Genomic DNA, 72,089 nt, shown 5'->3' on the forward strand with positions numbered 1-72,089 from the left:
TCCATCTCGCAAGGAGGCATACAAAATGGAGGGAGCGATATAGGAGCAGTCCCTGGCTTGAGGTCAATGCAGAAGTCTATCGCCCTTCTAGGGGGTAGCCCTGGTATTTCTTAAAATACTTCAGGGAAATCTCGGACTATTGAAATCTGTCTGATGGTGACTTCCATTGACTCGGCTTCCTCTAGAGCCTACAAGCTCTCGAACTCTTGGCATCTACCCTTCCCCTTCAAAGTGAAAGAGGCCTACCCTGGGATGGATATAGTCACTATTTTGTCGCGACAATCCACGACCACACGCACCAACTGAGCAAGGCCATCCCAAGGATGACATCAAACCACCTAACAGGCATGACAATTAGGTCCACAGAAACCTCACGATTTGCGAGCGTGATGGGACATGCCCTGCATACCTTATTGGTCTCCACAAACTTTCCCATAGGGGATGCTACAACTAAGGAAACATGCATCTTAATGGTGTTCAATTCTAGTCTAGATGCAATGGCAGAATCAATAAAGGATAAAGTTATGCCAAAATCGAAAAGAGTAAGTACAAGGGTACCAGTAATGTGGGCAGTACCATGGATGGTTTGCAACGGGTCTTGCTCAGCCTCTGCAGCGGCGACGACATATACTCTCGCCTGGGGAGCCCTCTGCTATGCCGGAGGTCCCTGCCTGGGCTACTATAGCTTAGGCATTGCTGGTATTGTTGCTCGATTTTACTGGGGGCGATTCGCTAGCGGTGCGTTGCCCTCCTCGGCTATTCTCTTGTAACAGAATCGAGCAGTATGGCCGTCTCGTCCACAGTACTTGCAACGTCTCTACAAAAGTGTGAGCGGGATGCTGGCAGGCTGAGCTCTAATCCTTTTTGCTGGAACAGGTGGGGCAGGAGGTGCCTGTCTTGACCATACCAGAGTGTCTCATGTTGGAGGCAGGAGCGGATGGTGCGCTCAAAATCTCACTCCACTCGCATTGCCTAATCCACCAGTTCTGAAAAATCTCCAAAGTCCCAAGTGCACAGAAGGGATTGTATTCCAGGTCTCAGTCCCTCCTTGAACTTCTCTAGTTTATATTCCTCATCCTCGAGGGCCTTGGGTACGTACCGAGATAGCTCATCAAACTTCACATCGTACTAGGAGACCGTCAGATTTCCTTGCTCTAACTTTAGGAACTGCGCGATCTTTTCACTTCGGCAAGACCGCAAAAAATATTTCTCCAGGAATTTCGTCCTGAAGCTAACACAGGTCTAGGCATACCTAGTCAGCACGCTTCTTTGTACGCCATTCCACCAATTTTTTGCCTCCCCCTCGAGCAGATATGTGGCCACGGTGACCATCTGGGGGTCTGTGCATTCTAGCGGCACCATCATTTTGGCGATCCTCGCCAACCAGTGCTCAGCCTGAACTGGGTCGGGCGCCCCTCCAAAGGTCGACAGTTGTAGTCTAAGGAATCAGTTAAAGATGTCTGCGCCCCTGGCATCCGTATCTCGAGATGCTATTCTATATCTCTATCTCGTAGGGTCTGCATCATCAAGGCGTGCATGTCCTGCTACTATCTAACAAACGTATCTTATTGTTGTTGCATGGTGGCAGCCATTTGCACAAAGGTCGTAAAGGCTGCTGCTCCCATGGGCATATCTGCATGTGCGTTGGCTGAGGGTTCAACCGAAGACGTCCACCACTCAAAGTATTGTGAGGGCAGTCCTGACAAGATGACTTGAGGGAAGGAGAATCCCCTACTGCTTCTAACCTTGTATCTCTGTGCACCACTCCAGGCAGGAGACCTGGTGTGTAGATAGGGTTGCACTCTCGTTAGCACTTTGTCGATGGGCTGGGGTGGATGTCGACCATATTGGTTTGCCGGATCGCATTATTGTTGGCATGACTTCATGCGAGATTAGATTTTCGTGGTTCAGGATTTAAAAGGGAGGAGAATGGTTCTAGTCAATATAAAGTATTACAAGGGTCAGAGATCTTGCCAATTGCATGACGAGAGAGTTCATCCTTCAATTTTGGGTTAAATTTTCCAAGGAGCTAAGGTTTTTGTTTTTGGTTTCTAAGTTCAAATGACCGACTTGCCGTCTTCCAAAGGATTCTAAGTTCTTTCCTTGACGATTCATACTCTCAGTTCTTCCTAGCTATTGGGGATCTCTTCACAAGCCCAAATATTCATTTTTGCTAACACCTAGGGGGCCTAAGTGTTCTTGTTTCTATGTTCATTCATCTTAGCTATATTTTCTTTTTCAAGGGGAAAGTTTCTGAGTCTTGCATAAGTTAACCTCTTAAGGTTCGTATGTCGGTCCCACCGCCAGGCTATCTAATACTCCGCTTTGATACCAACTTGTAACGCTGCAGTTTTCAGAACCCAAGTACACGGCTCGCATTCCAAAAACCCAAGAGTTAACTACTAATAGTGGTAATCAATAAATAGATCAAAGTGCATAGTGAGAATAAAACATAAAATAGATGTGATCCAAAAATGGGAACAATATTCTGGCCCACTCAGCTGGGGGCCAATTACATAACCTCAAGCTTCTAAAGTTTTCAAATGTGTTGAAATAAAGTAAAGGACTAATCTACTAGTTCAGCCCAAAATAGGCGGTCGCCTTCTGCTGCGGTTCCTCATCATAGAGCTCCTCTTCGACCGACACCACCTCCAAATCTGCTGCGTACTCATCGGCTCCTGTACCTACGTCCTCTATACGGTTGAACATTGATGAATGAGTGGCCAAATCAATGTGATTTCTCATCAAGATTACACACCGCCACCCTAGACAAGATATAGCATAAAACAATATAGCATACAAAATAACACATGATGCTGTCTTATTAAATGCATGGATGTATGAGTGCACATCAACTAGGGATGCTTATTCATCTGGCTTGTGGGTAAATCCCATGAAATATTGTCGGTCACTAGCAAAAGTACATAGTACATGCATAGTGCCAAACTCACCAAAGGTGGGTCGATAGTCGATGGTTTGGGAGCTAGCAAAATGATACCCCAACTAAATCCTATTAGGCACGAGCTACAACATCCAGAATTAGTCACCCGTCATCGCCTGAATGCGATGCATACATCATTAGTCCAATTACACTTAGCCAACTTAAATGAGCTCACAGTCACTACGAGGAGCACATTGCCCAGCGTAGGCCGATGGCTCGGGCATAGTGTCCCATGACCACCATCCCCAGCCCATGAGGCTACCGCCTTAGGGTGTGTGTAGTACTCACCAACATGGGGTCAATCAATTCAATGTAAAGGGGCCACCACCAATGCTGACCGGGAATGAAATGTTGAAATCACTAAATATGGCGATTAAAGAATGACGACATGAATGGTTCAAAGATGAGTAAACAGTGGTAATAGAAGGGTTGTGAAGTTCATCCTAAGTTAGTTAGGCAGAACCACACATGGATGGTAATCCCCATGGTCAAATGCCAACAACCCAAACGTCCATGTCAGGGGCCTACTCACATCATAATTAGTTCAATTACACCCTAAGCACGAACTCTCCTTTGCTAGAACTTCCATGGAGAGATTTCATCATTCATGTGTGTCATAACAGTATAACAATAACATGGATCTTGTCATAAATAAGGAACAATACATGTATTTCTACCAATGCGTACTAGCTGAGCTTAATATAAGATACATGAAATGAGCAGTTAGTTTAATTATCTAGGCAGTTTAAGATGTAAGTCCAAGGGTTTAAGCGATAAAAAGCATGGTAGTCATGATGCGAAATAGTTGGTCAAGAACATGGAGTCTACTTCCACACATGATTTACATTAGTCTAACAAAATATTAAATAGCTAAATCAACTATTTCTAGTCTAGTTTGGGATGGAAAGCTTAAGGGGAGGAAAATCATCACCTTCGGGGGTCAGTTTTCCTTACATGTTGACTCGTCTTCCAGCAATTCAATTCTTTTGTGATTGATTCACGGTCCAATACTACCCGATTGAACATCTATGAACATTCACATTAAGAACTTGAGGTTATTAATCGAATCTAACAAATGGTTTCAATGACTCCAACTTTCCTAGACCATTGCAAGTGGGTGGGGATATAGGGAACCATTCAAATGTAGACTGGGCCAACACCTATCTTGACCAGACCTAGTAGTTGTGGCCTAACACTAGGACCCAAAACTGGCTTGAACTTAACCTGGCTCGACCATTAGTTTTTGCCAAACTGTGGCCCAGAATTGGGTTGGGCTGGACCCTTTTTCAGCCCACGATTGTTCCCCAAAGGTGGCCCCAAGGACTGGGCTCAAACCCAACCTGGTCCGGCCCAAACTTGTGGCCCAACCAGAAGTTGTGGAAGGTGAGGCCCACAGCTTTGAATATGGTGCAGCCCACCAGATTTCCAAACGTGGTGCAGCTCACCCTGCTTAATGTGGTGTGGCCCCCAAGAGCTGTGGTTCAGCCCACCAGGACGGAAGGCCTGCAACAAGTGTGCATGGAGCAGCCCACTGAACTTTAAGTGAGGCCCAGTTGAATGCCAAAAAGAGGCCCATCTACTACCTAGAATTTGAGCAGGCCTCACCTCATTTTGGAGCTGGTCTCATCCAAAATTATGGGCCCGTCTAGAGGGCGTTTCCAGCTTGTTTTTAGAGACCATACAAGGGCTCGGTTACTACCCTATTCCCGGACTAATTTTTGGCCTGTTTACATGGCCAGATGGGACCATTTTCTGCCTCAACAGAGCTATCACTCAGGTTGCCTTTAACGTTAATCATGGCCTATTAATGGTCCTGACATCACTCAGTCTATGGTCCAGCTGCAAGGCTAGTGCATGGATTTGAACTAGGGCCTACTTGAGACCCAATTTTTTTGTCTAGATCATGGCCCACTTGCTGGCCACTCTCAGCCTAATATAGAGCTCGTTCAGGAGCCTGCTTCCTGCCACATTTTCGGTCTTGTTTTAGCTCAAAACAGAGCCTGATGAAGGCCTGTTTCTTAGCCCAGATCACAGCCATTCATAAGGCTGGTTTTGGGGCTGAAATGCAAGCATTGCTAAGCCTGGAATCAGCCTGAACTATGGCCATTGGTTGGCCTAGTTCCAACTCAAAGCAGGGCTCATGCATTGCCAGGTTTTAGCATGGAATACCGTCGCAGGCTTGCCCTGATTTGGGCCCGAAACAGGGTGCCTCTAACTCCCTGTTTTGGCCTAAAATGCCACCATAAAACAGCTTCATTCCAGCCCCTTTAACACTACTGTTTTAACTCTGTTTGGGGCTAAAATACAGCCATGTATTGGCTTGGTTTCAACTCGAGATACAGCCACTGTTTAGTTCTGTTGTCTACCTGAACCCGACCATTGTTTGGCCGGTTTCTAGCCTAATACAGCCATTGTTTTCGCTTGTTCCCTGAGTTTGTTTCAAAGCTTTATTGAGAGCTCAAAATAGGGCTCAACTGATGCCTAAATCCTGCCTATTTTTAGCCTGAGTTGCTTTAGTAATCTGCCTGACTCGTGGCCCGAAATAGTGTCGTGGGATAGTGTTACAGCCTAAAGTGGAGCCATTGTTTTACTCAACTACAGAAACCAAACACCATTGTTGCTTCATCCTAGCTGAAATGGAAAGAAGAAAATGATCACCTGATCTACTTCTATGGAAGAAGGCTCGACCCTCCCAGCTTTCACTCTCTTTCTCCGCCCTTCCTGGTCCGAATCCCGAGAGCTACAGGGCCCTTCATATAGAGGGAGAGAGAGAGGGAGCAGGAACGACTGAGAATGCTCCCACTGTGGGCAGCCGAGATTGCACCAGCAAGGGTTTTCTTGGAGAGGAAAGTCTCCTCTCTGCTTTTTCATATGCAGGCCGTTACTTGGCCGATTTTGGAAAGGATAGAGCATCACTTTCTCAGGCGATGGACGGATGAGATGGGTAGGCCGGAGGGATCACGGGTAGTTTGTGCGGTGCCACATGGGTCCCATCTTGTTGATATATGCCACGTGCAACGCATTGAATGGTCACCCATTATCTTTCATATCCGTTTACCAAGACCCAAGAGTCTATACAGTTTTGTTAAGTGGATCCACGTGAATAAAATGGATTACTTAGATCACTTGAAAAGTGGCCAGGGTGGGCCACTTTGGAGCTCAAAGGTATTCGGATTTGAACTCTGCTTTGCCAGGAGATCGTGTTTTCTCTTCTTTTTACAGAGAGCTTGGTCAAAGTTCATTTGACCGAGTTACTGATTCCAGTGCACATCATGCACCAGTGCATGGGATGCACATGCACTCTGTGTGAGGTTCATCGAGATGGTCACGATGAATCAGATCCGTTCAATCATTTTGTAAGTAGCCACAGGGGGTATTAGCCCATTTTTAGGGCGGACCCGAGGGTAGTTGGGCTGTTACACACTTCTTTGGGCTATTATCGGCCCATATGACGCGATCTGTCAATCGGGTGGGCTTGATACTTGTTTTCAATGGTTAATATAAGGTACTGGTTATGATGAAGGCTTGATTTGTCACTAACTAACTCTCAAGTGTTGGTGACAAGTGTGTTGTACCAGTAACCATCGACATAATGGTTTTAATTTAGAGTGTTCGGATAACCTCACCTTCTTGACTGCTGTAGGGTGTGTTCTGGTTCCTGGAGACCCTGATGGATGGCCTTAATGTCGACTAGAATCCCCATCCTGTATATGCAAGTTTAAAAGGTAACACCAGTGTACCAGAGGTACGGGGTGTTACACTATGGTTATGAGAGAGCTCATAGAATGCATCCCCTCCCTCATATCGAGTGAGGATAACGCGGCCCTCTTGAGTCCACCTTCCTTGGAGGAAGTGAGCAAAGCAGCTCTAGCTCTCCCAAAGGACAGGATGCCAGGCCTAGATGGGCCATCAAGTGCTTTTTATTCTGGGTGCTGGAGTATCATCAGGCATGACATTCACAGTGCGATGGTCGATTTTTTTCAAGGAGGGCTCCTTCCCAGGGCCTTCACATCCACTCTCATCATTCTTGTGCCCAAAAGAGTGGGTCTTAAATCCTTCGCTGATTTTCGCCTGATAAGTCTATGTAATTGCCTTTATAAAATCTTTGCTGAGGTCGTTGTCAACCGGATTGGCCCCTTACTCCCAAAGTTGATATCTCTTGAGCAAGGAGCTTTCGTTAGGGGCTGATCTATAGCTGAAAATATTGCCCTCACCAAGAGCTTTTCAAAGACATTGATAGGAAAGTTCATGGGGGGAACCTTGTCCTGAAGCTAGACATGGAAAAGGCTTATGATAGAGTAAATTGGTTTTTCTTAAGGCATGTTTTAATCAAGTTTGGTTTCTACTCCAAATGGGTGGAGATAATGGAGTCTTGTTGGAATAATAATTGGTTCTCCATCCTTGTTAATGGTGAGAGCTATGAATGCCTCAGATCCTTCAGGGGCTTGAAACAAGGCGACCCCTCTCCCCCAGCCTCTTCATTCTCGTGGCTGAAGCTTTCAGTAAGGGGATTTCCAACATGGTGTCTAGTGGTTTGTGTCGGCCTTTCAAGCCTAAGCGGGGATGCATTCAGATATCTCATCTTCTTTACGCTGATGACACGGTTTTATTTCTCAATGGCTCCCTTAAGTCCCTGGTTGAGATGCAACATTTCATTACAAATTTTCAAGTGGTTTCTGGCCAAAAAGTTAACTTTAGGAAGAGCTCTTTCCTTTGTCCTTCTACGATGCCAACTAGTAGGATCAAAGCTATTGAAAGAATTCTGGATGTCTCAAAAGCAAATGGTAATTTCACATATCTGGGGGTCCCGATTGTAAAAGGCAGAATCAAGTGTAGTGTCTTCAACCCATTATTCAATAAGTTGAAGGCCAAAATTCAAGGTTGGAATGCAAGAATCCTCTCTCCGGTAGGTAGGCTTACCCTGATATCTTCGGTTCTTGGTAACATCCCAATCCACACGATGTCGGCTACCGTCATTCCTAAGAAAGTGCTGAAAGATATGGAAGCTGCTTTTGCAAACTTCTTCTGGGGGTGGTATAATGGGAAGAAGAAGTTGCATTGGAAAAATTAGAGCTCCATATTCTTGCCAAAGGATGAGGGTGGGTTGGGAATCAGAAAATTGAAAGAAGTCATGCAAGCCCTGCAGTGCAAGATGGCCTAGGTAGCTAGATACGAGAAGAAGGACAGCTTGTGGGCGGCTTTTATGAGAGTTAAATACCACATAGCCAGTGACGATGCAGCCTACAACAGTCATAACTCATCTGGCTCTCCTTTTTTGGAAAATCATGGTGGGCCTGTTCCCTTTCCTGGATAGGAACATCCAATGGGAAGTGGGCCATGGCCCGTGCAATATGTGGTCCTGCAATTTGTTTGGGTTGGGCCCTCTGGAATCCATCCCTTCCTTCAACATCCCCTCCAATCTTCATAGTCTCATAGTTGTTGACTTCCTTGAGTAGGACGGGCTGAAAATTGCTGCCCCTATAGCCCTTCCGGAGTGGATTAAGGATCACATCCAGTAGGGGGGTTTCTGTATCTCTGAGGCTAAGGACCAACGCTTCTGGCCCCACTCCCCTTCAGGTATTTTCTTAGCAAAATTAGCATGGAGTGCCAACAGATCTAGAGGGATGAAGAAGGCTTGGGCCAAGTGGGTGTGGCACCCCAGAATCCCCCAAAGATCTCCATTTTCCTATAAAGGCTGATGCATGGAATTTTACAAGTGGATGAAAATATTTAGCACAGAGGCGTTGTTCTAGCGTCAAAGTGTAACTGCTGCGATGATATCCAAGGCCAGGAGTCGCATACAGAATCTTAAGCACACCTATTTCTAGAAGGAGACCTTGCTGGTAGTATTTGGGCTCCTATATCAGGTATGTTTGGTTGTCCCCTGTTCCACCAATCATCTGCCTAGGACAGGCTAGTTTGGTGGTGGCAAACGCCTTTTTCCTGCACCAAGTTCATAGCCCCCTCCTAGTTAGCCACTGTTTTCTTTCTTTGGGAGATTTGGAAGGTGAGAAATGATGCAAGATTTGATAGTCGTACTATATCATCTCTAGCTGTGATAAGAAAAGCCAAATGGTGGCTGATCACCTGTTCTCTAGTCCCTAAAATTGCTCAAATCTGCTATCGGCTGACCACTCTAACCTCACCAATATTCTTCAATCCAATACTTCGTGGGTTACCCCAAAAGTCATAATCGTCAGATGGATCAAACCCAAGTTAGGTTGGTACAAGCTAAACGTGGATGGGTCAGCCCTGTCCAACCTAAGGCCTGCAGGTGGGGGTGGTATATACAGAGATAACCAAGGTCTTTTGATTTTTATTTTTAGCAGCGGGTATGGGAATGCTTCTAACAACAAAGCTGAACTTAGGGTTGTTCACGATGGCATGGAGCACTGTATTAAGCTTGGTTTAAACAATGTTATCATAGAATCTGATTCTAAATGGGTGGTGGGCTGTATCATCGCTAATTTCTCTAGCTCATGGACATGGAAATACTGGCTATCCAGAATTCGGAGACTCAATCTTAGGGGCACTTTTCGAATCTCCCATATTGCTAGAGAAGCCAACGGCTCGGCTGACGGTTTGGCTAAGCAAGGAAGTTTGTCTCAAGCCAACTAGGTCTACAAGGAAGTTTTTGAACTCCCCAGGCTGGTTAAGGGTAGTTAACTTTTGGATAAATTAGGTTTAAACTCTCTTAGGAAAGTTTAAGAGTTTGTTTTTGAATAGATATGATAGGCGGGCCAGCTTTTGTAACTGGTTGCTGCCCAATTGAGGTTCATATTGTGGTGAGGCTCGATCATTTTGTGGTGCCCCCCATTTCTTTGTAAAGCTCTTTTTGATCAATGAATCCCAGGTGGTGTGCTCCCACCTTTCTTCAATATATATATATATATATATATATATATCTAAGCTCATGGGAGCCTCCCATGAAGTCAAGTTGTGTGGGCAGACATTTGTACCATCAATCAGATGCACCATTCCATGGTGGGCCGCGAGCCTAAAATCCAAGTCAATCAATAACATAAGTGGGCCACACCATAGACAACATTTGAGAGTAGTTACCACCCATTGAAACCTTGATTATCATTTATAGGGCTAGAGGCAACCCAGGTCTGTTAGGTGGGGGTGGGAGTGCAGGTTGGCTGATGGTAAAATGCTCTTTGCTTTCTCTAATGGCTATGGGATTAGCTCGAACAAGAATGCTGAGCTGAGAGCCGTATATGAGGGCCTGCTGTATTGCACCAGCCAGGGCCTCGAGAAGGTTGTGGTCGAATCGAATTCTAGTGTGGTTGTAAATGCGTTAAACCATAAGTCTAAAGCTGGGTGGAAATGGAGGCATTGGATAACTCGGATTTCTTCCCTTAATCGCCTTGGGCTTTGCCAGTTCATCCATATCAAGAGAGAAGCCAATGGGCCAGCAGATGGGCTGGCAACCATTGGTATAGTGAGGAGTGGCATCTCCCTCCGTTGATAAGAGGGCTAATCATTCTAGATAGGGTTGGGTTGGGTTCCATTAGAGAATTCGAAATTGAATACATTGTGTTCCTTATTTATTTTATTTTATTTTATTTTTAAATAGTGAGTTTGATAGGGGAAACGACAAAAAAACAAAAAACAAAATAAATGAAAAATAAAAAATAGGGGTTGGTTTTCCCGAAATACTGTAATTTTCCCTCAAATGAATACAATGAGTGTTCCTTATTTATTTTATTTTATTTTTAAATAGTGAGTTTGATAGGGGAAATGACAAAAAAACAAAAAACAAAATAAATGAAAAAATAAAAAATAAATTTAAAAAAACACCTTCATTATCATTTATAGGGCTGATTGAGATGTGATTGAGACATCCAACCCATCCATTTTGTGTCCCACTTTGATGGGGGCCACACCAAGATTCAGCCGTCTCAAAAACTCAGGTGGGTCCCACCAACAGCTTTTAGATGTTTTAGGTATATTTCACACCGTTTCAAAATGGTGTGACCGACATGAGTTTCGTATACGGCTGACTTTTGAGATATCCCAAAACCTACAGGGGAGCCACTAAATGTATGGTGTGAATGTCCTACACACGTCACAGTGGAGCCCACAGGCTCTCATGAGTTCGACCTTCCCAACCACCCAAACACACACACACATATATATATATATAGTGGCAAGAGCACTCTCGACCTAAAGTTTGGAAGGCACGTGGTGCAGATGCCTATATTTCAATAGCTGGGCTCCACCTTGAAAAAATATCCATTCCAATGGTAATATTGTTGACCGGATGCGACCTGATAAAAGTTAAACTTATTTACAATCACCAGGGAAGGCCATCAGATCGATAGACGGAGTGCATGTCACACAAACAGCGCAGCAGACTCTTCAGAGCTCAATTGTTGTACTGGTTGCCTAAAACAAGCGTTTTAGTGGATTCCGGTCCTTCCTTTTCTTTTCTTTTTAAGGCGTCTGTTAGATGTACTGGTAGATGGCTAATGATTGGTGTTAGCCAGGACCACAATATTGGTAACTCTCCAACGTGGATGGGGCCTCCAAAACAGTATCAGGCCTATATATATACGATTACCTTTTGATGACTGCAGGAAATTGTAACTCGTAAGAGGAGAGAGAGAGAGAGAGAGAGAGAGAGAGAGAGAGAGAGAGAGAGAGAGAGAGAGAGAGAGAGATGGGTCGTTTCTCCAGTGAGAAGTATGGTGTTAGGAAAGGTGCATGGACTGCAGAAGAAGATAATCTTTTGAGGAAATGCATTGAAATGTATGGAGAAGGGAAGTGGCGTCAAGTACCACTTAGGGCAGGTATATGTTTTATTCAATGCAAATTACGTCTTGGGTTTTTTACATTCTTTGATTAATTAGGTCTTTGGAGAAAAAGAAAATATAATAGATGATTAACTAGATTGATTTCTATATGAACTTTTTTTTTACCAGGCCTTACTCGCTGTCGAAGAAGCTGTAGGCTGAGATGGTTGAACTATCTCCATCCAAACATCAAGCGAGGAGTCTTTGACCAGGACGAAGTGGACCTCATCGTCAGGCTTCACAAGCTCTTAGGCAATAGGCAAGTGAAAGTATACTCATATAATTTTTGTTTAAGACATCAGCATGGATGCTACTATGGTTTGAAACTTGAGAAGTACGACTGGACTGCAACTCAGACCAGTCTCTTCCGACTCTTTTCCAAGTTGTTTGGCAATATTTAAAATTTTAAATATAAATAACACAAAAATACGATTGAGTCTTCGTGAATCAAGATGAGTTAATCAAGTTTTCTATGGATTTTGCCAAGTTGAGTAGAGTACTGTTGGGGGAATGCAGATGCAAACCCCAAATTTAGATCACATAGTATAAAAATAAAAAATAAAAAATAAAAAATAATAATAATAATAATAATAATAATAATAATAATAAAACACACAAAACAAAGTATACGCAAGTACACATGATTTTTATGTGGAAAAATCCTCGTGGGGAAAACGATAACACAAAGAAACAACTATTACTATGAAAATGAAAAATACAAGAGATGGATGCACTTATAATCAGAAAATCATTGTTTTCTCCTCTCCAAACCTTAGAAACATTTAAGCCCCACTTAGATTACCCTAATACTACAATTACACCCATATGTGTAGCATAATACCAGGAATATAAAACTAATCATGCAATTTTACTAATTTGCGCGCGCCGTCGATCTAACCATGATAGATCAATATTAATCGAGCACCACATGTTTGCTCGCTCGAACATGCTTAAAAGTGTCAAGAGAGTTTACGAGATTTTTCAAATTCTATTGATCAATCAACCTGAAAATTCGATCGATCGAAATTCTCCAAAGACCAATCTATATAATTTGGGGCTCACTTAATCAATCAACCATGTTGTTCGCTCGATCGAGACACTGTTATATGTACATATTGATGACATTTGATAACAATTTTAATAATGGCTTCAATCATTATGAACCATTGTTGCAAGTTACATCTCTAATCCCCTTCATCATACCTTCACCATCGCCGCCCCTTTTCATGCACACTCTATCTTCATCAAACATTTAACAGACTCACATAAGTCAAACAAAATTGAAACTTCTCTACGGGAACCACCCTAGTAAGCATATTCATCGGATTAACGGTCGTGCGGATCTTCTTAAGAGTAACAACACATTCCTCAACCACCTGTTGGATAAAATGATGATGAACATTAATATGTTTAGTTTTAGAATGGTAAATAGAATTCTTCATCAAATTGTTCACACTTTCGCTGTCAAAATTAACCAGCACAACCTCCTATCGAAGTTTGAGTTTGTTCATTCCACACAACCAAACACCTTTTTTAAATGCCTTTGTCATTGCTATATACTTAGCTCTAGTTTGCGGTTTCTCTCAACACAACCGAAAGTCGACCTTCTGTTATTCACATTCCCTGTGCAATTTGAATCCACATAACATATAAGCTTTCCCTATCAAATTTCAAGACATAGTCCGTTGTACCTTGTAGGTAATGAAGTAGTCATTTCACCGCCTCCCAATGTTGCTTGTCGGGGTTTGACATGTATCTACTAACAACACCAACTATATGTGAAATATGTACTCTCATAGAGACCATAGGATACATTAAATTTTCAACTGCTCCTAAATAGGGCACACAATACATATCCCACTTTTCTTCATTTGTAATGGAACATTGCTCTGAAGAAATCTTGAGTTGAGCAACCTAGGGTGTACTAATTAGCTTAGCCTTATCCATCCCAAACTTCATCAATACATTCTCAAAGTATTCTGCCTGAGACAACTGTAACTTACTCCTCTCCCTATCTCAGTGTATGTCAACACCAAAATCTTATTTACAACCCGCAAATATTTCATTTCGAATGTCCATGTTAGTTAAGTCTTCAATAGGTTGGTTTCAAATATACCATGGTTGGCGATAAGCATGTCATCAACAAATAATACTAGTAAGATAAATTTTCTATCGCTTAGAGTCTTAAAGTAAACATTGTCATACCCCATACTTTGGATACAGAGTGTGCACCCTCAGACTCGAGTTACGGTCCATGACTTATACACTAAAGGTACATGAATCCACCCATCATACAATTATTAAGAGGCATAGTTTATATATATTGTAGATCATCACCACTTTAACATTCATTCATCCAACTGTTACCACTTCATTTATTAATACTTCAATCATACCATTCACATTCATAAACTAAATTATCAAAACTGGTCTAATCCACTCATTTGAGACTTTATTCAACTAAAAGTAGTCAATCTTCGGTTCATAAGGTTATGGGTATAAACATTTTTCAAATTTAATCAAAACAATATTAACATAAAATGAATGGAAACTAAAATTTCCAGAATTAATCACATAATCAATTCAACCATCTAATGCAAAGAGTTCGTGTTCCACCAAATACAACAATTGATCTAGAGTTTCATCCACCGACCCATCTTCATTTTTCGATACCAAATTATATCATCCTACATCATCCATCTTTATATGGTTGTTAATCCACTACGTTGTCGAGTCAGGCTAGTGAGTGAACTCAGAATGGTTCATATGTAGTGCAATATAAGATAGCACAATACAACATAAATAGTATGCATGCAATATGAGTATGGATGTAGAGATGTCAAGAGGTACATGTCAAGTGTAACGATCGTCCACTTACTTTGGTTGGATATCTGTCAACTTGAAAATTGTACCATTCAAACATCCATTGTAGGTAGGCATGGGCTATCTGTACTTGTCAAACATCTACCTAGATAGGCATGGGTAATCATAGATCTACTCCATGATTATGCTTCCACTATCATGGGATGAGGAATATGATCATGGAATCACCTAAGCTTCTATTACACCAAAAACACATTTAAATGCCCTTTATAAAAAGCTTGAGTTCCAACAGTCAAAAAACGGGCAAATAATGGCTCTATCGATGCCATTGAACGGTCTTTAATGTAATCGAGGTGACCTTCGATGCCATCGAAGGGTACCTCGATACCATTGAGAAAATCTAATAATATGATTTGTTCTTGCTAGACATATTTAAGTTACATTTCGATGCCATTGAAGTAAACCTTCGACGCCATCGAAGGAGACCTTGATGCTATCGAGAAAATAAGATAAAATGATTAATTCTTGCTGGACACACCTAATGTTCCTGTTCGATGCCATCGAAGACCCCTTGAGGTCTCTTACATGGGATCGAGTACCACTCGAAATCTATTTTTTTGGGCATATGCTTTCACAATAGCTTTGCACATCTTTTAGCCTTACTTATCATATTCCAATTAGGTTCCTAAGGCTAAGGGATGATCAATAAGGTTGACCTATTAAGCCAAGGTCATCTAGAGGTTCAAAGGTTATTTTTAGTCAAGGGTTAGGGTGACCAAGGCACCTCATTTACCTATTTTTTGATCCTTGATGCTATTGTACTCTTGTGTCTTTGGTTTTCAGCATCCAAAGGCTTAACGGATTGCATGACATAAGAACTCACACGATTAATAAATAAGATGCACAAATCAGTACACTAACACAATGCATTTCATTTATATGTTCTTTCCTCCTTGATACTCATGTCCTCTTATTTCTTTGGTCTTCGGCTTTTAAGGGCTCAATTGAATACATGACACATGGACTCGCGGGATTGAAAAACAAAGTGCACAAATCAGTGCACTAACAATCAACTCCTTTATTAATTACATGAAAAAAACCTACCTTAGATAATGTCAAGGTTAATACAAATGACATACCAAAACAACTTAAAATATTACATGCCCAAGATTACAATGATTTATAAATTTAAACACGGGACTCGAGACATGTAACACTAGCAATGCTGCCCCATAATTCTAATTTTTGTCAGTATTTGACAAACAGTTAATTCCAATAAATATATAAATAAAAATATAACATAAAATAACTCTATAAGTAATAGATTTATTAATTATAAGGCACATACTATCAAGGAAATATGGTGCATATAAACATTAAATAAATGGAGCATGCTTATTATGGTCATTCAAAGGATATACTAATCGAATTACGAATGACCAATGATAGTCTATGCTAAAAACATATGATACAAAAATTATATAACTTTAAAGCTTAAATTATAAAATATTGAAGCTATAAATCCTCAAATTTAACTATTCAACACAAAAAGAGGTTATATCCTCTGATTTTCCTATGGTGCACACTAATGAAGCTTGAATCCTTGGATTTAGCTATAGAGAACAAGACTTAGGATGAAATCCTCTGATTTTCAATTCAGCCCAAAGGGATCTCTAAGGTCACCTATCTAAGTTGTTATGGTCTCCCAAGTGTCTAGAGAGGGATACCATGGTGTAGACTGCAGTAAGACACATAAGTGACTCAGGTCTTCAACACTAGATGGGTCTTCTAAAGCGGATTTAAATTCTTCTGTATCATCCTATGTTGTCATCATAACCTTATCTTTAGATCTTACTTAATTAAGGCACTCAGTGATAATATGTTCATAACCCTCATAGTTATAATATTGGACCTGCTTAGGTTGTTTAACAATTTTACCTTTAAAATTCTCAACCATCTTGTCCTTCTTGTCACAACTCTTTCCTCTATTAATTTAAGGAATTTCTTACTCTTTTTTTTTTTAGAAATTCATATCCCCATGATCATCATTACTATCACTATCAAATTTAACAATCTTATGTCTATGAGATGTTTTGAGGATGGGTAATTTCTTTAAACAGGGCCTTAAAATGTAGTTCGTATATTTGTAAGAAACCTAAGAGTTCTACTATTTTCATCTCATCTATGTTTTTATATTCTTCTATTAAGGTTATTTTAGGAGTGACCCTATCTGTTATGATTTAAGTATTTTCCTACATATATGCCCTTCTAGAATCATTTCTCTTAAAACCCACATGAAGTTCCAAATATCATTCAGTTTAGAGTAAAATTCAATGAAAGTTTTAAACTCTTCCACTCTTATGTTTTTGAATGAGGTCATTAAGAGTTGAAGATTCAATGTTTTTATTATGCTAGTTCCCTTGTGGGAGACTTCCAATATGTCTCACGCTCCCTTTCCGGTTTTACATGTGCAAATGCATTTAAATTCATTGGGAGAAACAACACAGTAAATAACATTAAGAGTTTTGGCACTATAGGTATAACATTTACTCTCATCGGTACTCTATTTGGATTTATCTTTGTCCGTGCTAATGGTTCTACCATCAATGACGACTTGTTCTGAGGGCATTGTTCATCCTTATTGGACAATTTCTCAAACCATATGTAACATCCTGAATTTTCACAGTCAGAGTTTATACTTGTGCCCAAGGAAATCGAGTGTTAATAACAGAATGAATTGGATGCTTTAAAAATTACACCTCATTTTTTTCATTTATATTACATCTAAATACATTCATGAAGGTAACATTCACGAGAATAAAATCGACTATATTGATTATTTCATCAGAGTAAAAGAATTCAGTAAATAAGCAAATGTCCTCTCAATGGGAGCTCATTACATTTATCGAGTTTGCAATGTAAGTTTAAAACTAAATCATAAAACTATCATCTTATTCTTTTAACATAATCTTCCAAAGTGAGATGGTCCTCTAGGTCTTCAATCTATACGTCACTTGTATTATCTGTACAGTTGGAGAGGGTCAATGCCCTACTCATAGTGATGGTCATCCTTTAAGATTAACAATAATTCAAGAGATACATAAAAGTAATATAAAGGTTCTGATATGTCCCGTATTCCACAACTACGAGAAGTATCAATATGCACAAGTAACCCATATGAGATGCATGCCTAATAAAGTATATGTGGTTCATCACACTTAGCGATCGCCACAATATGGAATATAAGTAGAGTTATCCGACTCGCCTTGCATCCCATTATACAGAGATTCGTTGGCGTGTCCCATGTTTAATTTGGTTTTGCGTGGTTATCCCAAGATAAACACAACACATGACTAGATTAATTAAATGATACGATTTGTTCATGGGGTGACTATTTGCGACATCCAATCCCGAAGTGATGTAACACGCATTGTGAATTACTTATATCGATTTGTGCACCACTACCCATGAAACATGGAATTACGTGTCGCCCTAGGGGCCGCTACCGAAAACGCATTATGTCTACGATATTTATTCGACCATTAGAGGTGGGATACCCAACATAGTACTTGCACCAAAAAAGAAAATCCATTAAATCATAGGAGCTTTGGAATATCAAGACACATGCTCAAGCCTTAAAGGTAAATAACATAAGGCTAACAAAATATAGAGGAGAGTAACAATAGCTAGCTCAATAAGGAGGAGAGTGGCAATGGCCAACTTAATAATAAGGAGAGTAGCAATGGCTAACTCAACAAAAGGAGAGTGGCAATGGCCAACTCAATAAAGAAACGAGTGGTAATGACCAACTCAGTAAAGAGGTGAGTGGCAAAGCTTAACTCATTAAAGAGATGAGTAGCAAGGGCTAACTCAGCAAAATTGGTATAGGCAAGGGCAAGGCTTGTATCTATCACCCTACATAAATTCATAAAGATCAGATGTAATCAAAGCCATACTCTAATTTCGAAAGGAAACAATTGATGGTGGTAAAATTATATGATAGCAAGGAAAGAATCACAATAACATAGAAACATGTATAAAGGCAATTAAATCATGCCAACTTAAATTAAGGTAAGCTTAAAGGATAAAAACCCTCACATAAATTCTGAAAGGCCATGAATGATTAACATCACACCTTAACCACTATTCCCAAAGGATAAATAATTGGTTTTGATAAATTAAACAAATACAAAGAAGTTCACAATGTCATGAAAGCATGTAAATGTCAAGATAATATTATCTCTAAATCAAGTAAGCTTAGGATAAAAACCCTCACCTCGGTGGTGATGTCGTTCTTTACTTAAGTTAGATGTTCAGGGGCGTATGATCAGGTTCCACTATATTCGCTTGGTTTAAATTGATTACGTTAAATGTCATATTAGAATAGGGAAAATGCATGATCTAAACCATTCCTCAAACGGGTCTACAGGTTGCCTAAGTTGACAAGCTTTCAACTTATGTGTTTTAGGCTTTTCATATCATCGACTCAACTTGGCCTATAAATGGATTCTCATTGTTGAAGGAAGGAAAATTTTTGAAAAGGAAAGGAAGGATAGAAAATAAGAGGAGTTAGGAGTCGAACCTAACTTTGATGATTGTACAGTGGGCGGCAAACCTCGGCCTTCACAGTTTCTTCTTCTTCTTCTCTCTCTTTCTTTCTTTATTTTCTTTTCTTTCTCTTTCTTTCTTTTCTTTTCTTTTCTTTCTTTATTAATTTTTTCTTTCTTTCTCTCTGCGCTGGAATGTCCAACAATGCCCTCTTTTCTTTCTTTGCTCTCTTTCCTCTATTTCTTGCTCTCATTTCTCTCTCTCCCTGCGGTCTCTCTCTCTTTGCTTCTTTTTCTCTTTCTTGCTTTCTTTCTTTTCTTTCTCTCTTTTACTTCTGTGATATATTCTCCCAACGTCAGACAGATGGTTTTTATAAGGGGAGAGACTCCAGATCCTTCCGCAAAAACCCTTTTACGCAAATCCCATTTTTTGTAACAAGGAAACAGTAGTTGTCTACGTAGAGATCCGAAAGTGCTGCATCTTCTTTCATCCTTTTGTTGTCGATGTGGGTGCAATCAAAAACCCTCTCCCTTCATTTTGGATGGCTCAGATCAGCCCAGATAGTATCCCTTTGAATTTTTTGTGCAGTATAATTAGAATTTGTTTTAGTTTCTTGGTGCAGTTGGTGGAAGGATTTGCAGATGAATCTGTTTTATTGTTTGAGGTGGATTTGTGTGAAGGGATTGGGGTTTCAGTTGGATTCATCCCATGAAAGTCTTGGATGGATCAGATCACCATGGGTCCTCGTGATGGTGGGCCACCAACATCTTCAAACAGACGTTGTTTGTTACGTCATCACTCCATTGCTAGGAATTTGAGTAAACAAACATGTGCAATCCCACGTGAGGACAACTAGGGTTAGGACATAAATGGATTTCAAACATGACGGATGGTGTGGATCGAGTTCATGGATGGTCTAGATGGGCCACATCTCTCTTTAAACGAATATTGTTCGTTCGTCTGTGAAAAGCGAGGGAAAACTCTCCCGTTTTAAGTTTTTGTCAGGTCAAACCTGGTTTGACCCACGAGTCTTGTGCGCCTTCATCCTCAAGGTGGGGTCCACCGGGTTGCATGGTATGATCCACGCCATCTAGTCTATTTGGATAGTCCTCTTTAGGACATTAGGTGAAAATCAGGAAGATTTAAAGGTCAGGTGGGCCCCACGACTTGATTTGGGTTCTAGTTGCAGGTTCCCCTCAACCCAACGGTCAGATGATCTTTATATCTGGCCCTCAAGGTTCTTATGGGTCCCTAGCCTAGTCTATACGGAAATCATGGTATGCTTAGTGATCTAATGGCCTAATATGTATATTAGCTGGTGAAACGGTTGGTTATGATAGACAAGCACAATTACTTGGGTATGTAATGATTATATCTATAAATCAATGGTCAGATGGCTTAATCTATGGATGAAGATCATTCCCATCATTCAAATCTGTGTCGAATAATAGATGTACGACTAGGAGAGCTAGATTGATGTTGTACACATATACATAATAGGTTAAATTCTATGGTAACACTCGAGAACTTTCAATACTCGTAACACTTGAGAACTTTCAATACTCAGGTATTGAAAAGTTCAGGGTGTTACACCATATGGTCAATGGATCTCACAAAGACCCTCATCTTAGCCTTCTAATAGGCATAGTTAGACTCATCAAAATATAGTGGTTGTGTGATGACACACCCCTTTTGGGTAGACATCATTCTTAAACTCCTTGGATTAATTCATAGTGGTTAAGAGCTACCCATTCTGATCCAATTAAAGTTACACATGGTGGTGGGCAACTTCTCCCTCAGTTTTGTGTTTGTGTTGCATAAAGGAAGTATATGAATTTAGAACACTAGAAATATTGAATGGAGGATTGTCAGAAACACCCCCTGGATAGAATTAATATCTGAAGGAAGAGGGGACATAAGAGCATAGAGATCGATTATCGTCAAACTTATGGGGCTGTATTTGAAAAAGGCGAGCTAACAGTCATAGAGAGGGGGTGAATATGACTATGTATGCCAAATAAAAACTTAAAGTACTAAAATAATAAACAAATCAAAATAAATCAGAAATCTCAATAACATTAGTATTAAAAAAATGATTCAAACTTAGTTCACAGGACAACCTTACACCAAAAACAAAGTTTTAAGTAGGACAACCTGATTTCATAAACGTTTATAAGGATTAAGATCTCAAACTAAGCGAGAGATAAGAGAGCTATCTATTACAATCATTCACCACATTTATATAAATAAATTATAATCATTCATCACATATGCAAAAACTAAACATTCACCACAAACACCAGGAGTTATAGTACTTCGATGTGTACACCAACTGTTCTCAAATAGCCACACCAACTCTACTCCCAATAATCACAACCCATGTAATATTGGCTTTCACTAAAAAATAAGGTTTTCAAAGGTTCACCTTAAAACCTTACACAGTTGTGATTTTAGAAGGGCTATCACAAAAAGAAACCACACACTGAGATTTTCTAGCTATCTTAATCAAAACCAAATATGAGATTTTCTGGCTATCTCAAAGAAACCAAAGATATAGAATATAGAAATATGCTTATCTTCCTCTTGAAGATGAATCTGTTGAAGTAGCCTGTAGAACCGCTTTGCTTGAAGTAGATCATTCAATGTCCAGTAACAAAAATAAAGGTTCTAAGTTTTAGACTGATTTTAAATTAATTCAAACCAAGGGCTACTTGTTTGAATTCCTTAAGATCTTAAAAAGATTGATTTTCTGTTGTATACGCAAGCTGTTCATGGATCCATCGGAGAACCTTGTGGGAGGATATGGCCCAGCTGTCTAGGTCTATGCAGGGGCCCTAGGCACTTAGGGGTGACTTTAATGGGATCATTGATGCAACTGAAAGGCACAATGGAAGGTCCTTTGACAGCGATAGTTCCCAAGAATTTGGTCAGGCCATTAACAACGCGGCCCTCCTCGATGCAGGTTTTTTGGGCAACAAGTTCACGTGGTTGAACAATCAAGTTGGCCCTTCTAAAGTCAGGGCTAGGCTAGACCATGTGCTGATGAATGCTATGTGGAGCAACACCTTCCCGTTCTTCCAAGTATGCCACCCTCCTCATCACAATTCCGATCATGCTCCCTTATTACTCGTCTTTCCTACTCAGCAATATATAGGCCCAAAACCATTCCGTTTTCAGTGGATGTGGTTCCATCATGAAGGTTTCATCCCTCTGGTTAAGGTTTCCTGGGCTTTGGTTGAAGACCCCAAACCAATGATCAACATCCTATCCAAGCCAAAGGCTGTGAAGGCTCAGCTCAAATGCTCGAACAAGGAGGTGGTCGAGAATATTTTCTCGGCAATCAAACAAGCTGAAAGCAATCTGAATGAGCTGGAGAAAAATCTCCAGTAGGATGTGGGGAAGCCTAGTGAAGATAGTGTTGTCCAGGCTGAGCTCTTAGAGGTTAGAGTGTCCCTTGCCCGTCTTGAGTTCATGGAGGAATCGTTCTGGAAACAAAAAGTCAGGAATAGCTAGATGGTGGAGGGGGACAGAAATATGGGGTTCTTCCACGTGTTTGCTACTGAGAAAGCTAGAAAAGCACTGATCATTTCTATTAGATTGGATTTGGGTCAAATAATCGAGTCGCCGGCTGAAATTAAGTGTGAGGCAACCAGATTCTTCCATCGTCAGTTATCAGTAGGTACGGTTGAGTTAGGGAATGTTGTCCTCGACGCCATCCCTTCGTTGTTTCAGCTGAGGAAACTTCAAGGTTAATGGCCCAGCTGACTTTGCTGGAAGTGCATCAGGTTGTCATTTCCATGCCCAAGGATGGAGCTGCCGGCCCAGATGGATTCTCCGCTGCTTTGTTTGTGGGTTGTTGGGAGATAGTGGGCCATGATCTCTAGAGAGCAGCTACATTCTTATTCGACGGAGGCTCTATGCCTAGGGCCTTCACCACCTCGCTGATAGCCCTCATTCTTAAGACCACAACTCCAAAGAGTTTTTCAAATTTCTGGCCCATTAGCTTATGTAATGTGGTGTATAAAATTTTTGCAAAGGTCATTGCATCCAAGATAAGCAAGCTCTTGCCATCGCTGATCTCCCTAGAGCAGGGAGCTTTTGTCCAGGGTCGATCCATTTCTAAAAATATTGCACTCTCTCAAGAGCTCCTTCGGGAGTTGAATAGGAATGTCAAGGGTGGCAACATTCTGGTTAAGCCTGACATGGAGAAAGCATACGATAGAGTTGAGTGGCTCTTCCTCAAAAGGGTGTTGGAGCGCTTTGGGTTTTCAGCCACTTGGATTTAGTTGGTGGAACGCTACTGGAATAATTGCTAGTTTTCAGTCTTAGTGAACGTGGAAGTTGTTGGTTTCTTTAAATGCACCCATGGGTTTCGTCAAGGGGACCCGTTATCCCCTAGTTTGTTTATCATAGCTTCAAAAGTGCTTGGGAGAGGTTTCAAAAATTAGGTGGAGTCAGGGGCCTGCCTTCGTTCAAAGGTTGGCGTGGTAACAAGGTGGTCTCTCATCTACTATTTGTAGATGATACTCTTCTGTTTCTCAATGGCGGCCTCAAATCCATTCGAGCAACTAAAAGTTTCCTTGAAGAGTATCAGCAGGCATCAGGCCAAAAAGTGAATTTCCACAAGAGCCACTTCTTGTGTGCAAAAAACATGGCTGCGTCTAAAGCTACGGCAGTCCAAAGAGAGTTGGGCATGACGAGAAAAAGAGACAGTATTGTTTATCTGGGGGTCCCGATTTCAGCGGGTAGAAGAAATAAGGAGTTCTTTCAAAGGCTTGTGATCAAGATTGATGGTTGTATTAAAGGTTGGTAGGCACAGTGCCTGTTAATGGCGGGTAGGGCGACTTTGGTTAAGCACGTTCTAGCTAGTGTTCCGGTGGATATGCTAGCTGCGACCCATGTTCTAATTGGGGTCCTTAAAAGCTTAGCTCATTTCGCTAACTTTCTTTGGGGTTGGGTTGAGGGGAGAAGGAAGCTCCAATGGAAGAGTTGGCGTAAAATTACTATGCCCAAGGTGGAAGGAGGCTAGGGCATTAGGAGTCTCGTGGAAGTCATGAATGCATTCCAATTAAAAATGGCGTGGAATGTGAAATTCAAAGCTGATAAGGGGATGTGGGGTTCTTTTATGAAGGTCAGATACTCCTAGGATCTTCAGAGTAAGGGGCAGTCCCAACTCTCAGTGTCAGTTTTGCCTTTATGGAAGAGAATCTGCAGCTTGCTCCCAATGATAGATGAGCATGTTTAGTGGCAGATAGGTGCTGAAAATTTGAACTTGTGGTCTGCAAACTGGATGAGGAAGGGTCTGTTAGAGGGTAGGACGCCGATCGTGATTCCCCCTGGGCTGTGTCATCTTCAGGTCAAAGATATCCTGGGCAGGATAGGTCCACTCCCTCCATCTGTCATCTATTCGGTCCTCCCTCAACAGGACATTGACGTGATTTTCCACGGTGGCCATTGCTTAACTGATGGGCCAAATGTTCCCCTCTGGTAGCCTAACCCATCAGTGGCTTTCTCGGTCTCGTCAGCCTAGAATTTTTGCAGGACTCGCAACCCCTACACGACTTGGGGTGACAAAATCTAGGATGCTAAGTTGCCACCTACGATCACATTGCTGGTTAGAAGATAATCAAGGGGGTGTTGCCGGTAAAGTCTGTTGTCCAAGCTCAAGGGGTACACCTTACTTCCCGTTGCTGCTACTGTGAAGATGGCCTCAGGCTAACGCAGAGACCTGCGGTGGAGTTTGCTACCCACCTGTTTTTGCATAGCACCCCAGCGACTACGGTCTGGGCTCATTTTACTCGTATTTTTGATGTCCAGATGCTCCCCTTCCTGTCGGTAGAAAGATGGCTAATTCATTGGTGGGGTTCTTGTGCCTCAGTTAGGTCGTCCCCCCCTTTTCAAGAAGTTGGTTCCCTGCTACATTCTTTGGGAATTGTGGAAAGGGAGAAATGCGTCAAAATACGAGGGGTAATCATGAACATTATTTCACTTATTTTGCGTATTACAGGCCATATACGTTTTCTGTTGGAAAAGTGGAAGTTCCCTAGGGATAATGCCTCTTCTTCCAGCAAGGCTCTGGCGGCACTAGGGATTACATGGCGGTCCCACTCTTTCAAGCCGGTCCAGGTAGTTGTATGGACGAAGCCTTTACAAGGCTGGTTTAAATTTAATATCGATGGATCCTCCAGAGGGAACCTAGGCACAACCAGTGGTAGGGGTGTCTGTAGAGGAAACAAAGGGGAATTTTACTTCAGGTTTTATATAGGTTATGGTTGCGCTTCAAACACGAGAGCGAAGTTCCGTGTAGTCCTCGATGGCTTGTTGCATTGTATTTAACATGACATCTCCAACATTATTGTTGAATCTAACTCTGATTTAGTGGTGCGTTTCCTCTTGGGGTTGTCTTGCTCAGGATGGAAATGGAATTATTAGGTCTCTAGAATTAAGAGCTTGAGCTCTTCCTTAAATGTAAAGTTTATTCATATATGTAGAAAGGGTAATGGGCTGGCGAATTTTTTGGCCAAACTAGGTAGCGAAAAGCAGCAATCGGCTATGTTTTCAACCTACCCTGACCTACCTCAAGAAGTCAGGGGTCTCCTTTTTCTAGACAGGCTAGGTTAGGGTTCAGTTAGGATGGTGCTCTAGTGGCACTCACCTTTTCTTTTGCGAGCTCTCTCGGCCCTGGGTTGTTTTCTTTTGGCATGAGTCTTTTATGATAGGCTCCCTCCCTTTTGTTAAGGGGAGCCTGAATTTAGGGAGTTGCCCTGCCCTTTTGTAAATCCTTTTGATATATGAAATGAATTTTTGAAAAAAAAATGAGATTAAAAATAAAAATCTCTCTTTTAAAAAAGTAATATTCATAAAAAAGAGATCAAGGAATCAAAATAAAATCTATATAAAGGAAATATTAAAATACCATGTAATAACTTGAAGATAATGGGGACTTCTCTCTTTCTAAGTAAAGCCTTTTCTTAGCTTGGATGAGTAATTTCAGATTAAGAGAAAGCCTCTATTTATAGGCTAAAAAGTTGTTGCTTCGACTCATCTAAGATCTAACCAAAATTTAAATTTTGGGCACGATCGGATAAAATAGTCTTTCGACTGGTCGAAGGCCCTGCTCGACTAGTCGAGGGCCCTCTTCGACTAGTCGAGCACGGGCTTCAACTAGTCGAGGGTGCTAAAATAAAATAGTTGTTGGACTTCGAGTCAAGCAACCCTCGACTGGTCGAAGGTGCCTCTTCGACTAGTCGAGAAATAACTAGAAATATCCATTTTTTAGATTTCAAAATTGGACTGGTCGAAGACTATCTTAGACTGGTCAAGCCACAGCTTAGACTAGACGAATCAAGACTTAGACTAGTCGAACTAAAGCCTAACCAAAGTATAAAAACCCATATAAGTTTATCATTTGAAAGTACCTAAGTCTAAGGTCTTTCTGGGTGAGAAAACTGGACATTGAAGTGTAAAGCTAGAATCTTTAATAGTGCATAGTTGATCTTTTACTTGAAGTGTAATCAAAGGTAGAGCTTGATCTTATACTAGTAATGTAGTAGAACTTGAATTCATTTTAGCTTGAACTTTCCAACTTCATGACTTGTGCTTATGCTTGTACTTTCCAACTTCATGACTAGTACTTGAAACTTGGTTTCCATGGTAGATGATGAACTTGAGACTTGAAACTTGAGCTTTCCATCTTGATACACTTGAAGGTGAACTTTCCATCATATTGTGTGAACCACATCATAAGTTGTTTTGTCCCATCGAAATTTGACAAACAAGAGTGTACTTTATACATTATAGCACCTACAATCTCCCCCTTTGTTAAATTTGTGACAAAACACTTAGTACAACAATTACAAATAAAATGTCGCTACAATTGCTGCTACTCCCCCTCAATGTGGGCTTCTCTTTGCATTGATCAATACCCAAATCATGTCACATGCTTCTAATACACAACTCCAACAACATTGTTTATTCATTCATTTAGACCAACGAATAGCATAATATATTCATCAATCCGTTCACATCAATCTAAATATTCTCTCCCCCTTTTCTCACAAATTAACAAAGGAAAGAGTGATCATGTGAGCACAATATAATTGAGAAATAAGAACTAGAAAAATGCATAACTGAATCAGGAGATAATCAATATAATTAATTTCAGAAAAGGAGTTTAGAAAGTATAATGAGAGCATAAAGAGAGAGTATAATCCAAGAGTTAGTAAGTCAACTAACCACATAGTGAAAATTAATACAAATCAAGTCATGCATAGCAATTAAACTAATCAGACCCGGAGGAAGATGGAGGAGGTATGGAAGGATCAATTTGGTGAAGTCCTTTGGTAATGCGACGAAAATATTTGTGCATGTATTTCATGAAAGCTTTGAGACTTTCGGCCAAAGTATATTGAGATACCTTTAACTCAACAACTTTCTCTTTTAAAGATTAAAGCTGATCATCAATCTAAGAAGACTGATAATCAGGATCAGCCTCATTGTTTGATTCTAGCTCAGCAAAAATGTTATCCATGGACGTGTGTTTAGGCAAAGGTGTTTCCTCTTCTTCTACTTCATCCTCATCCCGTTAGCTAGGTAGGTAGTCCAGATTCATCTTGTGAATGTTTGTATTATCAAATAGAAGGGCTGCCTCAAGTACCTTAGTAGGAGGAATGATAACATTACAATGAATGACAATGCTATTTATAATATAAGTAAATGGAACAGACCCATGACTAGAATGGATACAAAATTAAATAATTAAGTAACACATTAAAAAGGTAAGGCATATAGGAATGCCAGACACAATAGCATGAAGAACACGAGACATAAAGGAAGTAAGCTCAGAATTATTCCCGAACCTAAGATAGACATTGGAAGTGAAAATACGATGAAGAACTCTATATTTAGGCAATATCTTATTAGCACGGAGGGCATTACCCAAACTCCATTCGACATTAAACTAACACAATTTACGAGTAATTTCCCGACATTCAGTTTCATTCATCCTTTGAGTAAGAGTAGGAATGGGAATACCTTCATCATTAACATTAATGTTCATCAACCCTGAAATAAGATGCCTATCAATAGGGAATGTCCATTCTCTCAAATTAATAAACAATGTTAGATTATTTAGGGACAGTTTACCTATTAACACATACATTCCTTATGCTATAGAGCGGTATCCCATTCTGCCCTAATTAAGAATATTTTCCCAACCAACTGAGGTAAGAATAGGAAGGAGCTGGAATGGAGCAATGTGATCAATGTTCACCATCTTCTCTATGATAATTTTCCAATTATGGAGATCCCTAACATGCTCTGAATCTTCTTCGGGAGATCTTAGGGTTCTCACCCTAATAGGAGTTGACTTGGAGGAAGAGCCATGAGTAACTTTCCTCTTAGTGCAATGCTCCATTCAGATATTATAATAGAGAAAATTACAACTAAAAGATGAGTTTGGCAAGGATCATATTTTTGCACAAAACACACTATAGAGAAGGTGTGAAACTTAAAATAAATCATAAAGGAATGATTAACTAGCAACAATAAATCCAAATCTTTAAAAAAAACGTGAAATGAACCACTTACATGGAGGAAATGGAAATGGGTTTGACGAGTGGAGGCACGATTGGTTGAGGAAGAAGAGAGAAATGGGGTGAAATAGATATTTTTCCCTCTTTTAATGAGTAAGCCCGAGATCCACAACTGGTCGAGAGTGGTCCTCGACTCGTCGAGGGTCAAGGACGTACTCAACCCGTCGAGCAAAAAAAAAATCATTTTTAATATTTTTAAATGTTTTACATTTTTTATTAATATGTAAATAAAAAAATAAAAAACATGATTTAATTAATTAGAAATACACATACCAATATCATGTTTTAATTTAGAATATCTATTCCTATCAAACGGTTTAGTCATAATGTCAGTAAGTTGTTTTTCAGTCTGGATATATTTTAATGAAATGCTTTTATCCTCAACCAATTCTCAAATATAATAATATCTAATGTTGATTGTGCTAGAATTATCACAGTAAAAAATCATTGTATCTTGCGCAATTTCGTAATCAGCTAACATTCTTTTCATCCAAACTAGCTGGGTACTAGCATTACCAGCTGTAATGTATTCAGCTTCAGCTGGTGATAAAGATACAGAACTCTGTTTCTTGTTATGTCAAGAAACTAAGCAATTTCCTATATAGAAACATCCACCACTAGTAGATTTTTTATTGTCAATGTTTCTTGCCCAATCAGAATTGGTATATCTAGCTAGTTATACAGTTGTATCGTGAGGATATCATAGACAGAAATTAGTAGTACTTGCGACATATCTGATTATATGTTTAACAACAATGAGATGAGATTCTTTTGATCAGACTGATATCTAACAAAGTCTAGCGCTAAAAGCAATATCTAGTCTACTAACAGTTAAGTATAAGAGGCTACTAATCATGCTTCGATATAAGCGAAAGTCTATACTTTTACCTATTTCATCCTTTGAAAGCTTAAGAGTTGTACTCATAGGAATATCAAACTTTTTACCGTTGTCAAATCCAAATTTCTTTACCAAATTTAAAGCATATTTGGTTTGAGAAATGAAAATACCATCTTCCTATCATTTTACTTGTAAACCAATAAAGTAATTCAATTCTCCAACTATACTTATTTCAAACTTGGATTTTATAAGCTCTGCAAACTTAATGGACAAGTTAGTACTTGTAAATCCATAAATAATATCATCAACATATATTTGTACAATCAATATGTGTTCATTATATTTTTTTGACAAATAATGTTTTATCAATGCTTTCCATGATAAATTTATGACTAAGTAAGAACTTAGCCAGCTTTTCATACTATACCCTGGGAGCTTGAGACCATAAAGTATCTTTCTAAGACGATATATATGATTTGAAAATTTAGGGCCTTCAAAACCCTAATGTTGTTCAATATAAACTTCTTCATGTAGATCACCATTTAAGAATGCACTTTGACATCCATTTGATATATTTTCAATTTTTTATAACAGGCAATAGAAATAAATAATCTAATGGATTCAAGATGCGCAACTAGTGTGAAGGTTTCGTCATAGTCAATTCCTTCTATCTAAGTATAGCTATGTACAACCAGTCGTGCCTTATTTCTAATCATATTTCCCATTTCATCAGATTTATTCTTAAAAATTCATTTAGTTCCAATCACATGTTTATCAGATGATATTGGAACTAAATACCAAATATCATTTCTTATGAATTGATTTAACTCTTCTTGCATGACCACTATCCAATTTTCATCGGTAAGTGCTTCTTTTACATTAGTCGGTTCAATTTAAGAAGTGAAGTAAATGTAGTTACAGATATTTTCTAACTGTTTTTTTTTTCGAACACCAGTAAGAGGGTTACCTAATATCAGATCAGTAGGATAATCTTTGACTGATCTTAGTTTAACATTAACTGAATTAGACGAAGAGTCAGGTTTCTCAATAAACTTGACTTCATCATCATCTTGACTTGATGAGGGTGTGATCAGGTGATCGTCAATTACAACATTAATATATTCCTGGATCACTCCTGTTCTTTTGTTAAGGACGTGATATACTTAACTATTCAGAGCTTAACCTAAGAATATTCCTTCATCATTCTTGTCTTCAAACTTCTTCAAAATTTTCCGGTCACATAATATGAAACACTTACTTCCAAAAATTTAAAAGTATTTGACAGTTGGTTTTTTATTGAACCACAACTCATAAGCTGCTTTATCTTTTGATTTTCTAACATACACATGATTTATAATGTAGTATGCAGTATTAACAGCTTCAGCCCATAAGCTTTTTTACAAATTCATGCTATTTAGCATAACATTGGCCATTTCTTAAAGCACTCTATTCTTTCTTTCAACAACCCCATTCTGTTGAGGTATTTTAGGAGCAGAGAACTCATGTGATATACCATGATCTATACAATACTTCTTAAAATTGCTATTTTCAAACTCAGTATCATGTAAAAGTGCCCTGGTTTGTCAATTAGCATGAGTGTTGAGTCAGCAAGACAGGTGAGCCCCATAGGAAGATCATTTAAGCATCTGCCTCAACTGGATGTGTGCTCTGAACTTATTAAAAGTAAACTTAGCCTCACATCCTATGTCCCAAAACACCCAGGTATACAAAACCCTTAAAAATGGATAGAACAACATAGGGGTTATAGTATGAAAACTAGTTTGCAAAACACAAAAATTTCTAAGTTTTCAGCTCTTGTTGATATATCGAGAGAAGCTCGATATGATTGGAATCCAGTTATTGATGTCCTCGAAACGTAATCGATATCATCGAATTGAGGACCACTTGTGTCCAACAACCAAATTGATCTCTATACTAAATTATCGATGAATCGATGGAACATTTAGTATCATCGACATTCAAATTTTGAGAACATCGAGACGGCTCATATAATCAAACCCTGGCCTATTTGTGTCCACTAAGCTTCTAAGGAAAATCATACATTTATCGATGACTCGAAGGAAGCCTCGATATCCTTGGAATTCAAACTCTGATGATATCGATGGACCTTTGATGTTATCGATTTCGGACCAAACTGTCCAGTAAGCTTTTTAGGAAAATCCTCTTTAAATGATTCAAGGAATCGAAACTCTTTTGATAAAATCGATGTTCAAATATTGATCATATCGAATCTAGGTCGATATCATCAAATTCGAACAATAGAGTGTCCAGCGAGCTTATAGGAAAATCTTCTGAAAAAGATCGATGAATCGAAATAGGTATCGATATCATCGACATTTGAAATTTGATGACATTGTAGAAGGATCGATAATGTTGAAGCCATTGTCTCTATTCTTAGCCCACTCTCTTCTTTTTCATTATCGAGAAATTGTTTCGTGGGTTGATGACATCGAAGCATGTTCGATAGGATCGATTTGTGCATAAGAGGTTCGTCAATAATTGTCAAAAGAGTTCATTTCATCGATCTGTCCCTTGATGTCTTCGAAACTATACAATTGATGATATCGAAGATTGATCGATGATATCGAACTCTTTCAAATATCTGACTATTTTATTACCATTGGATCTCTTTGCCTATTTAAGGAGAGCTTGTTATTGGTTGCTGTAGTGAGAAAAATAGAGAAAGCCTTGAGAGAGTCCTGCATACTATTTACCCTAAGCTCTTTTTCTCATGGGAGTTCATCCTCCAACACACCCTCATTATTAATATTCAATAGAGTGGATTGGGGAATGAATTTTCATATTCAAGGATCATCTAGCTACCACCTTAATGGCAAATCGTTGAGCTGGGATACCTTGAATGCTTAAATGCTTGGAATCACTCCGTCTTTAAAATAGAAAAATATTTAATAGAGTAAGATTCCAACATAACCTTGACCCAACCGATTGTCATATATTAGAGCATCATTAATGTTACAGATCAAGGGAGCTGAAGATTCTTTATCATAAAAGGAGAAGATCTTCATCAATGTGCTTAATGAGGCTCATCTACTTATCTGTAAGTCATTAGAGTCTAGAGACCTTGCTGATCATTCCTTTGTGTAGGATTGGGTCACAGGTGATTCTCACCCCTTTCAAGTCCTTATAGGAGGCCTCCAATTGGAGAATATGTGTAGGTGCTATGTGTTAACCCTTGCTCCTGGGGAGCATAAACTTAGGTCCTTAGTGTAAGTCCTTAGCCTATGTGGCCTAAAACCTAGGTGTTATATGTTAACCTTTACTCTTATGTAGGGCATAAAATCTAGGTTCCTTGTCTGGACCCTTGGCCCATGTAGCCTAAAACCTGGGTACTGTGTGCTGACCGTTGCTCCTGGGAAGCATAAACTTAAGTCCTTAGTGTAGGTCCTTAGCTTGTGTGGCCTAAAACCTAAGTGTTGTGTGTTGACCTTTATTCTTATGTAGAGCATAAACTCTTAGGTTCCTTGTGTGGATCTTTTTCTCTTGTGTATGGCATAAAACTTAGGTATTATGTGCTGACCCTTGCTCCTGTGTGAGGTATAAACTAGTGTCTCATGGAGACATTTTAGGTACCTTACGTAGGTCTTAGAGTCAACTTTGTGTAGGTTGTACTGGTTTGAGGTAAACCTGATTTGAAACCTCCGTTAGTGAAATCAAGTACACTCAAGGGTAGAGTGCGTCCACCGGGAGTGGAGTAGGCAAGTAGCCAAACCACTATAAATGACCGTGCTGGGGATTGCTATTTGTGTTTTACTTTTTTGTGTTTACTTTGAATGTTCACATGATGCATGATGACATGATTATTTCAAACTGATAAGTATCATATTCCACACACAGTCACTCATTCAATCCATCTTAGACTAAGGTTATATATATTGTTCAGATTCTACTTAGTCAAGTGATTGGATCCTCTATTTGGCTTGGAAGCCATTAGAGTTAAGTTAAAGATATCTTGATAAATTGTTATATTATATCAAGATAATGATGATAGGGTTTTAAGCTGTCATAAAATTTTATAAAATCCTATTCACCCCCCTCTAGGACACTTTGACCTATTCCTACTTCTATTAGAGTGGTCTTTACCGTAATTTCACCATGATCACTTCTGATCCTGATTACATTTACTTCTCTTTCAGTCTAAATTTGTCTCAGAATTCTTTTGACTTCATCAAGATTTTCAAATTTCTCTCTCAAGAAAGTTACCCAAGTACATCTGGAAAAATCATCATCGATAACCAAAAAATACTTCTTTCAACCTCTACCCTCTATTCTTGTTGGTTCAACCAAATCTATATAGAGAAGTTCAAGAGGTTTGGTTGTGGCTAAGGAGTTCACTTTCTTGTGACTACTTTTAGTTTGCTTCCCAATTTAGCATGCACTACAAATTTTTTCTATCTTTTTTTTAATTTGGGTAGACCGCGAATCTGGTCTCTTTTGCTCAATCTAAAAAGATTTTGATAGTTAACATGTCTAAGATGTTTATGCTATAGTTCTATTTCATCTGTTTGGACCATGTAACATGAAAAGTTAAAAGAGCATGACTCATTGATGATAAATTTTCAGAAGTCCTACGACCATTTAATATCACACAACCTTTCTCATTTGTAATCTCGCATCCGTGATTAGTAAATTTTACGTTGTATTTGTTATCGTAGATTTGAGAAATACTTAGGAGATTATGCTTAAGACTTTCAACATACAAAATATTTTCAAAAGGAGGAAGATTAAAGAGTTGAACAATACCCTGGCCTATAATTCTGTAGTTGCTTTCATCACCAAAAGTAATCGAACCGTCATTCATTTCTTTAAAGTCGGTGAATATTGCTTTGTCACCTATCGTATATCTTGAACATCTACTATCCAGGTACCATTTTGAATGGCTAGAAGCTTTGAAGGCTGCGTGGGTAACAAGACATGTAACTTTTGGAACCCATTTCATTATGGTTCCGGGTTTAAGAGTTCTATTGGTTTTTCTTTGCTTTTAGGAGTTGGAATTTCTCCACTATCTATTAACTCCGATTACATTTGAGTTAGATTTAAGAAGCTCTTTAAGTAAGTCCACTATTTGCTTAGCTAAAGGATGTTTATTATATCTTTGATTTCTATAGCTAATGCCATTAGAATTATCTTTAGAAGCTTGAAAAGATTTTGGATTTTTGAAACCATTTTGGCTATAATTTTTCAAATTCTTTCCTTTTCAGTTTGAGGATTCACCTTTTACACATATATGAATTGCATTTTTATTTTTCAGTGAACTATTTTTTATATAGCCCAAACCCAATTTATCGCTATATTTTCTGGATGCAGTTAATAGTTTTTCTAGCTTAGGGTCTCCATGGGTATATCTTAAAGTATCCTTAGAACTCAAAAGAAAAGAAACTTCGAGTTTTAGATTCTCATTTTCAATTCTAAGTTTTTATAACTCTGAGGTTTTGAAATTTAAATCAAGTTTTGTTTTTTCAAAACAATCAGAAAGATGAGATTTTTTCAAAATATTGTTTTCAAGTTCTTCTTTTAGTTTAAGATATTTTTCCTTTTAAATTTTCAGTTTGACACCAATTTGGCAACTTTCCCTATATAGGGCATTGTACGCATCTTAAAGATCATCTTCATTCCCATTTTTAGGGTCACTCTTGAGATTAACATAATTAGATAAGTTATAGCTATCTGATAAGGTGACTCTAGCTATAGTCATCAGGGCTTTTACTTCATTTGAGTTCTTTTGTTTTGATTCATCTGACTTAGAAGAACTTTCAGAGCCAGATAATTCATCCCAAGTAGCTATCATGCCCTTTCTTTTTTATCTATCCGTTTTAGGACATTTATTCGCCAAATGCCCATATTCATAACAGTTGAAACATTGACTGTCTTTTATAGATTTTCAAGATTTAGATTTTCCTTTTCTTTTCTCAGATAGTTTTTGAAAATCAGTTCTTTTCTTGTTTTTGAAAATTTTGAAAATTTTCTTAGCAAGTAAAGCCATATTATCTTCCGTATCTTCAACATCAGAATTATCATAGTTATCTTTTGAAACAGATTTAGATGATTTAAGAGCAATGGACTTACCTTTAAGAGCTTTAATATTTAACTCATACATTTAGAGTGACCAACTTACTCCTCAACCTTCATTAAATTAGTGTCTCTCAGTTCATGAATGGTAGTTACTTTGGAATTGAATCTCTCAGGAAGAGATCGTGGTATTTTAATATAGACCTTGCTTTCTAGGATTCCATCACCTAGACCCCATGTGGAATTTACTATATCATTTAATTTTGTATAGAAGTCCATGAAAGTTTCATTTTTTTCCATACATATTTCCTCAAATTTTGTAGTGAGGATTTGAACTTTAGATTTCTTGACTATCGTAATTTCTTCATATGTCATTTCAAGAATATCCTAGGCTTGTTTAGTTATATCACATGAAATGATTCTTTTGAATTCATCAAGTGATAGATCACAAGTTATGGCATTTAAGGCCTTAGCATTTGCACTGCTTTCATTTTTTTGAGGTGTAATCCATAAATAAAATGGAGTTTCTTTCAAAGATTTGGTTCCATCACTACCTAGAACTTCAGACATAGGTGGTTTCTATTTGATTATTGTTGCTTGCCACACACTTTCATCTAAGGTTTTAGAAAAATCATCATTATGGCTTTCCAGTATGCATAGTTAGAGCTTGGCTTTTCAGTATGCATAATTAGAGCCATAAAAAGGTCGTGGCCCAGTAATAGACAAGCTATCGAAATTTGACATAATGAAAGCTCTAGATCTTTAAACTCAAGGAACTTAATCCAAAAACATGAGCAACTTAACTTTGATACCACTTAAAAAGGGTGAGCTAACAGTCCTAGAGAGGGGGTAAATAGGACTATGCCAAATAAAAAGTTAAAGTACTAAAATAATAAACAAATCAGAAATCTCAATAGCATTAGTATTGAAAAATTGATTCAAACTTAGTTCGTAGGACAACCTTACACTAAAAATAAAGTTTAAGGTATGACAACCTGATTTCACAAATGTTTATAAGGATCAAGATCTCAAACCAAGCAACAGACAAGAGAGCGATCTATTACAAGCATTCACCGCATTTGCATAAATAAATTACAATCATTCACCACATATGCAAAAACTAAACATTCACCACAAATACCAGGAGTTATAGTGGTTCGGTGTGTACACTAACTTTTCTTAAACAACCACACCTACTCCACTCCGAATAATCACAATCCACATGATATTGGTGTTCACTAAAAAATAAGGTTTTCACAGGTTCACCTTAAAACCTTACACAGTTGTGATTTTAGAAGGCCTATCATAAACAGAAACCCCATGCTGAGATTTTCTAGCTATCTCAGTCAAAACTAAATATGAGATTTTCTGACCATCTCAATGAAACTAAAAATACAGAATATAAAAATGTACTTATCTTCTTCTTGAAGGTGAATCTCTTGAAGTAGCCTGTAGAACTACTTTGCTTGAAGTCGTTTAATGTCTAGTAACACAAACAAAGGTTCTAGGTTTTAGATTGATTTTAAATTAATTTAAACTAAGGGCTACTTGTTTGAATTCCTTAAGATCTCAAAAAGAGTGATTACTCTATTTTAAAAAGTAAGATTTATAAAAAAGAGATCAAGCAATTAAACTAAAATCTATATAAAGAAAATATTAAAATACTGTGTAATAGCTTGAAGATAGTGGGGACTTCTCTGTTTCTAAGTGGAGGCTTTTATTAACTTGGATGAGTAATTTCGGATTGAGAGAAGGCCTTTATTTATAGGCTAAAAAGTTGTTACTTCGACTCGTCTAAGGTCTCCTTCAACTCATCCAAGATCTAACCAAATTTCAATTTTTGGGCACGATCGGATAAAACAGTCTTTCGACTGTTAAAGGCCTTGCTCGACTGCTCGAGGGCCCTCTTCGACTGGTTGAGCATGCGCTTCAACTGGTCAAGGGTGCCAAAAAATTAGTTGTTAAGCTTCGAGTCGAGTAACCCTCGACTGGTCGAAGGTGCCTCTTCAACTTGTCGAGAAATCACCAGAATTATCCATTTTTTTTAATTTCAAACTTAGACTGGTCGAAGACTATCTTAAACAGGTTGAGCCATAACTTAGACTAGTCGAACCAAGACTTAGAAAAGTCGAACGAAAGCCTAACTAAAGTATAAAAACCCATATAAGTTTATCATTTGAAAGCACCTAAGTCTAAGGTCTTTCTAAGTTCAATTATACCTGAGAAAACTAGATATTGAAGTATAAAGCTTGAATCTTCAATAGTGCATAGTTAATCTTTTACTTGAAGTGTAGTTAAAGGTAGAGCTTGATCTTCTACAAGTAGCGTAGTAGAACTTGAATTCATTTTAGCCAGAACTTTCCAACTTCATGACTTGTGCTTATGCTTGCACTTTTCAACTTCATGACTAGTTCTTGAAACTTGGTTTCCATAGTAGATGATGAACTTGAGACTTGAAACTTAAGCTTTCCATCTTGATTCACTTGAAACTTTCCATCATATTGTGTGAACCACATCATAAGTTGTTTTGTCCCATTGAAATTTGACAAACAAGAGTATGCTTTATGCATTACAGCACCTACAGTGTTGAAAATGAAATGAATCGATCAAGTGACTCCAAAAACAATTTGCAAAGATAATAAGAGGTGGATTAGGCTCTATCTCGCAGGTTGATAGGTGTATACATTCAGCAATCCCAATCTTGGTCCAATAAACAGAGAACCGACTCTTGACACATTAATGCTATTCAACCTAATCTCGGGGAGGTTTCAGCTATGATCGAAGTGTTTTCTCCAGTTCCCAATATTTCCAATCGAAAGATTCGTGGAAAATGAAGAAGTTCTTTTTCCTGGTTAGTAAGGAAGAATGGTGTGATATCGAAAAGATCAGTAGAAGAAGTAGGTTGGAAGGTGGGCCCAAGATATAAAATGGGGTTAGAAAATTACCTTTGTGAAAACATGAGGAAAAACAACTCTAATAGAGTGTTAAAAGAAGAAGTCGGAGACGCTGAAAGATTAGAAAGTTTCGATTTCTTCAGTGTCATGGCAATAAGCAGCGGATGGAGGATAAGGTTTGAAAGAGGAAGAACAAAGAAGACATGAGAAAATGAGACAAGATAGCATATATGGGGCCACCACATGTGCAACATCAATTATCGTATGATGATATGAATGAATTCTGAGGTAAAATTTGCGTTAGAGATACAAAAATATATTCTCCATGTGCCACATGGCATGTGTACGACGAAAAGAATGAAAGACAAAGACATTGTTTATTATTGAGGAAGCAAAGAGCACTGTGTGGCCACCTTAGTAATATGTTATCACATTCCTAGCTTTTCTTTATTGAATAGATAAAAATGTAAGGGGGCAGTGTTTGTACCAAAATCTGTCCGAATCAAATGGACGATGTGGATTAAGCCACGTGGCATAAAAGATATTTGAAAGGCATACCCATATATTTGAAGGATGGGTCATCTCTTCATGGTTGTTTTTAATATTTAGATTATTTCCAGTGAAGTGTATGCAACTGTTCGAGCCACGTTAACCCTAAAACATGTTTTGGATGTACAATGAAGATAAGATCATGGTTGATGAATGTAACCACTATTTTCCATCAGGTTACACGTGAAAGCACCACATGGACTGGCGATTGACCCCTCATTTCTTCCAAAAAGTTATAAATAGCAAAATCAGATCCAGAGTAAAGGACCTTTCCGAATCCAAAAAATCCAACTACACATCCAGTGCAACGTTGTTTATCTAGTTTAGTTCTCCCCTGGTCGGCAGCAGCGGACACTTAGTGCAGATCTTAGATTCACTCTATCCATGTGGATGTGCCAGACCGACCCTTAGTTGTAGTCAAGTAGGTATAATTCCCTTCCATCTATGCTTGCGAGCTGGATTTGAAAGAAGACCATAGTTTAGGAACCTGTTCTCCTACACTCATACGCTAGGTGGGCTTTAGAATTTGTAATCTCCGGCATTGTCCCTTGCCTCACTCATCAACATACAACTCTCAGAAGCACCTTGCTACTCTCAGCCAGACCGGTGATCACACTGTAGTGGTAAGTAAATCGCATACCTTTTTCTATATCCACTGCTCTCCAATCTTTTCTATTTTTTCCCATACAACTGATGTACCTTCGAAAATCATTATGTTTTCAAGGGAAAAAGAGTTCATTGGAGGAAGAGCCCTAACCTTCATCAATCACCTAAGTAATGAGCACACAAAAGTTGGATGAATAGATGATACAGTCGAATACACAACCGATCCTTGCTCTATCTTGATGCCAAGGGTCTGTGTTCATGGTTTGAATCGGTCCCAATCGATTTTTGCACACCCACAATCCACACACATGTTTCTGTTAGTGCACTGGTTTATGCACCCTATTTTTCAATCACATGAGTCCTTGTGTCATGTACTCAGTTGAGCCCTTGGAAGTTGAAGACCAAAGACACGAGTGAAGGTAGAGTATTAAGGAGCAAAGAATAGGTAAATGCGGTACCTTAGTGATACTAACAGTTGACCTAAAACAACCTAAACCTCTAGATGATCTTAAAGTTAATATGTACAACTTTTATTGATAATCTCTTAAGCCATAGGAGCCTAAATTGACCATCCTTATATTTTCTTTAAAGGTCCCTTGTTACTGAAAAAGATGCACAATTTCAACAACTTTCAGTAAGGGTGCACACGGTTCGGTTCGGTCCGATTCTGGGGTGAAATTGGAACCGAACCGTTCCTTACGGTTCCAAGATTTTCGAAACCAGAACTGGACCGTTAACACCCTAGAACCGAACCGGAGCCAAACCGTGAAAACCGGTTCGGTTTTACGGTTCTGGGCTTTTTATAATCTGGCCCAATTGCATGTTCTATTTTATAATTTAGACCATGTCCATTCGTGGTGTGATTCACATGATAAATGGTTTAGATATTATATATAGTGTGAAAAAATACATTTATGAAAACAAGCAAAGGGTGCATTGTAAACCATAAATCATGAGTCAAATATACAACTAAAATATATTGTAAACTCACAGTTCCAGATTTGGTTCCACGGTTCAGTTCCAAGTTCAGTTCCACGGATCAGATCCATGGTTTGAATTCACAGTTCGGATCCATGGTTCGGTTCTGTTCTACATACCCCCAAACCAGAACCGAACTGAACTAAATGGTTCTTTAATTTTTGGAACTGGAATCGAAACCGGTGCACTTTAAAATCGGACCATTTGGTCGGTTCCGGTTCGGTTCCATGATTCTACCGGTTCGATGTGCACCCCTAATTTTTGGTCCCACTGAACCCACCTTCAGTTCAACCGAAAACAGCTAAAATAAGACAGCTTGATGGGTTATAATTCTGGGTAATTCAGCAGAAACCGAGTGCTACTTTCGGTCACACCGAAGACCACCTTCGGTGCAATTGAAGACAACCTTTGGTGCGACCGAAAGTGCCCAAGTTTGTCTAGCAGCTTTGTTGTTTAATTATATGCGACCGAAGACTAGCCATTTCTGTCCGTTTTATGATCATTCGAACTCAATTTCTTTATAAAGAAGATTTGGTCTTAGGGAATTTTAAAAGGCTTTTGGTGTAATTGAAACTTAAGTGAATCCATAATCATATCCCACATCCTAAGCCTTACATTCTATGAGATTTAATTTCTCTTCTTCAGTTCTACCACTTTATTGAAGATTCGAATCTCAATGTTAAAGATGAACTCAATCCCCACCATATTTTAGAGTTTAAACCCAACCTCTATAATTATATCCTTATATAAATCGTCTAGAAAACCCTTCTAGGTGAATCCCCTAGGCATTACATTTTATCATTAGTTATAGGAGATTCTACCCAACCTCCGATCACCTTGCTCACTACATTGGAGCATCGCATGTAAGGTGTCTAATCTTGAAGTTGAAGCATTGACAACGCATTGACATCATGATCAAATGAGCAATTGAGGAGCATATTCAAGCATGGCTGAATTTTGAAAAAATGACTCAAGAACGACACATCAACGGGGCTCAATTTGACAAGTAAGTGTTATTAAGTGAGTTTATACTCTCTTTCCTTGTATAGGATTGAAGGTAAAAGTTTGTGACCCAAACTCGAATAAGTTCTTGTGTCGGACCTAAGCTCTTGTGTAGGGCCAAATTCACCAAACATAGGTGTATACATGTTAATATCTGTGAGAGCTTCTAGCAAGAGGAGACGTATATCTTTGGACTAGGACCTATGCTATTGGTTAGCTGATAGAAAATTAGCTAAAGTCTCTTACAAGAGCCTCCAAAAGGAGTATACATCAGTAAGTTCTTATGTAGGACTGATGTTTTTGGCAAGACTATAGAAAACTACGTGAAGTCTCTTGCTGGAGTCGATCCTTCTGTAGAATTATAAAAGTTGGAGGTGAACCCGATTTAAAACTCTTAATAGTGAAATTCGGTACAATCATGTGTTGAGTGTGTCAGTCAGAAGTGGAGTAGGAAACTGAACCACTATACATGTTTGTGTTTGAGATTATCTTTGAGAACATATTTGATTATGCTTATGTGATTGAATATTTAATTATATGTATGCATGATTAGATGAATGATAGGAGTTGATAGGTAACACATCCCATACACACATATACACTATCTTGTTAGTTACTTCATCACTACATTTTTTAAAGTGTATGTGATTAGACCCACTAATGGCTTAAAAGTCTTAAAGTTAATTATCTTATTTAGTTTAATTTACGTGTCAGTTAAGTATTTAATCATGTTTGAAATGTATAATTTTAGTTGATCCTAATCACCCCCTCCTAGACATAGCCATCCGTAACTCTGCCAAGCTTATGGGCATAGCCCGTGACTCTCCACATGCAATTTCTGATCCGTGTGGCAAACAATTCGAGACCAATCAAATTTTACCTGCTCGCAATTCACACACGTGTACTGTGTGTCCGCATTCAATACCAACACCCATCTTCGTGAGAACTAATTAGATAAATTGCTGATCATAGTTCTTGTGCGCATGCTGTGTACAAGTTCTCTCTCTCTCTCTCTCTCTCTCTCTCTCTCGGTTCATGTTATCGCTAACAGATTATATATGTGAACTACTGAACCCAAACAGAAGGTGGGCGGCACCCTGTTTGTCACCCTATATGAAAATTTCGCTAATCCGCTCAATGGGTGGGTCACATCAGTGGGTTCCATTGATTTTCAGGTCGCGTTGCATCGATGAGTCAATTGGCATGAATTTCATATAGGGCGATCTTCATGGTGCACCATTTTCAAGGTATTGATTTTTAAACATGTGAGTTATTGGCTGAAACAGAGGGCTACAATATTATTCCTTGTGATACAGCCGCTGCTTCCCATGATTTCTCTTATTTGATAGAGTTTGTTTTGCCTCTATATATGGCAACACAGGATCCACCGTGTCCCGCCACCCACTGGGGCCCAAATGCTAAGCCAGACTGATGATTGGATCTGCCCATATTGTCTTTTCTACAGTAAATAGGCTATTATCCCATAATCATGCTATAGCGACGATCCCATCCTTTCATTTCTAGAGTTGAATGAGAACCATTGATAAAACTCTTTTTCTTGTTATAAATTCATCTTCAAGTAGTGACGATCAGATCATCAGAAAGGATATGATGACCCAAATAAAATAGACTCACCACGATGAATGGTTCTGACCATAGGACCACTAACCATATGTGCCCCACGCGCGCGCGGATCTGAAAAGAACCACTAAAGCGTGCCCCGCACAGACGCGGATTAGGTGGTGTTGCTAACACCCCCAGCCGTGGTGTGTGATGTGATGGGCTTTATGGGGCCTACCCTGATGTATTTCTCTTATATCCATTCCGTCCATCCGTTTTGGAAGCTTATTTTAGTACATGAAACTAAAAATAAAGTAGATCCGAGGTTCAAGTGGACCACCCTACTGAAAACAGTGGTAATTGAGTGGTCATCCTTAAAAACGTTTTGGGGCCACAAAACCTTTGGATCAAGCTGATATTTGCATTTTCCCTTCATCCAGGTCCATGTGACCTTATCAACAGGTTGGATGGCAAGTAAACGTTATGATGGGTCCTAGGAAGGTTTCAACGATAAGTGTCATTGTCCACACTATTTCCTGTGATTTCGCCCACTTGATTTTCAAATATGATTAACCCATCACCTTAGTGTTGATAGTCTTGTGAGTCTACCAGGAGGTCATACGTAGACTCACAAGAGTTTCAACACACCCATTGGGGGTGAAAAACCACTGGTGCGAGTGTGTGGGGGTATAATTGTGTGTTAAAAAAACAGTATCAAATATACATATAAAATAAATAAGTGAAGGAGTTTGTTCCCATTGTATTTTCATATGCTAAAAAGCCTAATTTTATCAAAATAATTGTCAGTGCAGCTGCTTTCTCTTCCGAAACTGTCTCATCGGACAAACGTCTCCCGTGGCCATCTCCCACCATGTAGCAGTTAGAAATGTGGCATGATAAAAGAGATTGAAAACCTTTTTACTTGAAGGCCCCAGATACCACGCATCGACAGGAGATAAGAGTGCTAAAGTTTGGATTAAACGTTGTTACCACCCATGTAAAATTAACAACCCACCTTATCTTTCCTTCCATACCACAATCCATATCCAAATAAGGACTTATGACCACACATCAAGTGAGCATACACCTTTTGCCATTGGATTGTATCCACATCACTGCTTGCTTGGGTCATGATCCTAGGAGTTGCTATTGTCTAAGATGGGTTGCGGTCCAAGAAAAAAAAAAAAAAAAAAGGCCCGTTGGTGATGATGATCGTGTTGGGGGCCGTTGAACAAAACCTTAGGATCTAGCCTCCCAAAAACACCAGAATTATGGGATAATAAAGCAATAAAATAAATCAAAGCATAACTAGACAACACAAGAAATTTTTACGTGGAAAATACTCAAAGAGGTAAAAACCACGGGACCTCGTCCAGATCAACAATCCACTATGAAGTAGAACGTTATAACCGATCACAAGCACATACCACTTGGATCAAACCTTCTCTACTCAGGCAAGAGTGGATAAACAATAAGAGAATTAAAAAAAAACAGAGAAATCTAACCGATTACGAAGACATAGAAGCGCTGAGATGTCGAGTACACAGTAGACCACCTCTACGAGCAAAACCTTCCTTCCACAAGCTTCCTCTCTCTCTCTCTCTCTCTCACCTTTGATAGCTCTAAACCCTTTCGCAAACCCTTGTAAAGCTTTAGGAAATCCTCTTACATTACTTAAAAAAGTCATAGGAACTAGTTTAGGCAACTCCCTTCCGCACCATGGCAAAAACCACCTCAAATTTACACGATTCGCAAAAAATCTAAATATGAATTTACGTAACCTCGACTGGTCGAGCGGAGCCTCGACCGATCGAGCAAACTCCTTGACTGATTGAGCAGCGCGAAAGAATAAACTCAATTGGTCGCTGGACTTTGAGTCGAGCACCACTCGACCAGTCAAGCAGGGCACTCGACCGGTCAAGTGACGAAGAGAAAATCCCTATCAAATTTTCCCCTTTTCGACTCAGGACGAATTCACCTTCTTCAAGCTAGCCCGGTTTCCACAAACCTCAAACTTGCCCTTGAGTAAAGCCTTGGTCATCATGTCTAACCCATTATAGTCTGTGTGGACCTTTTCAAGCTGTAACACCTTCTTTTCCAAAGTATCCCTGATCCATTGATACCAAATCTGTATGTGCTTCGACTTGGAGTACTGACTTGGATTCTTACTCAAGTGTATAGCACTTTAACTGTCGTAACAGACCACGTGTTGTTTCTGCTTCAGGCTAAGTTCTTGTAGAAACATCTTCATCCAAAACATCTTTTTACATGCATTTGTGATTGTAATGTACTCGTCCTCTGTCGTCGATAATGCTACAACCTTCTATAGCTTGCTTTGCTAAGAGACCGCTCCTCCTACAAACGTGAACATGAACCCCTATGTAGATTTCCTGAAGTCTATGTCACTTGCCATATTTACATCTGTGTAGCCCTCTAACACAGATTTTCTGTCACTATAGCATTGGCTCAACCTGGATGAGCCTCTTAGATACCGCAGTATCCACTTCACCGCTGCCCAATGCTCTTTGCCAGGATTGGTTAGATACCGGCTAACTACACAAACCGCATATGCTATCTCTAGGCATGTACCCACCATAATATACATCAAACTTCCTACTGCCGACGTATAGGGTATCTTCTGCATCTCATCCACCTCTATCTTCGTCTTGGGACACTGCTTATCACTCAACCTGAAGAGACCATCTAGCGAAGCACTGACCGGCTTCGCTGCATTCATATTGAACCACGTTAGGACTTTCTCAATATACCGCTCTTGTGACAACAAAAGCTTCCTACTGCTTTTATTACGAGTTATCTTCATTCTTAGGATCTGTTTATCTGAGCCCAAGTCTTTCATCGCGAATGACTTGCCCAACTCATATTTCAGTCTGTCAATCTTCTTAATGTTTTTTTCCCATGATGAGCATATCATTAACGTATAATAGCATAACTAAGAAATCACCATCTAAGAACTTGCATGTGAACACACAGTGGTCCAAATCCGTTCTGTCATACCCATGCTTTAACAATATGAACGAGTCAAACTTCTTATACCAATGCCTTGGAGCTTGTTTCAGCCCATACAAGTTCTTCCTCAGCCTACACACCATATTCTCTTTGCCTTTGACTTCGAACCCCTCTGATTGATGCATGTAGATCTCTTCTTACAGGTCACCATAGAGAAAGATAGTTTTAACATCTAACTGTTCTATCTCCAGATCCATGTTAGCCGTCAACCCAAGCAACACCCGTATAGATGTCATCTTCACCACTGGTGAGAATATCTCCTCGAAGTCTATACCTTTCCTCTGACTAAACCCTTTCACCACAAGTCTGGCCTTGAACCTCGTTTGTGAATTCTTGTGCTCAATCTTCTTTCTAAATACCCACTTGTTGCTCGGAGCTTTCTTTCCCTTAGGCAGTTTCACCATATCATAGGTGTAGTTCTTATGCAAGGATTTCATCTCCTCTTGCATAGCTTTCAACCAATCTGCCTTATGCTCATCGGCTAGGGCCTCAGAATAATCTTTTGGCTCCCCCCCATTAGTGAGTATAATGTACTCATGCGGTGAGTACCTCTTGTACGACTGTCTATCCCTAGATGACCTCCTCACCTGTGGCTCAACAGGTAGATCAAGTGGGGGTTGCTCTCCCGGTCCATCTTTTGTAGGAACTCTCTCATCCTTTACACCTTATTGTACTCCCCCGTCATTAGGCACTACGGGAGGAATAACTTAATCCATGTCCTATAGCTCACATGAACTAGGCTGGTTCTTCTATGACTTATCAATGTCTTCTATCAGATCCCACAATCTGTAACCAAACTTTTCATCATCATACCCCAAGAACACACACTACCTGATCTTCATATCGAGCTTAGACCTCTCGTCCTTTGGTACGTGAACGGATGCCCTGCATTCAAACACCATGAGATGATTGTATGATGGATCTTGTCTAATATACACCTTCTCGGGTACTTCTTCATTCAATGTGGGGCTGAAAGTGACCTATTTATCAAATACACTGTTGTATGCATTGCTTCTCCCCAAAACATCTTGGGCAACTTCACATGGGATAACATGTATCTGATTCTCTCTACAATGGTGCGATTCATTCGCTTAGCCACACCATTATGTTGGGGGGTCTTGGGAACCATCTGTTCATGCCGTATACCTAGGGACTTATAGTACTCATGAAAGTCACCGATATATTCACCACCATTGTCAGTGCAAATGCACTTCAATGATCTACCTGTCTCTCTCTCGACCATAGCATGAAACAATTTAAACACATCAAAGACCTCGTCCTTAGATTTCAAAACATAAACTCAAACCCTTCTAAATGCATCATCTATAAAAGTGACAAAATACAATGCCCCACCCAAGGTTTTTGTCATCATAAGACCACGAACATCAGAATAAACCAAATCTAATGTATGCACTTTATTAACTTGAGAAACAGATTTAACAAATGAAACTCTATGCTGTTTCCCTGATAAACAATCAATATAGGTTTTAAGAGGTATATATGTCACGTCTAGAAAGAGCCCCTTGTTTGCTAGTAGCTGAAGTCCTTTTTCACTCATGTGGCCTAGACGCCTGTGTCACATGTCAATAACTGAATCTTCTGCTGCGTTCAACCCACCCTTGCACACACTAACACTTGCCTTGTAAATGATGCAACACTTCTTTCCTTTAGCCGCGATCAATAAACCCTTGATGAGCTTCCACCGGCCACCAAAAAATTAGCTTTCATAGCCATCATCATCAAACCTTCCCATCGACATCAAGTTGAGGCGAAGGTCTAGGATATGCCTCACATCCCTGAGAACCAATGTGAAGCCCACATCGGTTTTCACACAAATATTATCGACCCCTATGATTTTCGATACGCTAGAATTTCTCATCTTCACGGTCTCAAAGTCACCGGACTTGTAACTTGTGAAGAAGTGCCTGCGTGGAGTGGCATGAAACGAGGCTCCCAAGTCTATCGATGTCCTGACTCATAGCCGTGAGACAAACATCATGATCTGCTGAAAGAATAACTATAACGTCGCCATCTAAAGCGACCGTAGTGGAATATGATTCATCTTCCTTCTCCTTTCTTTTTCCTTTCTTGTCGTTCCTATTCTTACAACATTCATACTTATAGTGGCCCTTCTTGCCACAATTCCAGCATTCAACATCCTTTCTGATACTCAACTTGTCTCTTGATTTATCTCGGGCCTTCCCGCCTTTTCTGTTCTTTTTTCTCCCCTGTTCTTGTGTAACAAGGGCCTCTTGCTGACTAAACCCTTGAGTCTTCCTCCTTATCTCCTAATTGAAGAGACAGCTAGTTACCTATTTCATGGATACATTTCCGTCTAGTACGAAGTTACTTAAAGATACCACCAATGTCTCCCAACTTTCGGGTAATGAGCTAAGCAATAGCAAAGCCTGTAATTTATCATCCAGGACCATCTTCATAGTGGAGAGCTAGTTTAATATATTGCTGACTTCATTCATGTGCTCAGTCACAGAACTACCATCTTTAAACTTGAGATTCACAAGTCAACTTATCATAAAAATCTTACTGTCGGTTGTCTTCCTCTCATACAACCCTTACAATTTCAGCCATATGCTAGCGGCTAAGATCTCCGTAAACACATGGTGGAATACGGAATTATCCAACCATTGTCTAATAAACCCCACCGCCTTCCAGTCCAATTTCTTCCAATCATCATCTGTCATATCCCTTAACTTTGCTGATATGCCTTGAATTGGAGAATATAAGTCCTTGCAATAAAGCAAGTCCTCCATCTTAGCCTTCCATATGGCCCAGTTAGAACTATTGTACGCTGATCATCCTTGATGAGCCACCTTCCATAATTTAGAACTGATCCCAATTCGTTCAATGAACTTAGCTCTGATACCACTTTGTTGGGGGCCATTGCACAAAACCTTAAGACCTAACCTCCCAAAAACACTAGAATTATGAGATAAGAAAGTAATGAAATAAATCAAAACATAAACCACAAAACAAAAGAGATTTTTATGTAAAAAACCCTCAAAGATATAAAAACCATGGGACTTCGTCTAGATTAACAATCCACTATGAAGTAGAACATTAAAACCGATCACAAGCACACACCGTTTGGATCAAAACTTCTTCACTCACGTAGGAGTGGATAAACAAAAGAAAATAAGAAAAATGAAGAGATCTAACAGATTATGAGGACATAGAAGTGTTGAGATGTCGAGTATACAGTAGATCACCTCTACGAGCAGAACCTCCCTTCCACAAGCTTCATCTCTCTCTCTCTCTCTCTCTCTCTCTCTCTCTCTCTCTCACACACACACACACACACACACATACACACCTTTGATAGCCCTAAACCCTTTAGTAAACTCTTGTAAAGCTTTAGGAAACCCTCTTGCATTACCTAGAAAAGCTCTAGAAACCCCTATTTATAGGTGAGGCCTCCCTCCCGCACCATGGCGAAAACCGCCTTAAATTTACGTAGTCCGCATAAAATCCGGACATGAATCTGTGTAACCATGACTGGTCGAGCCTCCCCTCGATCGGTCGAGCAGAGTCCTCGACTATTCGAGCAACGTGGAAGAATAAACTCAATTAATCGTTGGACTTTGAGTCGAGCACCGCTCGACTGGTTGAGCACCACCCTCAACCGGTCGAGCAAGGCACTCGACCGGTCGAGTGACGAGGAGAAAATCCCCATCCGATCATAGCCATTTACTTCGAGAATCGCATTAATTGATGATCCATCCAATTGGTGGCTTTCAAATAGACAGGAAAAAAAAAAAAAAGAGAGTCACTGATCAGAATACATGAGCTCGGAGACTGGCTCCTATGATCCCGGATGGTGCCCAACAGATGAGCTGTTCGGATCATCCAAACACGCATAGACGTCGATATTGATTCACACCAAGAAGTAGCGGTGAAGCTTTTAAATGGAATGTAGCCCTCAGAAGTTGAAGTCCTAGCAGTCCCGTTCTTCTAGAATTCAAGTACTCTTAAAAGTCAACAGACAACAAGGTCTCTCAAAACCACTTTTAGTAGCCCTGACCGTTGAAACGCTGAACTTGCTTGAGTACATTTACCTTTCTTGAGTTAGTAGTAATAACACTAACAGAAGTTCATGGGTCTCGTCTTCAGGTGGTCATTGATCGCAGGCAGGCTTCCGGGCAGGACTGCCAACGATATCAAGAACTATTGGAACTCCCACCTGAGCAAATCACTAGCTGCACGGGCTGCTCGCGTGGAAGCTAGCACCAGCATCAAGCGGGCCAAGGTTATCAAACCTCATCCTCGCGCTTTCTCTATCAATTCAAGGTGGTTATTGGAAAGAAAAAATTTTGTGGAACCCCAACCACGGGATAAAGTTAGCAAGTCCCCACTGAAATTACGTGAAGAGGAGCCAATGCTATCGCGGAAAAGCATCCTAGTTGAGGATGTGATGGAAAGTGGGGCCTTCACCACGGAACACAGGACAAAAGAGGAGTTGCCCGCGGGCTTTAGGGTTGAAGGCATTGAGGAGATCAGAGTGGAAACGAAAGAAGGCCACGTGGAAGATGAAGGGCATGGTTGGGATGACTTGCTTTTGGACGTGGATGTCTGGGGACTGTTAGACACCGAAAATGGAATAGAAATGCCAAGATAGTTAACATAGGTGATATCAGATGGCAAAAGGCAGGCCCCTCGGACTCCAGAAATTCACACCCCCTTGTGTTATTTCTACATCAGATTTGGTTGCAACTACTTGAGACGTAATATGATTGGCTGTAACAACTTAATATGTATCTTTTATCTCTCGTGACCTTTATGGTGGATCCCACTCTATGGCCATTTGTGAGGGAAAAAAAAACTTTTTATAACTAAACTCCTTTGTTTACATGTTTCCTTACCGGTTTATTGACATCGAGTGAAATCCTGAATTTTGAGCAGTTGAGAAATTGAAATTCAGAATTAGTAAAAGTAGGGTTGTTTAGCACTCATGAGAACACTGGATTTTAGTCAAAGGGTGGCTCAAATTTTAGAATTTTCATCCTTTTCAATTCCAAAGGAGACTATCTTGAAAAATCCAAAATTGTGGGGTCAACTCCAAATGTCATAACTATCATATTTCCTTCTCTTTTGCAGGTTGTTTGGCAGCATCATGAATTCGGTGATAATTGTTCGTAATCCGTAGTAAATGAAAAAAGTAGTTGTTCTTGGGTTGTTGTATAATTGTATTAAATGGAATCCATCTATCATTGTTTGGTAGGATTTGGATTAGATATAAGTATTGAATGAATATTGAATTGGGATTACATTCATTGCCACACATTTCACAGTACATTTGTAATATCTTCTCACCATGTTACCACACTTGTAAAAGAGAAGAGAGCACATACATAACGTCCTGAATTTCAAGAGTCTTGTATATACTCAGTTCCCAACATTCTAGGTGTTACTTTTATCTTGCATAAGCATTGTTTCATATTAGAATCATAATAGCATCAAATCGATCGTGAAGAACCAATACAAACATTGTATATATAGTCTAAAAGTAGAGTTATGATAATTGTTGATACTCAATTATTGCATATTTAATCCTTCAATTACATTAGTTATCCCGACATTTAAGCGTTAATTTGGTATAATTATATACATTTTTGTTATGAAATGAAAATATTGGATCTCCAGGATTAATGTGGCTAGAAGTCTCAGCAATTTTAGGTTCATCCATGTTTAGAGAGAAGGGAATGCCCTGGCTGATTAGATGGCCTGCTAAGGGAGTGCTCATCAATCCTCCTCATTTTTCTCCCTTCCTTCCCTGCTGAGATAAGAGGCCTTCTTTTCTTGGACAAAGTCGGGTTGGGGGTGATCAGGCTCCAAGAGTAGCTTGTCAATTTTTCCTATTTTCCCCTTTCCCCTGTTTTCCCCTTTGCGTTTCTTATGATAGGCTCCTCCCAAGTCTTTTTCTCTGGGGGTAGCTCGTATGTATATCGGGTTGTAGATTTATTCTCGGAATGAAATTCATCTTGGTTATAAATAAATAAATAAATATACACACACATACACACACATACACATTTTTGTTATGCAAGGTGATTCAAAAGCCTATGATGAATATGCACTTAAAAGGATAAATATAGAACTCAAAAGAAGATAATGAATAATTAGAGATTAGAAAGTCATTAATGAAGAATTCATATGCCAAAGTTCCAAGGAAAGCAATTGAGGAATGAAAGTAATCAAAGATTTGAAGTGAAGAAACCATAGAAAATGAATCCTAAAAATTCAAGGCCAGAAAAATCATATTCGGAAATTCCAAGGCCAGAAAACCATAGTTCTAAAAAATTATAGAAACAGACTTCAATGACATCGAAGTAAGTTTCGATGCCATCAAAGCTAACTTCAATTCCATCGAAGCCACTTTGATATCATCGACAAGATCATAAATTTTCTCAGTTGGTTGCTGGACATATATTCATGCACTCTTTGATGTCATTGAAGTCATGGTAATAACAGCAAAAATTCAAAGTTGGTTTGTGAACTTTTTCGAGGCAGTGTGAAAGATTGTGTTCCAATACTATTTAAAGGAGTCCATAGGCTATTCCAAATCATCTTCTAGGGTTTGGATAGGGAGACAATGCCTAGGTGAAGCGCCGACTATTGAGCATGAAATATTACATATTTTTCCCTACTTATTCCTTGATTCTATGAACATGATAGTGCCTAATCAATCTATTTTGACTTGTTTTCTCTTACGAGGTTATTTCGAGAGCTTTAGAGAAAATGACGCTTGAAGTGATGAATTAATGCTTAAAGGATCACCAAAGTGAGGCTTAGAGATTTGGAGGTCAATATTAAAGAAATTACATGCCAAAGATCCAATAAAACAAAGTGCAAAGGAGGAAAAAAGACTAGAAAAATCACGAAAACAATAGAAGAAACATAATGTTCAACTTATCTTTGATGCGACTTGTGAGGCCCGTATCCTAGCTCATACTGTTTCTTAGGCTTTCGCGGTCCTCTCGGTCGAATTCTGGCAACCCTCGACCTATAATTGGTATTTACACACGACCCTGAGTCGCATCCCGTAAATTTGAGTTGGCTTGACTCAAAACTTGTACCGTCACGACCACGTCGTCGCCGCGGTTCGAATGCCACGTCTCGTGTGTCAATGTGATGCTTAGATCATAAGTTGTGGCCTGCACATTATAATGGCTGTGGACCGCACATTGCAGGACCTACCTACCCATATGGCACCATTCCCTAGGAGGGTGATGTCATGTCCTTACAAGTAATAATGGCTCCTCTTCTTAAGTCAACACATCCCCTTACCTAGACATTTATGATGGCCTTACATTATCATGTCAAGCCATAACTTCTCTCCCTCTCTCTTATCTCTCTCTCCCTCCCTCTTTCTTCCTCATTCCTCATTGTAAGAGCCATGGACGTTCAAACCATCCCAAAAATCTACCCCTCTTCCACCTTGGATCCTCACCAATCTAGCCTTTATATCATCATCTCCACCATTGAAGAAGCTTCGTAAGGGCATTAGACCCTAAGGGTAGAAGTTGAAGGGGAAGATCTTGAAGTGGGTGCTTCTCTCTCTCTCTCTCTCTCTCTCTCTCTCTCTCTCTCTCTCTCTCTCTCTCTCTCTCTCTCTCTCTCTCTCTCTTTCCTTTTTTTATGATGAGTGTCCCACCTGATGATGCATGTAATATCCAGACCGTCCATCTAGTGGAATTAGCCCACCTTGTTGCCCACCATCCAGTAGCCACGCTGCATGATTTTTGGCCCGACCTGACTACGAAGAAGCACAAATATTGGATTGATCCAAATCAAGTGGGCCACGTCCATGTGGGACCCACCTTGATGAATATATATTCACAATGTCCGTCTAGTGTCTCTGGATGCTGGACGTGCTTAGTGAAGTGAGAACTGACAGTGGGTTGTACTCACAACAACACAATATATATATATATATATATATGTATATATACATTTAAGCTTTTTAGGTGGGCCACTTTTGTAGGCCTCACCTTGATGTATGGGTCTAATCGATGTCGTCAATTCTATTCCTCAGCTCATTTTAGACATTGAATTGAAATATGAGGCCAATCCAATTATCTGGTGGGCCATTTCATAGAAAACAATGATTCTGCCGTTAAAATCCACTCTGATGTTTCTACACACCAAAATACCTCGAATATTGGGCTCATTTAGCCTGTCATGAGCCATAGGATCCAATGGTTGGAGCGGATCCTCCTGACGTGGACCCCACCTATGAAAAACCTCCAAAAAAGTTTTTTTTTTTAAATAAAAAAATTATGCAAGGTAGCAAGCGCTGCCGCTGACGCCAGAGGATGCGCAGCAGCATCCTGCTGCTGCGTTATGGGTGAGAGAGGCAGGACCGTGGGTCCCAGCCGTAGGCCTCACCAAGATGCGTGTTGATAATCAGCACCATGCATCTAATGGGTCCCCTCTAACCAACGGGCCACCCCAAAAATCAGCCGCATGTGGAACTCAGGTGGCCCACACAGTAGGGAACAGTGGGGATTGAGCATTTACCATTGAAACCCCTTTTGATTGTCATAGAAGTTTTAGATCATTATGAAATTTGTTTCCTCTTCAATCCAGGTCTGTGTGACCTTACCAACAGATTAGATGGTAAATAAACGTTATAGTGGGCCCCACGTGGGACCCACCTCTGTGGAACGGACTGGCTCATGTACCTTACACTAGCTATATAGCTGCCGTACATGCGTAGGAAGTTCTGTGAGTATGATCACGAGGTATGTGTTTCATCCCACCATCCATCTAGATGGTGGGTACCACCTTGATGATGAAAACATCCAGACCATCCATAGTCTGGATGCTTGACACTAGCAGATGATAATAATAATAATAATAATAATAATAATAATAATAATAATAATAATAATAATAATAAATATGATATCATGTTAATATAATAATATAATATTATAATATATGATGGTGGACCCTGATGTACGTGGGACCCACCACATATGGAAGTAGATTGGCCGCTGTACTCACACCACCAAATGTGTGGGTCTGATCTAGACCATCCAACCTTTTGAACGGGTGAGATCCACCTTTATGAATGTATTTTATATCCACCCCGTACATCTGTTGTGGACGTGGGACCTGCCCCACACGTGTGACACGTGTGGGCAGGTGGGACCCACCTTGATGCATGTATTCTTTACCACAGCCGTCCATCTCCTCCTAGATGTTGGAGACCTCCCTTCCTTTTATATATATATATATTATAATATAATATATTATATATTTGATGGGCCACGTGTGTGGACCCCACCACGATGTGTATGTTTTATCTACACCATCCATTCATTAACTGGGACGGGCAGGAGCTTGGGTAGCCACCTTGATGTGTGGTTCACATCCACACCGTCTGGAGGTCTGGACGGTGGGGCCCACCTTGATAATTCATGCTTCACCTTTCTTGTCCATCTCCAGCGAATGGACCCACCCCAAACGTATGTGTTCTATCCAGTTCATCCACTCGTTTTGCTAGCATGGACACCACCATGATATATTTATTCCATATCCACACCATCCACAATGTTTGGACAGTGCTGGACATCGATTGGACGGTGCCAATTTACACGGATGATGTTTGGATAGGTGCTGATTTACATAAGCAATGTTTGGACGGTGCTGACTTACAGAGACAATGTTTGATGGTGCCGATTTACCTGGACAATGTTTGGACAGTGCCGATCATCATTAGTGGGCCATGTGACCCATGGAATGATAGTGTACAGTGATACACATGTTACACCTACAACTATTGAAATGAATTTTTGGTATGGTCCAAGCCCACTTGAAGCCCATTGGTGTGGCCCATCCATGAGGCCTGTCATGATGCATTTTTGAGGGCTCATATGATGGGGCCTACCTACCTTGTATTTAAGGCCCACATAATGGGGCCCACCTACTTGAATTTGAAGCCCATAAGTGAGGCCCATTATGATGTGTTCGAGGTCCATGTGGGGCGGCCCGTTGACGTACCTATTCGATGTATATTAGGCCCATTGGTGCTGCCTGTTGATGCAACCCACTTAATGTATATTTGAGGCCCAATGCGATGTATTTATGGTCCCTAAACCTCTGGGCAAGGTGTTGGAGAACTTTATACATATCAGTACGAATTAAGGTTGGAGGAAGAGGGCAAGGTGTTGGAGAACTTCAAGGAGTCTTCCATCTTCTCTGAATCCTCTGTTCGAGTTAGTTTTTCATATTTTATTTAAGAGTTTTAGTTTCAATCATGTCTTTGGTTGGCTAATCTCTTAGCTAGAGCTAAGAGGTGAAGCTTGTAGTTTATTTAGATGTTTATCTTAATTTGATTCAAGTTTATGGTTGAACTTTCATTGATTTATCGTTTGAATAAAGGAATATTTTCAATTTTCTGTGGTTTATTATTACTCCAATTAGAGTATATTCTTGGAAGGCTTTTAATATCTTCTTACCTATTTGTAATTGTCAGATCTATAAAATTCATAATTTACCATTGTCTCCTGGGCATGGTAGATTGTTGAATTCCCTGCGATCATTACATATTGGTGCTTCATGAGGGAACTAATCCAATGAAAAGTTCAGAATATGTTTTAACTATTATATCATCCAACTAAATAGGATAGGACTCCGATTCCAATTGTACTTCTTGAATCGAGTAAGGTTACATCATAATAGCTACAAATGGATCCTTAGTGCTCTAGTTTTCTATTATTATTAATAGTTTATTTACAATTGATCTCTCTTATTCCAAATTTTAGTTTAAATTCCGATTCTAGTTCTAGTTCCAGTTATTTCAGAATATGTACAAGGTAAGTCCCTGTAGATTCGACCTCAATCTTACTAAGTTATTACTACAACGCAGCCCTGCACTTGGGGTTGTGAACAAGTTTTTGGAACCATTGCTGGGGACTTCGGTTGCATTTTTTTAAAATTCATTAGTATTGGAATTAGTTTAGGATTATGGCTAATGTTTTGCTGTATTTTTAGGTTAGGTTTTTCTCAATTTGTTTTTAGAAACTAAACTTTTTTTCGATTTTGTAGCAATTATCATAGCAACTCCAATATGGTAACTCCTCTCTAAATCTTTTCTTTTCAGATTTCTTAATTATGTAGTTCTCTTTTTCTTAGGTTTATTTATTTAGAACTTGAGGGCTGAGAGTGTTTCATGCTGAAGTAGGTACGTGACAACACTCTACGTCTCTTAAGTGAAAGAGGATTGGTCGAAGGATTGCCTATCCATCACCAGATTAGACATCATCTACGACCCTTAGAGTTAATAGAAACGATGGCTGTGAATCAACCACACCAATCCATGGAGGAACGCCAAGATGAGAATGAGGTGCACAATGTCCCTGCACCAAGAACTTTGCGAGATTATCTCCAACCAGTAATGATAAGTACACCTTCCTACATGGTGTTGCTACTTAATGCAGGAAACGTGGACTTCAAGCTAGAAGTGATCCAACTACTCCCAAAGGTTCATGGATTTGATTCTGAAAGTTGATATCTTCACATTAAAGGGTTTGATGAAAGAATAACAACCTTGCACTTTCAAAACATTTTTTAGGACACATTAAGATTAAAATTATTTCCATTCTGTCTAAGAGAAAAATCCAAGTCATGGCTTCATTCTCTACGGCTAAGATCAATAGGGACATGGGCTGAGATGACTCGAGAGTTCTTTAAAAAGTTCTTTGCGATTTACAAAACTAAGACCCCGAGGAGAGCAATAATGAATTTCTCCCAAAAAGAAGAAGAGACCTTCTTCCAAAGGTGGGAGAGATTTAAAGACCTTTTGAACTCTTGCCCACATCATGGATATAAAATCTAGCGGGTAATAAGCTTTTTCTATGATGGACTAACTTCGTCCATGCGCTAATTCGTAGAGATGATGTGCAATGGAGAATTCATAAACAAAGAAGTTGATGACGCGTGAGATTATTTTGATATGCTCGTTGAAAACGCACAGTCATGAGATACCTCATCAAAAGCCACAACTTCTAGGCCGACCCAATCAAGAGAGAAAGGAGGAATTTAGGTCTTAAGCAAAGAAGATGATGTAAGTGCTAGGGTGGCTAACCTCACAAGAAAGGTGAAAGCCATGGAACAAAGGAAAGTAGAGACGATTAAACTCGAGGAGACCGTTAAAGTTGTATGTGGGATTTGTGCCAGTAACAACACTTGACACAAGATTGTCCCACAATTCCTATGTTTCAAGAGTTATTACATTAGCAATCGAATGTCACAAACAATTATCAAAGGCCCTTCAACATCTCAATCTCAAATACATATAACCCTAGTTGGAAGAACCATCCTAATTTCAGTTGGAGGAGTGGTCAAATGGCTGACACAAACAGAAATTCTCAAGGGGCATTTCCTCAAGTTCCTAGCCAGTAAAGACCCCAAGAGGATCTGGTTCTTAAGAACATTCAAAACCAAGAGCTCTTCAATCAAAATACTTGACAAGCATTCCTAGATCTTAGCAAGTCCATTCAAAGGATTGAGTCACACCTAGCAATTAGGGAGAAAGGGAGACTTTCATCCCAACCTCTCTCTAATCTAAAATCACAATGGGAGATAAGTAACCGGGCTCTCCAAATCAGCATGTGTAACAAACTAAATCCATCACCACTCTTAAAAGTGGAAAGAAAATAGACAATACCATCCTGACAAGGGCTAAGAAGCCTAAGGACTTAGAAGAATTTTAGGAGAACGATGAAATTAGTGACATCTCACATGAGAAAGAACTAGAAACCTAATACAAGCCAGTTTCACCGTTCCCACAACTGTTGATTTCACCTAAGCCTTTAGTTAACACTCAGGACATGTTAGAGGTGTTTAAATAGGTGAAAGTTAATATCCCTCTATTATATGTCATTAAAAAATTCCCTCAAATGCCAAGTTCTGGAAAGATCTATGCATTACCAAAGGGTGGAAAAATATACAAAAGAAAATCTTTTTGACAAACAAAGTGAGTGCCATCCTCAAGCAAGATGTGACACAAAAATACAAGGATCCCGGTATCCTAGCCATCACTTGTGTAATTAGGAATCACTAGATCGAAGATTCACTCCTTGACTTGGGGGCAAGTGTAAATTTAATCCCTTACTCGTTCAACGAACAACTGGGTCTAGGTGAATTAAAACACACCCGGACCACACTACAACTTGCTGATTGATCAGTTCATGCACCGAGTGGGATGATTGAGGACATGTTAGTCCAAGTCAATAAATTCTACTATTCAATGCATTTTATCATTTTGGATACTTAGCCCATCACGGATGTGAGTACTCAGATTCCCGTCATTCTTGGTTGCTCATTCCTAGCTACATCAAATTTCATCATCAATTTTAGGAATGGAGTTATGAACTTATATTTTAGGAACATGACATTAGAGATGAACATTTTTCTCAATATGAGAAAAAATTAGAGAATGTTGACAATACCTATGATGTTAACATGATCGATTCATTTGTGGAAGATAGAGCACTCTTGACTCTATACTTTGACCCTTTGAAGACATGCTTAGTCCACTCTCTTGATTTAGATGATGACATGATTAGAGAGATGGATGCCTTGCTTAATGCAATACCGGTACTTGAAATTAACCGGTGGAGGCCACAATTTGAGACTTTGCCCCAAACTAATACAATGCCTCTACCGTTTAGTCTCAAGGAACTGAAGCTTGACCTGAAACATTTACCGTACAATCTTAAATATGTCTACTTAAGTCAATATGAGACATACTCGATGGTGATTTCCTCCCACCTTGATGAAAAATAAGAAAGTATACTTATTTCTACTCTTAAGGAACATATGGGAGCCCTTGAATAGACGATTGCAGACCTCAAGGGAATTGACCCTGTGATTTGTACTCACCTCATTCACTTAGAGGATAATGTAAAAACCTCTTTACAACTACAACGCCCCTTTAATCCAAGCATGAAGGAAATGTTTAAGGCCGAGGTACTTAAATTATTGGATGTGGGTATTATATACTCTATATCTGACAATCAATTGGTGAGTCCAATATAGGTAGTTCCTAAGAAGACTGAAATCACTATCATAGCCAATGCTAATAATGAACTCATGACAACTAGAGTCACTACTGGTTGGAGGATGTGCATTGACTAAAGGAAACTGGATATGGTTACAAGGAAAGACCACTTTCCTTTACCTTTCATTGATCAAATATTAGAAAGATTAACTGGTCACTCTTACTGCTATTTCCTGGAAGGGTATTCGGGCTACAATCAAATAGAGATAATCCTTAAAGATCAAGAGAAGACCATGTTCACATGCCCCTTTAGCGCATTTTCTTATCAAACGATACAATTCGGATTATGTAATGCCCCTAACACATTTCAGCGGTTTATTTTGAGCATATTTTCATATATATAGTGGGGCAATATTTAGAGGTCTTTATAGACAATTTCTCTGTCTTTGGTCCATCCTTTAGCGAATACCTTAAACATCTTAAACTTGTGCTGAAGAGATGTGGAGAAAAAAATCTTGAGCAGAATTGGGAAAAGTGCTACTTCATGGTTCCTGAGGGAATAGTTCTTGGAGACATAATATCATCTAAGGGAATTGAGGTGGATAAGGCTAAAATTGACTTAAACTCCAACCTACCTCTACCCAAAAGCATACATGACATGCGATCCTTTCTAGCACACGCTGTGTAAGACCAACAACTTCGCTAAGCTTATCGTATGCTTCTACTCAAACAATGGCATGGTCTTGGGGGACCAGATCAACAAGTTTTGATTGTTACCCTATTTTTTATACTACAATACTCCAAGACTTGTACCCTAGAGACGTGCAAGCGTTACAATTCCAACACCGCACAGCACGTCCCATTGCAATCCCTAGTTTAGAAGTCGTAGTTTTGGGCATAATCCGAGGTGGGTCGCGCAACGCACATGGGCCCCACTTGCACAAATCCATATGTTGACAAATCAACTAATCAATCCATCAATCCATCAATCAACCCATCCATCACTCATGTCACTCTCTCCCCATTAGTCAAATAAGTTTATGCCTTTCTAATGCAACATATACCCCTACCTATGCTAACCATCATTCTTTCCTTCTTTTTCTCCCCAATTTACCCTTTCTCTTTTCATAATTCCCTATCTACCTAAAAATCTCTACCACGAAAACTCCCTAACTCCCTCTCATTTCTACCATTTTCTAGCAAGCATAGAAAAAGGTTAAGAGAGAAAGAGAGAAAAAAAAAAGATTAAGGAGAGATTAAGAGACAGAAAGAAAAGAAAGAAAGATTAGGGAGAGATTAAAAGAAAAGAAAGAGTACTTGAGAGGGAATTATGAAGGATCAAGAGAGTAAGAGAAAAGATAAAAGAGTGATTAAAAAAGGTTATAGGTGGAAAGGAGCATGGTGGATCGTCAAATCATCGATCTGAGCCGATCCAACCGCCCATCCTTCTAAGTGAGTGCATGGGAGGGTTAAAACCTTCCCCTTCTTTGTGATTTTTTCTATTTCAGTGTGGCCACAAAGGTGGGACCCACCTTGATCATGTATTGAGTACGTGGTGGACCCTATAGTGGGGAGGGAACCCGATGGCCAAATCTCTTTTCCTTCATTTTCCTTTCTTTTCTTACTTTTATGGTGTTGTGGGTCCCACAAGTGAGCCACACTATTGGAAAGTGTGCTCTGCATGCTAGCACGGTGTGGACCACCTTGTGTGGCCCACACTGATGTGTATTCTCCATCTAACTCATGACTTAGGACGAATTTTTGGTGGTGGAATGGGTATTGAAATTGATTGATCTAAAGCTCCTTGTGGCCATCTTAAGCTAGCCAACTTGTTGGATGATTCGAATCTCTTGTATGGACCGAACTACATGCTAGATTTCAATACACACACACACACACACACACACACACACACACACACACACACACACACAAAAAGGTCTAAATGTTGGACGTTCTCAGCGTCGGTGACGCTAGAAGGGTGGGGAAAGGTGGAGCATCCACTCGTGGGTCCCACCATAACTTATATGTTTGATTATACCGTACATCCATTTTTTTTCAACTTATTTTGGTTGTTTGTCCCAAAAATGAAGTAATCATGTATCTCAGGTGAGTAACACCACATGCCTGAGGGTTAATGGTTGGGAACACTCACACCTAACTGAGGCCATTTGCATGGGCTGTGGAATGGATTTCCACTCGTGGGACCCATATTGATGTATTCTTAGATCCACACCATCCATCCATCTCCTGGCTAATTTTAGCCATGGATCCCGAGAATCAAGCCGATCCAACCATCGGGTGGACCACACCATAGCCCACGATGGGTGGGAGCACCCCCTCATGTAAGCCATCAAGCGTGGGGTGGGGGCATCCCAACCGTGGAGCCCATCTTGATTTATATGTTTAATCCACACCATCCGCCACCTTCTCCATATTATTTTAGACAATGAGCTGAAAAATGAGACATCCGAGTCTCGAGTGGTTTGCACAAAGGGAAATAATGTCCCACTATTGGAACTTTCTAAGGCCTACTGTTGTGTGTGTATGTGATGAAACCTACCCAACATTGGATTCCTTTAGTCCACAAAGAGATGGCCGACATAATGGACAGAATGGATTATCCACTCGTGTACCCCACATAGTAGAACACAAAAACACATAAAGGAAGAAAGAAAAGCAAAAAAGAATGGAAGTGTCAATGGGGCGCCTATAATGTGAGGGCAGAAGCCTCCTTGGGCTGCCCCCACTTGTGGACCCCACAATGACATATATGTTTAATCTACACCGTCCACCATCTCCATTAGATAATTTTAGGCCATGGGCCAAAATTTAAGGCAGATCCGAGTCTCGAGTGGGCCATAGTAAGGGGGATAGTGCCCATTTGTTGAAACCTTCTAGGGCCTATTATGATCAAGTTGATCATCCAAATCACCCCAAACAAGAGTCTATTTGACCCCACTCGAGTTAACCAAGATGGTGGATGAATTAGATCATTCACTTGGGGCCCACCTTAATAGTGTATGCAATACATAAAACAAATATAATACTAATAATAATAATAATAATAATTTAGTGAATGTCATGCACGTAGGCAGGAACCATTCTTGAAAAATTTTGGATCTCACATGTGGGACCCATCTTGATGTATATATCTAATCTAATCCATCCACCGACTTCTCTAAATCATTTTAGGACATGGGCCGAAAGATGAGACAAATTCGAGTCTCAAGTGGGCCACACAGAGGGAAACAAAACTTGTTGTTGAAACCTTCTAAGGCTTGGTGTGGGGTCCCTGTTCATGCAAACCACTCCCAGTCAGGCCCATTGGGCTCCGCTTGAGCTAACCTATGCGGTGAACGAAGTATATCATCCTTGTGGGGTAGCCACTTTGATGGTGTGACCAAAACCAAACATGTATTTAATAAAGGAAACTGAGACCTTCAGCCAGTGTCTTGGGCTAGTGGACGCCCACTCAGGGTGTGGAGTGGGGCCCACACATGATGAGACAGGGCCACACCACTAGAAACAGTGGGGACAATGATATCCACTGTTGCAACTTTTATGTGGCCCATCATGTGGATTGTATGAAATTTAATGGTGGCAAAGGCAACACATGACTTGTACCCTACCGAAGTGTAGCCAGGAGGTAGGGAAGATACAACTATCAGCTTGATTCAAAGCATTTTGGGGCCACACAAAGGGACCCACTGCGCACACTATCCAGCAAGGCTCACCTTGTGGGGCCACCCCAATGTATTTGTTTGATCCATGCCACCCATCTGTCCATCTAGCTCATTTTAGGATGGGGCCCAAAAATGAGGCCAATTCATATCTCAGGTGGGTCACACCTCAAGGAATAGAGGGACAATAGTGACCTTTCCAGGACCCACCATGATGTCTGTATTTTATCCACGCAAAAACTCGTTCACAACCTCAAGTGTAGGGTCACAATGTAGTAATAATCTTGATGAGACCGAGGTCAACTCCATAGGGACTAATCTTGTGTGTTTCTAAAATTAATTAGAAGTAGAACTAGAAGAAGATGTAAAACTAATTCTGAAGTAATTGAGAGAGTAATTGAGAATTAAGTAACTAAAATTAAGAATTTAAAGGTGGGAACTAGGGTGTCAAGGATCCACTTGTAGTGATCAGGAAGCCCTCTTTCTTGATTCAAGTAACACAATTAGAATTGGAGCCCTATCCTATCCAATTAGAAAATACATCAATAAAACTAAATCTGAACTTCCATTGACCTAATTCTCAATGAAGGAGAACTATGATAATTGGCAAGGATTCCATCACCAAACCATGCCCAGGAGACAATGACAAACAACAGGATTTACCAATCCCATAATCTCAGAGTATGATAATTATAAAGATTAGGAAAGATTTCATCACCCTACCATGCCCAAGGGATAATGGTGAACAACAGGACTTACTAATTTCACAATCTCAAATCAAGAAAAGAAGATACTCAAAGCAATTGTAGATCTATTTTAATTTGAGTCACAATAAAACATTAAACACTGAAAGTATTCCTTAAATATCAAATTAGAATCTATGGAGTTCAACAAAAACATGAATCAAAGCAATAGAAACATCTCATCATGCTATAAGCTTCACCTCTTAGCCCTAGCTAAGAGGTTTAGCCAACTATAGACATGATTGGATCTAAAACCCTAGAAGAAAGCATGAAAATAACTAAGAAGAAGAAAAACTCTTGGTGACGGCTTCTCTAGCCTTTTGCTCGACTCCTCAAACCATAAAAGATTCCTAGGAACATCCTAGGGAGTCCTATTTATAGTTGTGGAACTTTAACTTTCACACCTAGTTGGAAAACTCTAGAAATCGTCTTAAATTTACACAGTTTGCTAAAATAGACTTCTTTACGCAGTTTCCTAAAATAGACTTCACTACGCGCAATTTCACAAAATGATCCAGAGTTTCAAAATATGCTTTTTAAGAACGATTTCAGGATTCTTTTTCTTCACTTTAAATCTTTGATTCTCTTCATTCCTCACTTGGTTTTCTTAGATCTTTGGCATGTGAATTCTTCAATCTTGGTCTCCTAAGATCCATCTCTTGCTTTGGTAATTCTTGAGCATCAAATCCATGCTTTTAGTACCCTTTTCAATTCAAGCTCTTAAATTCACCTTACAACATAAACATGAGTAAAATAAAATATTAAGCATTATTATGTTCATAAAACTAAGAGATAAATGGGGGATAATATGTAATATTTGACCCTCAATACAATCTTCAGTCAGCATTTTTCTAGTCCCGGGCAAAGTATGCGAAAAATATTTCGAGAAATACAGGATAAACTCTATATGCTCAAGTGGTTTTTTAAAAAAATCTAGATAATAGAATTCTAAAATACATCAATGTTGTGTATTACCTTCTCCTAAACTCTAGCACTCGGTAAGTTTCATAATCAAGTTTAAAGCATTAATCCTCCAATTAGAATAATTCCAAACATTAAATTCCATGGGTGTATAATGAAGTCTAGATTTAGCACAATCAGAGGTTTAATTCGTCACTTTCATGATAACATTTATAATTAAAAGAGCATTCAAAACAACCAAAACCTAAACCAAAACTTACCTTACAGTTCATCTTTTAGTTCCCACTTTTATTCTTCCAGCTTTTGATTTTTTTCATCAATGGCTTTCACGCTATGCCAACCCTTTTCGATGACAACTTTTTTTTTAACAAGGTATTTTCTTTTTCTTTCTTTTCAATTCTTCCCATTAAACATGACGAACAAATTCCCCAAGTTGGTTCCTTCTATGCTTAATAATCATCAAGTTAACAATTTAATATCAAACTTATACTTTAATGTGTAAGCTGGATGTGACATGTGAAATCATGACTCAATCAATATTTAAAACTTCTAATCGAGGTTCAAAGACTTAACTTAATTTTGAGATCTCCCATGTGACTAAAATCTAAGATACATAAGGCATCAACATTAAGTATCTTGTAATTGTAATTCATGGATTAACTTTAAGATCACTTAAATTTGCAGAAAATTAAATTTTCTCAAATTTTCACAACTTCGCCCAAAGACTAAGAAAACAACTAATTAACCTGCCTAATCCACACCCCCAACCTAAAATCTACATTGTCCTCAATGTAAAAGAGATAAGCATTTAATGCAAATGAGGCAACGAAAAGAAAAGGGAAGTGGTGAAAAGGTAGTACCTGAAGAAGGAATTCTGAGTTTTTTTTTCTTTTTCTCCAAAATATCTCAATGTGAAGAGGGTTAACACGAGAATTAAACCATCAGAAAGCAAACTTTCTTAAATAATAAAAAGCAAACTATCATAAACGGCAAAAAGAAAACTATCTTAAATGGTGAAAAGTAAACTATCCTAATCCTAAATTCTTTGAAAGAAATAAACCTAACTAGGAAAATAGGGGAAAGCTACTTAGTCGTGCCACAAGGTTCCTCCTCCGGCTAGTATCTTGATAAATTTCTCAGTAAGTTTTGTAACAAGATCATCTAAAAGCCCTTTTTGCAATAGGCTTGGCTGCCCTGGAGCATGATTTTTCAGAGAAATTTGTGGACCTCAGCATAAAGTTTCCTTTTGATCTCCTGAGGTTTCCAAAGTACATATGATTCACCTGAGACAGAAAGTTTCAGAGTTAACGCAACATGGTGAATCAGAGACTACAAGTAGATAAAATTCAAAGAAATTCTCAGTAAATGATGTAGTCTTAACATATTCCGAAGTTTCAGCCTTCGATTCAAATTTTAGCTCCCCCTCCCTTAATGGTAAACATTCAAGATCTATCGAAGGAGGGCCTTCAGAATAAGGGTTCTCTCAGTCAATAACAACCACCGAGGTATTATTTTGGAAGACATCAATTATTTCTTTTATCATGGGATCATTTAAATTTACAAAATAATCCCATGATAAAAGATAAGCTCATTTTTTACATTGAGGTTTGTGATGATATGCTTAATGATTCCTTTGTCTTCTTTTAGAATAGAGGGAAACATAATCTCTTGCTCTTTACCTTGGTGAGAGTCAATTTTCACCAAATACATCTCACCCTGCCCTATAGAGATAGATTGTGGATCAGTAGGCGCATTGATGTGAAGACTCTATTCATTGTATTACTCAGTAGAGACATTATATCGTCAAGTGTTGACGGTTCAAAAGGTGGTCTTAACTAAGTGGTTTCAAATTCCAGAGTCATCTCGGGTAACTTGTCCATCTCCCTAATCATATTATAATTTAAATCAAGGGAGTGGTCTACACACGCCTCAAAAGGGTCATGCGGTTCACTTGGAAGGGATTCTTCCTTCACATGTAAGGCAAACATGTCAGATGGGTGGAGTAGATCATTATAATCGACAATGTCATGTATCATGTGATCACTTTCCTAAACCATAATTCAAATCGATTCTAGTGAATCTTGGGCTGTAAACTCATGATTATCATCCTAATACTTATCATCTTCCAATTCAGTATAGTTCACAAGTAGGATGAGATTACTTTCCTCACACTGTTTTCCTAGGTTGAGTTGAGGCTTAAATAAACTAGCCTCTTCCTCCTCATTGAAGTTAAGCATGTCATATGATTGAAGCATGTCAGTATCATTATATTTGAAAGACAGCCATGTCTCTTAATCATTCCTTTGGACACTCATCGAGATAGACTTTTCGGGAAATTAAGTCGTATTCTCATTAACACAATCCAACTCTTCATTCTCAATTTCAGTACTCTCCATAAGCGAGTTAGGATCACTTTCCTTGCATTATGTTTCTAAATTGGGTTAAGATTATGATAACCTAGCTTCTTCAACCTTATCGAAGTACAATTCAATCGCTTCCAATGATTTCATTAGCCTACAACAAGTTGGTTGAACTGTTCTTGATAGTCCATGAAATTCAAACATGAATCTTCTTGGATCGTTTCTGGTTGGATTTCAAAGGTAAGGGATCCAAGAGAATAGTTAGTATAATCAATTGTTGGTTCATCTCTCCAATGTTGTTGTTTTCACTGATCATAGTCGTACAGGTCATAGGTGGGAGAGTCTGATGGTTATTGGTCAATATTATCACCATAATATAATCTTTTATTGTTTTCTTCTGTCTGATGGGTGATAATATTTCTCACTCCCATAATTATGATAACCCTAACAATTACGTACTGTTTTCTTAATCTGTGGGGTATAATTATTCTCCTGCCTATGATTGCATAAGGACTTTTTAACCGGTGGTGCATTGTATTCCAGTTGGTTCTCGATGATGGTTTCAGAAAATTTTTGAGACATAGGTTGTTTCCTAACATAATCATCTGATAGCCCTTCACAATTTCTCGCATTCTCTAAAACTAGCTTAACATACTGACGTTATCACTCTTGTACATACATGGTGAAACCCTAATCATGAACCTAATTGTTCACAACCCTAAGTGTAGGGTCGCGATGTAGTAATAATCTCGGGGAGACCAAGGTCGAATCCACAGGGACTAATCTTGTGTGCATTCTGAAAGTAACTAAAACTAGAACTAGAAAAAGATGTGGATCTAATTCTAAAGTAGTTGAGAGAATAATTATGATTAAGTAATTAAAACTTGTAAATTCGAAATTGGGAAACCAGGGTTTCCAAGGATCCACTTGTAGAGATCAAAGAGATTTATGCTTGATTCAAGTCACATGATTGGAATCAGAGTCCTATCCTATCCAATTGGAAGATATTTTAGTAAAATCAAATCTGAAATTCCTTTGACCTAATTCTCAATAGATGAAAGGTATGAGAATTGGAAGTGATTCCATCAAAAAATCATGCCCAGAAGACAAGGCAAACAACAGCAATTTACCAATCCCATAACCAATCTGAGAGAATCGTGAAAGTTAGAGAGGATTCCATCATCCAACCATGCCTAAGGGATGATGGTGAACATAGGATTTCCTAATTTCACAATTTCAATATATGAAAAGAACATACTCAAAGCTATTGCAGATCCATTGTAATTTGAGTCACAATAAACCATTAAAAACTGAATGTATTCCTTATAATCAAACTAGAATAAAAAAGAGTTCAATATAAACATGAATCAAAGCAATAGAAACATCCCATCACACTACAAGCTTCACCTCTTAACCCTAGCTAAGAGGTTTAGCCAACCATAGACATGATTGAACTAGAATATCTTAAGAAAAGCACAAAAACAACTATGGAAAAGGAAGAAAAACTCTTGGCGATAGCTTTCTCCATGCTTTTACTCCACTCCTCCAACCTTAGATGATGCCTAGGAGTGCCTTAGGGACCCTTATTTATAGTTTTTCAACTTAAACTTTCGCACCAAGTTGAAAATTTTCAGAAATCACCTCAAATTTCTGCACTTTGTGTGTTGTTTGTGTAACCTATGACTAGTCGAGGGTCACATTCTACCGGTCGAGGGTTTTCTTCAACTGATCAAGGATGGCCTGATTTTTGAGATTTTTATTGCCAGAGTTCGAGTCGAGGAATCCTCGACGGGTCGAGCAGGATCCTTCGACCAGTCGAGCAGAAGCCAGGACTGGTCGTGTGTAGCCAGGACTGGTCGAGCCGAAGCCAGGACTAGTCGAGGATTATGCAAATTCACTTCAAAACTTCAATTCTCTTTATTCTTGACTTGGTTTTCTTGGATCTTTGGCATATGAATTCCTCATTCTTAGTCTTCTAAGATCCAATAGTTGGACTGGGGATTCTTGAGCGTTAAATCCAGGCTTTTAACATCCTTTTCAATCCAAGCTCTTAAATTCACCTTGTAACACAAACATGATTAAAATAGAACATTAAGCATTATCATGTTCATAAAACCAAGTAATAGATGGGGTCCAATATGCAATATTTGACCCTCAACAATAATCCTAAAATAGAATAAAAGAAAATTCATATAGTAATATGGAAAGTAAGTAGATAAGAAGTTAGAAGGAGTTTACCGGTTTGGAGAGTTCTATGTTAGGATCCTACAAAACTGAAAACAATGTTAGTACCTTAAAAAAATAATTTAAAAAATCCAGAAAAATCCTAACCTAAAAACAAAATAAAAAATTAGTCCTAAAAACAAATTAAGAAAGTGTCTAAATCTAGAATAAGAAATTAGCTTCTAAAACAAATTAAGAAAGTTTCTAAATCTAAAATAGAAAGAAAAGTTAGTTTCTAAAATAAATTAGGAAATTTTCTAAATCTAAAAATAGAAAGAAAAGTTAGTTTCTAAAAAAAAAAAAGAAGGGAAAGTTTCTAAAAATAGAAAGTAAGTTTCTAAAAATAGAAAAAAGAAGGGAAATTAGTTTCTAAAAACGGAAGGTTTTTAAAAAATAAAAAATTAGTTTCTAAAAACAAATTAGGAAAGTTTTTATCGTAGAATTAGAAAGTAAATTAGTTTCTACACCTATAAATAGAAAGCTAAGTTAGTTTCTAAAATAATTCTGAAAAAATCCTAACCTAAAAATAGAAAGTAGAAAAATCCTAATCTTAACCTAATTCCAAAACTAATTAAATCCATAAAATGTAACTGTCAATCCTCAGCAACGGTGCTAAAAACTTGTTCACAACCCCAAGTGTAGGGTCACGATGTAGTAATAATCTTGGTGAGACCGAGGTCGAATCCACAGGGATTGGTCCTGTGCATTTCTGAAATTAACTAGAAGAAGATGTAAAACTAATTCTGAAGTGATTGGGAGAGTAATTGTGAATTAAGTAATTAAAACTAAGAATTTGAAGGTGAAAATTTGGGTGCCAAGGATCCACTTGTAGTGATCAGGGAGCCCTCTTACTTGATTCAAGTAACACAATTAGAATTGGAGTCTTATCTTATCCAATTGAAAAATACATTGATAAAACCAAATCTGAACTTTCATTGACCTAATTGTCAATGAAGGAGAACTATGATAATTGACAGGGATTTCATCTCCAAATCATGCCCAGGAGACAATGGCAAATAACACGATTTACCAATCCCATAATCTCAAAGCAGGAAAATTGTGAAGATTAGGAAGGATTTCATCACCCTACCATGCCCAAGGGACGATGATGAACAATAGGACTTTCTAATTTCACAATATCAAATCAGAAAAAGAAGATATTCAAAGCTATTGCAGATCTACTATAATTTGAGCCCTAATAAACAATTAAAAACTAAAAGTATTCCTTAAATATCAAATTAAAATCCATGGAGTTTAACATAAACATTAACCAAGGCAATAGAAACATCTCATCATGCTACAAGCTTCACTTCTTAGCCCTAGCTAAGAGGTTTAGCCAATCATAGACATGATTGGATCTACAACTTTAGAAGAAAACATGAAAATAAATAAGGAAGAAGAAGAAAAACTCTTGGTGATGGCTTCTCCACCCTTTTGCTCTACTCCTCAAATCCTAAAAGATGCCTAAGAACATCCTAAGGAGTCCTATTTATAGTTGTGGAACTCCAACTTTCGCACCTAGTTGAAAAACTCTAGAAACCGCCTCAAATTTACACAGTTTACTAAAATAGACTTCACTATACGTAGTTTTCCAAAATAGACTTCACTCTATGCAATTTCACAATATGATCTAGAGTTTCAGAATATATTTTTTCAAGATAATTTCAGGATTCCTTTTCTTCACTTCAAATCTTTGATTTTCTTCATTCCTTGGTTTTCTTAGATCTTTGGCATGTAAATTCTTCAATCTTGGTCTTCTAAGATCTATCCCTTGCCTTGGTGATTCTTGAGCATCAAATCCGTGCTTTTAGCACCCTATTCAATCCAAGCTCTTAAATTCAGCTTGCAACATAAACATGAGTTAAATAGAACATTAAGCATTATCATGTTCATAAAACCAAGATATAAATGGAGGATAATATTCAATA

The 72,089-nt window shown here is 39.0% G+C and overlaps 1 protein-coding gene and 1 non-coding gene across 2 annotated transcripts; one reads left to right on the plus strand and one right to left on the minus strand.

Moving 5' to 3' along the window:
• Nucleotides 1-11,606: 11,606 nt before the first annotated feature.
• LOC131226939 (transcription factor MYB1-like) lies at nucleotides 11,607-50,838 on the plus strand. The gene is made up of 3 exons (XM_058222636.1): nucleotides 11,607-11,736; nucleotides 11,869-11,998; nucleotides 50,334-50,838. The coding sequence occupies exons 1-3, from the start codon at nucleotides 11,607-11,609 to the stop codon at nucleotides 50,836-50,838; spliced, it is 765 nt and encodes a 254-aa protein (XP_058078619.1).
• Nucleotides 50,839-57,948: 7,110 nt separating this feature from the next.
• LOC131228395 (small nucleolar RNA R71) lies at nucleotides 57,949-58,054 on the minus strand. The gene has a single exon (XR_009162897.1). It is a non-coding gene; the product is annotated as a small nucleolar RNA R71 (small nucleolar RNA).
• Nucleotides 58,055-72,089: the final 14,035 nt, after the last annotated feature.

Source organism: Magnolia sinica, chromosome 15 (genome assembly GCF_029962835.1).
Source record: "Magnolia sinica isolate HGM2019 chromosome 15, MsV1, whole genome shotgun sequence".
NCBI lineage: Eukaryota > Viridiplantae > Streptophyta > Magnoliopsida > Magnoliales > Magnoliaceae > Magnolia > Magnolia sinica.

Coding starts and splice junctions, on each gene's coding strand:
- LOC131226939 (XM_058222636.1), top strand. CDS start 11,607: ATGGGTCGTTTCTCCAGTGAGAAGTATGGTGTTAGGAAAGGTGCATGG. Junction 11,737..11,868: donor TCAAGTACCACTTAGGGCAG/GTATATGTTTTA, acceptor TTTTTTTACCAG/GCCTTACTCGCTGTCGAAGA. Junction 11,999..50,333: donor CACAAGCTCTTAGGCAATAG/GCAAGTGAAAGT, acceptor TCTCGTCTTCAG/GTGGTCATTGATCGCAGGCA.